The sequence below is a fragment of the Eptatretus burgeri genome, chromosome 16 (assembly GCF_056783735.1).
Source record: "Eptatretus burgeri isolate ZD-2024b chromosome 16, Ebu_testis_v1, whole genome shotgun sequence".
Taxonomy (NCBI): Eukaryota; Metazoa; Chordata; class Myxini; order Myxiniformes; family Myxinidae; genus Eptatretus; species Eptatretus burgeri.
This window is the reverse complement of record NC_140976.1, coordinates 9,808,273-9,874,850: the sequence shown is the minus strand read 5'-3', so window position 1 is coordinate 9,874,850 and position 66,578 is coordinate 9,808,273. Positions and strand designations below refer to the sequence as shown.

The 66,578-nt window shown below is 45.1% G+C and overlaps 3 protein-coding genes across 7 annotated transcripts in view; 1 reads left to right on the top strand and 2 right to left on the bottom strand.

Annotated features, from left to right (window-relative positions):
- The first annotated feature begins 11,359 nt into the window (after positions 1–11,359).
- TRAPPC10 (trafficking protein particle complex subunit 10) lies at positions 11,360–35,858 on the top strand. Of its 3 annotated transcripts, none has more exons than XM_085860598.1 (24): positions 11,360–11,648; positions 13,827–13,908; positions 16,859–16,994; positions 22,935–23,131; positions 23,336–23,531; positions 23,814–23,925; positions 24,012–24,259; positions 24,351–24,497; positions 24,599–24,710; positions 24,822–24,900; positions 25,002–25,091; positions 25,421–25,561; positions 25,812–25,909; positions 26,024–26,355; positions 27,388–27,573; positions 27,801–27,939; positions 28,332–28,490; positions 28,676–28,881; positions 29,066–29,166; positions 32,083–32,209; positions 32,291–32,521; positions 32,686–32,887; positions 33,833–34,006; positions 34,115–35,858. In XM_085860598.1, exons 1-24 carry the CDS (start codon positions 11,585–11,587, stop codon positions 34,282–34,284), a joined length of 3,729 nt encoding a protein of 1,242 aa, XP_085716724.1. In that variant the 5' UTR covers positions 11,360–11,584; the 3' UTR covers positions 34,285–35,858. The 3 variants fall into 3 exon arrangements, with proteins under 3 accessions (XP_085716724.1, XP_085716723.1, XP_085716722.1); XM_085860597.1 differs by having other exon boundaries at positions 24,009–24,259; XM_085860596.1 differs by having other exon boundaries at positions 24,009–24,259; positions 32,083–32,521.
- Positions 35,859–46,662: 10,804 nt separating this feature from the next.
- RPL13A (ribosomal protein L13a) lies at positions 46,663–49,481 on the bottom strand. 2 transcript variants are annotated; one of them, XM_085858595.1, is made up of 8 exons: positions 49,361–49,481; positions 48,939–49,011; positions 48,492–48,557; positions 48,298–48,399; positions 47,789–47,874; positions 47,421–47,480; positions 47,019–47,141; positions 46,663–46,814 (listed from the first exon to the last, which is right to left on the bottom strand). In XM_085858595.1, exons 1-8 carry the CDS (start codon positions 49,379–49,381, stop codon positions 46,728–46,730), a joined length of 618 nt encoding a protein of 205 aa, XP_085714721.1. In that variant the 5' UTR covers positions 49,382–49,481; the 3' UTR covers positions 46,663–46,727. The 2 variants fall into 2 exon arrangements, with proteins under 2 accessions (XP_085714721.1, XP_085714722.1); XM_085858596.1 differs by having other exon boundaries at positions 49,291–49,388.
- A 3,185-nt stretch (positions 49,482–52,666) lies between these two features.
- The window catches only part of AGPAT3 (1-acylglycerol-3-phosphate O-acyltransferase 3), a 24,324-nt gene continuing 10,412 nt past the window's right edge, over positions 52,667–66,578 (bottom strand). For both annotated transcript variants that reach the window (XM_085860679.1, XM_085860678.1), the window contains exons 5-9: positions 63,974–64,127; positions 63,015–63,117; positions 59,393–59,468; positions 54,501–54,699; positions 52,667–54,391 (exon numbers count right to left, since the gene is read on the bottom strand). In XM_085860679.1, the coding sequence (XP_085716805.1) occupies positions 54,300–54,391; positions 54,501–54,699; positions 59,393–59,468; positions 63,015–63,117; positions 63,974–64,127 (624 nt within the window). In that variant the 3' untranslated portion in view covers positions 52,667–54,299. The remainder of the gene's footprint in view (positions 54,392–54,500; positions 54,700–59,392; positions 59,469–63,014; positions 63,118–63,973; positions 64,128–66,578) is intronic.

Genomic DNA, 66,578 nt, shown 5'->3' with positions numbered 1-66,578 from the left:
AGTGATAATTCCACCTCAATTCCGTGGGGAGAATTATCAGTGAACTCCACAATGCTCATCCAGGCAGAGTCACCATGAAGGCTGTTGTTCAGCCCATGATTGGTGGCCTGGTTTGGACAGTGACACAGAGTCCCATGCATGCCATTGTTATACTTGTTCAGCCCATGATTGGTGGCCTGGTTTGGACAGTGACATTGAGTCCCATGCATGCCATTGTTATACTTGTTCAGCCCATGATTGGTGGCCTGGTTTGGACAGTGACATTGAGTCCCATGCACGCCATTGTTATACTTGTTCAGCCCATGATTGGTGGCCTGGTTTGGACAGTGACATTGAGTCCCATGCACCCCATTGTTATACTTGTCCAGCCCATGATTGGTGGCCTGGTTTGGACAGTGACACAGAGTCCCATGCATGCCATTGTTATACTTGTTCAGCCCATGATTGGTGGCCTGGTTTGGACAGTGACATTGAGTCCCATGCACGCCATTGTTATACTTGTTCAGCCCATGATTGGTGGCCTGGTTTGGACAGTGACATTGAGTCCCATGCACCCCATTGTTATACTTGTCCAGCCCATGATTGGTGGCCTGGTTTGGACAGTGACACAGAGTCCCATGCACGCCATTGTTATACTTGTTCAGCCCATGATTGGTGGCCTGGTTTGGACAGTGACATAGAGTCCCATGCACGCCATTGTTATACTTGTTCAGCCCATGATTGGTGGCCTGGTTTGGACAGTGACATAGAGTCCCATGCACGCCATTGTTATACTTGTTCAGCCCATGATTGGTGGCCTGGTTTGGACAGTGACACAGAGTCCCATGCACACCATTGTTATACTTGTTCAGCCCATGATTGGTGGCCTGGTTTGGACAGTGACATTGAGTCCCATGCACGCCATTGTTATACTTGTTCAGCCCATGATTGGTGGCCTGGTTTGGACAGTGACATTGAGTCCCATGCACGCCATTGTTATACTTGTTCAGCCCATGATTGGTGGCCTGGTTTGGACAGTGACATTGAGTCCCATGCACCCCATTGTTATACTTGTCCAGCCCATGATTGGTGGCCTGGTTTGGACAGTGACACAGAGTCCCATGCACGCCATTGTTATACTTGTTCAGCCCATGATTGGTGGCCTGGTTTGGACAGTGACACAGAGTCCCATGCACGCCATTGTTATACTTGTTCAGCCCATGATTGGTGGCCTGGTTTGGACAGTGACACAGAGTCCCATGCACGCCATTGTTATACTTGTTCAGCCCATGATTGGTGGCCTGGTTTGGACAGTGACATTGAGTCCCATGCACGCCATTGTTATACTTGTTCAGCCCATGATTGGTGGCCTGGTTTGGACAGTGACACAGAGTCCCATGCACGCCATTGTTATACTTGTTCAGCCCATGATTGGTGGCCTGGTTTGGACAGTGACATAGAGTCCCATGCACGCCATTGTTATACTTGTTCAGCCCATGATTGGTGGCCTGGTTTGGACAGTGACACAGAGTCCCATGCATGCCATTGTTATACTTGTTCAGCCCATGATTGGTGGCCTGGTTTGGACAGTGACATTGAGTCCCATGCACGCCATTGTTATACTTGTTCAGCCCATGATTGGTGGCCTGGTTTGGACAGTGACACAGAGTCCAATGCACGCCATTGTTATACTTGTTCAGCCCATGATTGGTGGCCTGGTTTGGACAGTGACATTGAGTCCCATGCACGCCATTGTTATACTTGTCAAGCCCATGATTGGTGGCCTGGTTTGGACAGTGATATTGAGTCCCATGCACACCATTGTTATACTTGTTCAGCCCATGATTGGTGGCCTGGTTTGGACAGTGACATTGAGTCCCATGCACACCATTGTTATACTTGTTCAGCCCATGATTGGTGGCCTGGTTTGGACAGTGACATTGAGTCCCATGCACGCCATTGTTTTCCTGATCAAGCCCATGATTGGTGGCCTGGTTTGGACAGTGACACAGAGTCCCATGCACGCCATTGTTATACTTGTCCAGCCCATGATTGGTGGCCTGGTTTGGACAGTGACATTGAGTCCCATGCACACCATTGTTATACTTGTTCAGCCCATGATTGGTGGCCTGGTTTGGACAGTGACATTGAGTCCCATGCACACCATTGTTATACTTGTCCAGCCCATGATTGGTGGCCTGGTTTGGACAGTGACATTGAGTCCCATGCACACCATTGTTATACTTGTTCAGCCCATGATTGGTGGCCTGGTTTGGACAGTGACACAGAGTCCCATGCACACCATTGTTATACTTGTCAAGCCCATGATTGGTGGCCTGGTTTGGACAGTGACATTGAGTCCCATGCACGCCATTGTTATACTTGTTCAGCCCATGATTGGTGGCCTGGTTTGGACAGTGACATTGAGTCCCATGCACACCATTGTTATACTTGTTCAGCCCATGATTGGTGGCCTGGTTTGGACAGTGACATTGAGTCCCATGCACGCCATTGTTATACTTGTTCAGCCCATGATTGGTGGCCTGGTTTGGACAGTGACATTGAGTCCCATGCACACCATTGTTATACTTGTCCAGCCCATGATTGGTGGCCTGGTTTGGACAGTGACACAGAGTCCCATGCACGCCATTGTTATACTTGTCCAGCCCATGATTGGTGGCCTGGTTTGGACAGTGACATTGAGTCCCATGCACGCCATTGTTATACTTGTCCAGCCCATGATTGGTGGCCTGGTTTGGACAGTGACATTGAGTCCCATGCACGCCATTGTTATACTTGTCAAGCCCATGATTGGTGGCCTGGTTTGGACAGTGACATTGAGTCCCATGCACGCCATTGTTATACTTGTCCAGCCCATGATTGGTGGCCTGGTTTGGACAGTGACATTGAGTCCCATGCACGCCATTGTTATACTTGTCCAGCCCATGATTGGTGGCCTGGTTTGGACAGTGACATTGAGTCCCATGCACGCCATTGTTATACTTGTTCAGCCCATGATTGGTGGCCTGGTTTGGACAGTGACATTGAGTCCCATGCATGCCATTGTTATACTTGTTCAGCCCATGATTGGTGGCCTGGTTTGGACAGTGACACAGAGTCCCATGCACGCCATTGTTATACTTGTTCAGCCCATGATTGGTGGCCTGGTTTGGACAGTGACATTGAGTCCCATGCACGCCATTGTTATACTTGTTCAGCCCATGATTGGTGGCCTGGTTTGGACAGTGACACAGAGTCCCATGCACGCCATTGTTATACTTGTTCAGCCCATGATTGGTGGCCTGGTTTGGACAGTGACATAGAGTCCCATGCACGCCATTGTTATACTTGTTCAGCCCATGATTGGTGGCCTGGTTTGGACAGTGACACAGAGTCCCATGCATGCCATTGTTATACTTGTTCAGCCCATGATTGGTGGCCTGGTTTGGACAGTGACATTGAGTCCCATGCACGCCATTGTTATACTTGTTCAGCCCATGATTGGTGGCCTGGTTTGGACAGTGACACAGAGTCCCATGCACGCCATTGTTATACTTGTTCAGCCCATGATTGGTGGCCTGGTTTGGACAGTGACATTGAGTCCCATGCACGCCATTGTTATACTTGTCAAGCCCATGATTGGTGGCCTGGTTTGGACAGTGACATTGAGTCCCATGCACACCATTGTTATACTTGTTCAGCCCATGATTGGTGGCCTGGTTTGGACAGTGACATTGAGTCCCATGCACACCATTGTTATACTTGTTCAGCCCATGATTGGTGGCCTGGTTTGGACAGTGACATTGAGTCCCATGCACACCATTGTTATACTTGTCCAGCCCATGATTGGTGGCCTGGTTTGGACAGTGACATTGAGTCCCATGCACACCATTGTTATACTTGTCCAGCCCATGATTGGTGGCCTGGTTTGGACAGTGACATTGAGTCCCATGCACACCATTGTTATACTTGTCCAGCCCATGATTGGTGGCCTGGTTTGGACAGTGACATTGAGTCCCATGCACACCATTGTTATACTTGTTCAGCCCATGATTGGTGGCCTGGTTTGGACAGTGACATTGAGTCCCATGCACACCATTGTTATACTTGTTCAGCCCATGATTGGTGGCCTGGTTTGGACAGTGACACAGAGTCCCATGCACGCCATTGTTATACTTGTTCAGCCCATGATTGGTGGCCTGGTTTGGACAGTGACATTGAGTCCCATGCACACCATTGTTATACTTGTCCAGCCCATGATTGGTGGCCTGGTTTGGACAGTGACATTGAGTCCCATGCACACCATTGTTATACTTGTTCAGCCCATGATTGGTGGCCTGGTTTGGACAGTGACACAGAGTCCCATGCACACCATTGTTATACTTGTCAAGCCCATGATTGGTGGCCTGGTTTGGACAGTGACATTGAGTCCCATGCACACCATTGTTATACTTGTTCAGCCCATGATTGGTGGCCTGGTTTGGACAGTGACATTGAGTCCCATGCACACCATTGTTATACTTGTTCAGCCCATGATTGGTGGCCTGGTTTGGACAGTGACACAGAGTCCCATGCACACCATTGTTATACTTGTTCAGCCCATGATTGGTGGCCTGGTTTGGACAGTGACATTGAGTCCCATGCACGCCATTGTTATACTTGTCAAGCCCATGATTGGTGGCCTGGTTTGGACAGTGACACAGAGTCCCATGCACGCCATTGTTATACTTGTTCAGCCCATGATTGGTGGCCTGGTTTGGACAGTGACATTGAGTCCCATGCACACCATTGTTATACTTGTTCAGCCCATGATTGGTGGCCTGGTTTGGACAGTGACATTGAGTCCCATGCACACCATTGTTATACTTGTTCAGCCCATGATTGGTGGCCTGGTTTGGACAGTGACACAGAGTCCCATGCACGCCATTGTTATACTTGTTCAGCCCATGATTGGTGGCCTGGTTTGGACAGTGACATTGAGTCCCATGCACGCCATTGTTATACTTGTCAAGCCCATGATTGGTGGCCTGGTTTGGACAGTGACATTGAGTCCCATGCACACCATTGTTATACTTGTTCAGCCCATGATTGGTGGCCTGGTTTGGACAGTGACACAGAGTCCCATGCACACCATTGTTATACTTGTCAAGCCCATGATTGGTGGCCTGGTTTGGACAGTGACATTGAGTCCCATGCACACCATTGTTATACTTGTCCAGCCCATGATTGGTGGCCTGGTTTGGACAGTGACATTGAGTCCCATGCACGCCATTGTTATACTTGTTCAGCCCATGATTGGTGGCCTGGTTTGGACAGTGACACAGAGTCCCATGCACACCATTGTTATACTTGTTCAGCCCATGATTGGTGGCCTGGTTTGGACAGTGACATTGAGTCCCATGCACGCCATTGTTATACTTGTCAAGCCCATGATTGGTGGCCTGGTTTGGACAGTGACACAGAGTCCCATGCACGCCATTGTTATACTTGTTCAGCCCATGATTGGTGGCCTGGTTTGGACAGTGACACAGAGTCCCATGCACACCATTGTTATACTTGTCCAGCCCATGATTGGTGGCCTGGTTTGGACAGTGACATTGAGTCCCATGCACACCATTGTTATACTTGTCCAGCCCATGATTGGTGGCCTGGTTTGGACAGTGACACAGAGTCCCATGCACACCATTGTTATACTTGTCCAGCCCATGATTGGTGGCCTGGTTTGGACAGTGACATTGAGTCCCATGCACACCATTGTTATACTTGTCCAGCCCATGATTGGTGGCCTGGTTTGGACAGTGACATTGAGTCCCATGCACACCATTGTTATACTTGTCCAGCCCATGATTGGTGGCCTGGTTTGGACAGTGACATTGAGTCCCATGCACACCATTGTTATACTTGTCCAGCCCATGATTGGTGGCCTGGTTTGGACAGTGACATTGAGTCCCATGCACACCATTGTTATACTTGTTCAGCCCATGATTGGTGGCCTGGTTTGGACAGTGACATTGAGTCCCATGCACACCATTGTTATACTTGTTCAGCCCATGATTGGTGGCCTGGTTTGGACAGTGACACAGAGTCCCATGCACGCCATTGTTATACTTGTTCAGCCCATGATTGGTGGCCTGGTTTGGACAGTGACATTGAGTCCCATGCACGCCATTGTTATACTTGTCAAGCCCATGATTGGTGGCCTGGTTTGGACAGTGACATTGAGTCCCATGCACACCATTGTTATACTTGTTCAGCCCATGATTGGTGGCCTGGTTTGGACAGTGACACAGAGTCCCATGCACACCATTGTTATACTTGTCAAGCCCATGATTGGTGGCCTGGTTTGGACAGTGACATTGAGTCCCATGCACACCATTGTTATACTTGTCCAGCCCATGATTGGTGGCCTGGTTTGGACAGTGACATTGAGTCCCATGCACACCATTGTTATACTTGTCCAGCCCATGATTGGTGGCCTGGTTTGGACAGTGACATTGAGTCCCATGCACACCATTGTTATACTTGTCCAGCCCATGATTGGTGGCCTGGTTTGGACAGTGACATTGAGTCCCATGCACACCATTGTTATACTTGTCCAGCCCATGATTGGTGGCCTGGTTTGGACAGTGACACAGAGTCCCATGCACACCATTGTTATACTTGTCCAGCCCATGATTGGTGGCCTGGTTTGGACAGTGACATTGAGTCCCATGCACACCATTGTTATACTTGTCCAGCCCATGATTGGTGGCCTGGTTTGGACAGTGACATTGAGTCCCATGCACACCATTGTTATACTTGTCAAGCCCATGATTGGTGGCCTGGTTTGGACAGTGACATTGAGTCCCATGCACACCATTGTTATACTTGTTCAGCCCATGATTGGTGGCCTGGTTTGGACAGTGACATTGAGTCCCATGCACGCCATTGTTATACTTGTCCAGCCCATGATTGGTGGCCTGGTTTGGACAGTGACATTGAGTCCCATGCACGCCATTGTTATACTTGTTCAGCCCATGATTGGTGGCCTGGTTTGGACAGTGACATTGAGTCCCATGCACACCATTGTTATACTTGTCCAGCCCATGATTGGTGGCCTGGTTTGGACAGTGACATTGAGTCCCATGCACACCATTGTTATACTTGTCCAGCCCATGATTGGTGGCCTGGTTTGGACAGTGACATTGAGTCCCATGCACACCATTGTTATACTTGTCCAGCCCATGATTGGTGGCCTGGTTTGGACAGTGACATTGAGTCCCATGCACACCATTGTTATACTTGTTCAGCCCATGATTGGTGGCCTGGTTTGGACAGTGACATTGAGTCCCATGCACACCATTGTTATACTTGTCCAGCCCATGATTGGTGGCCTGGTTTGGACAGTGACATTGAGTCCCATGCACACCATTGTTATACTTGTTCAGCCCATGATTGGTGGCCTGGTTTGGACAGTGACATTGAGTCCCATGCACACCATTGTTATACTTGTTCAGCCCATGATTGGTGGCCTGGTTTGGACAGTGACATTGAGTCCCATGCACACCATTGTTATACTTGTCCAGCCCATGATTGGTGGCCTGGTTTGGACAGTGACACAGAGTCCCATGCACGCCATTGTTATACTTGTCAAGCCCAGGATTGGTGGCCTGGTTTGGACAGTGACATTGAGTCCCATGCACACCATTGTTATACTTGTTCAGCCCATGATTGGTGGCCTAGTTTGGACAGTGACATTGAGTCCCATGCACACCATTGTTATACTTGTCCAGCCCATGATTGGTGGCCTGGTTTGGACAGTGACACAGAGTCCCATGCACGCCATTGTTATACTTGTCAAGCCCATGATTGGTGGCCTGGTTTGGACAGTGACATAGAGTCCCATGCACGCCATTGTTATACTTGTTCAGCCCATGATTGGTGGCCTGGTTTGGACAGTGACATTGAGTCCCATGCACACCATTGTTATACTTGTCCAGCCCATGATTGGTGGCCTGGTTTGGACAGTGACACAGAGTCCCATGCACACCATTGTTATACTTGTCAAGCCCATGATTGGTGGCCTGGTTTGGACAGTGACACAGAGTCCCATGCACACCATTGTTATACTTGTCCAGCCCATGATTGGTGGCCTGGTTTGGACAGTGACATTGAGTCCCATGCACACCATTGTTATACTTGTTCAGCCCATGATTGGTGGCCTGGTTTGGACAGTGACACAGAGTCCCATGCACACCATTGTTATACTTGTTCAGCCCATGATTGGTGGCCTGGTTTGGACAGTGACATTGAGTCCCATGCACACCATTGTTATACTTGTCCAGCCCATGATTGGTGGCCTGGTTTGGACAGTGACACAGAGTCCCATGCACGCCATTGTTATACTTGTCCAGCCCATGATTGGTGACCTGGTTTGGACAGTGACACAGAGTCCCATGCACGCCATTGTTATACTTGTCAAGCCCATGATTGGTGGCCTGGTTTGGACAGTGACATAGAGTCCCATGTATGCCATTGTTATACTTGTCCAGCCCATGATTGGTGGCCTGGTTTGGACAGTGACACAGAGTCCCATGCACGCCATTGTTATACTTGTCCAGCCCATGATTGGTGGCCTGGTTTGGACAGTGACATTGAGTCCCATGCACGCCATTGTTATACTTGTCAAGCCCATGATTGGTGGCCTGGTTTGGACAGTGACATTGAGTCCCATGCACGCCATTGTTATACTTGTCCAGCCCATGATTGGTGGCCTGGTTTGGACAGTGACATTGAGTCCCATGCACGCCATTGTTATACTTGTCAAGCCCATGCTTAGACACCGTCACAGTCTCTATTGGCCATGTAGTCGTGGCCATCAAAACCATGGTCCAGACTACACATGGACCATGCTGGTCCATTTCAAGGGATGCTTTTCCTGCTCGTAGTTGATGCCCACTCCAAATGGATTGAAGCTCTCGTGGTGCCATCCTCATCCTCTGCTGTAACAATTGAAGCTCTACGTACCATGTTCGTGCAACAAGGTATTCCGAACTCCATTGTATCAGATAATGGATCGTCATTTATGAGTTCAGAGTTTCAGAACTTTTGTAAAATGAATGGCATTTAGCACTACACATCTGCCCCCTACAAACCTGCCAGTAATGATCAAGCCGAACCTGCTGTTTAGATCATCAAGCATGGTCTAAACCCCATCAAGGAAGGCTCCATTCAACCTCGTCTAGCTCGTGTGTTGCTCAACTACCGCACCAGACCACATTAAACCACCGGTCGCTCACCTGCCAAGCTTCTGATGGGTCGTGAATTAACAACACGGTTATCATTGGTACACCTGAACGTAACGTTCGAGGTCGAGAATATCAAGTATCAACAGAAACGTAATCACGACCAAACGTCTGCAAACCTCAACTTCCAGATCAATGATCCTGTATACGTGCTGCACTCTGGATGGGGAACCAAGTGGTTATCTGACACCATTATCGATAACAATGGTGAAATGATGTTTCTTGTGATGGTAGATGCATGGTAAACATGTTGACCAACTAAGGTTACGTCATGGGGAGCCAAACATTGAACCGGCTCAAGTGCCTTTGTCACCCATTCTTGTGTTAACACCACCTGGGTTTGAACCTAAGGTGTTTCCTCATGAAAGCTTTTCACCCATAAATGTACCTGAACTCCTTCCTGACCCTGTACCCCTTATTAAGAAGCCCACAGCAGTTGCAAGGACAACCCTCCACTAGCCCTCAGAAGGTCAGCTCATGTCTGTAACCCTCCTGAGCGCTTTGATTTGTAATTTTTTAAAAGATGGGGGGAGGGGGAGATGAGATGTATCAGTAGTTTATGATAATGCATGGATACATGGGTGCACCGGGGCGTGGTTAAGGAGAGTCACATGACCCGCTGGATCGTGCCTGCGTCCTTTTCAAACCTGTTGTTCCCATTTCAGAGCCTTCGTCCCTGTCTATCGAGTACATTACAATATTAGTAACGACCGAATGTATTGCGGTCAAAAGACAGACAGACAGACAGACAGACAGACAGACAGACAGACAGACATACCAAATTGCATGTTGTCGTACGGTTAAACTGCGCTTATACACCACTCTTTAAGAGGGAGTGAGACACCATTTTCAACATCCTCCTTTTAGCTTTACTTCAAGCAGTTGTTTTAACACATAATATTGAAACATGGTCTATGATGTATTTCGACTGTAAGATCGGTGTTATAATGAACACAAGGAAACCAGACACAGGAGGTGGAGGTCATTCAGCCCATCATGCCCTGCATGACATCAACAACCACATTAATTTATCAACACAAGATGCAAATTATATATACTAGTGCGTGGCCGTACACGTGCAAAAAAAAAAAACTTTCAAACCGCGTGCCAGAAACAAACACACAGGCCGTTCTTTCGCTCTCGCGTGGCCGTACGTGCAAAAAAAAAAAACAACTTTCAAACCACGTGCAAGAAACAAACACAGGCCGTTCTTTCGCTGTCGCGTGGCCGTACGTGCAAAAAATAAAAATAAAAAAACTTTCAAACCACGTGCAAGAAACAATCACATAAGCCGTTTCCTCGCTCTCGCGTGGCCGTACGTGCAAAAAAAAAAGTTTCAAACCGCGTGCAAGAAACAACCACATAAGCCGTTTCCTCGCTCTCGCGCGGCCATACGTGCAAAAAAAAATTAAAAAACTTTCAAACCACGTGCAAGAAACAACCACATAAGCCGTTTCCTCGCTCTCGCGTGGCCGTACGTGCAAAAAAAAAAAGTTTCAAACCGCGTGCAAGAAACAACCACACAGGCTGTTGCTTCGCTCTCGCGTGGGCGTACGTGCAAAAAAAAAACTTTCAAACCGCGTGCCAGAAACAACCACACAGGCCGTTCCTTCGCTCTCACGTGTCCGTACATGTGTACCGTATTGTATGAAGGTTTTATTTATAATTTAAAAACGAACGTAACCTTCTTCATTGAGAAATCTCGTCATTTTGATTAATTTGTCTTGGTGTACCGTTTCTTCGGTGTATGGTGGCCACGGCGGTAGAGTTGACGGAGGTTTCATTCGTGAGTGTACAGTATTTTGTAAGTGATGTTTTGTTAGTTTAATGTTAATATTACCATTCCTCATCGGACAGAAAGGAGGTGAAACACGGTAGTTTAAACCACTACTTCCGTTCAGATTTAAACCGGCGGGTGGCAATACGGGAGGCGTCCGTCGTAAAACTTCTCTTGAAAAAAATATTTTTTTTAATTTATGACAGTTTAATCAACGAGGACATAAATCTTGTTGTTTTTTTTACACAACATAATTTTAACAACTAAAAATAAATGTTAGTTTCTAACTAAAAATAAATGTTAATAAATAAATGTTAGTGAAGAAATCGGTAAAGTTTCCGGCGACTGGGAGGAAAAGGTTCCGTATTGGATTGGGCTTCGATGGATCTTTGTGGTTGAGATGTTACTTCAGCAGTGACGGGGGAAGTTCAAGAACATCCCAAACTATATGCTCACGGATCGGCGCAAGATCTGATTTGTTTGTCTCCGCCGGGCGTCACCTTCACCTTCTGAGTGTTCGACGGTTCATCTTGTGTTGATAGTGATGTCCACGGGCGGAGAGGAAAAACCATTGGTTTACACCATGGAGAATAAACCCATCGTGACGTGTGAGTTCGGAACAAGGATTTTTATTTCTGTACACAAGTAAAAACAGGTCGTTTACGGCAACTCGCCTCGAGGGGAGAATCTGATGTACCCGGCAAACCGTCCTTGTGGGAGGGGGAGGGTTAACCAGCAAACCACCATTCGGTGGGGTGAGGGAGGGTTAACCGGCAAACCACACTTTGGTGGGAGTGAGGGAGGGTTAACCGGCAAACCACCATTCGGTCGGGTGAGGGAGGGTTAACCGGCAAACCGCACTTCGGTCGGGTGAGGGAGGGTTAACCGGCAAACCACACTTTGGTGGGAGTGAGGGAGGGTTAACCGGCAAACCAACATTCGGTGGGGGTGAAGGAGGGTTAACCGGCAAACCACACTTCGGTGGGAGTGAGGGTGGGTTAACTGGCAAACCAACATTCGGTGGGAGTGAGGGAGGGTTAACCGGCAAGCCACACTTCGGTGGAAGTGAGGGAGGGTTAACCGGCAAACTACACTTCGGTGGGAGTGAGGGAGGGTTAACCGGCAAACTACACTTCGGTGGGAGTGAGGGTGGGTTAACTGGCAAACCAACATTCGGTGGGAGTGAGGGTGGGTTAACCGGCAAACCACACTTCGGTGGGGGTGAAGGAGGGTTAACCGGCAAACCACACTTCGGTGGGAGTGAGGGAGGGTTAACCGGCAAACTACACTTCGGTGGGAGTGAGGGAGGGTTAACCGGCAAACTACACTTCGGTGGGAGTGAGGGAGGGTTAACCGGCAAATCACACTTCGATGGGGGTGAAGGAGGGTTAACCGGCAAACCACACTTCGATGGGGGTGAAGGAGGGTTAACTGGAAAACCAACATTCGGTGGGGTGGGGGGGTAGGGTTAACTGGCAAACCACCATTTGGGGGGGTGGGGTAGGGTTAACTGGCAAACCACCATTTGGTGGGGTGGGGGTGGGGTAGGGTGAACTGGAAACCACCCTTCAAGGGGGAGGGAGGTTTAACCGACAATCCACCTCCTGGGAGGGGGGGGGACAAGGGTTAATCGACAGACACCCTCGGGGGGTGGGGAGGGGGCGGGAGGGGTTATTGTAGTGTTAACCAGAAAACCAACTAACCTCAAGATGGAACCAAACTGCTGTTCTTTGGTATATAGTACTTGTAAAATTCCCTTATAACACTCTCCCCCATCACGCCCCTCCACATTTCTCCAATCACAGGTAAAAATCCCTTCTCCACAATCAATCAACCCCGATATTAAACCGGCCCCAACCACTTGAATGTGAATCATCGTCTTCTTCTTCTTCTTCTTCTTCTCCTTCTTCTCCTCCTCCTCCTTCTTCTCCTCCTTCTTCTCCTCCTCCTTCTTCTCCTCCTTCTTCTCCTCCTCCTTCTTCTCCTCCTTCTTCTTCTCCTTCTTCTTCTTCTTCTTCTCCTCCTTCTTCTCCTTCTTCTCCTTCTTCTCCTTCTTCTCCTTCTTCTCCTTCTTCTCCTTCTTCTCCTTCTTCTCCTTCTTCTCCTTCTTCTTCTCCTTTTCCCTTTCCCTTCTCCTTCTCCTTCTCCTTCTCCTTCTCCTTCTCCTTCTCCTTCTCCTTCTCCTTCTCCTTCTCCTTCTCCTTCTCCTTCTCCTTCTTCTTCTTCTTCTTCTTCCTCCCCCTGTTAGGGGTCGCCACAGCGGATCATCCGTATGATCCGCATAGTGATTTGGCACATGTTTTACGCTGGATGTCCTTCCTGACACAACCCTGGTCGCCTCTTACGACACGGATATGGTACACCTATTTAAACCGGGGTATACACCGGCCCAGTACACTGGTAGTCATTTCGCCGACCTCGGAAGGATGACAGGCTGAGTCAACCCCCTGGTGTATTAATTCAGTGGCCCAATGGGGCTTGAACTCGGGACCTTTTGGATCCCAAGCCGCTGCCCTAACCACTGCGCAAACACACCAGGCTAACCACTTAAATGTAAATGTGACCCTCAATTCAATCTCCTACGTCTGCTTGTGCTCTGCTCCCCTCCCCACCCCTCCCCCCTGTCTTACTTCATTTCAACAAAATCTGGATCCTAACCCTGTCCCCTCCCTCGCCCCATCCTCATCAATGCCCACCCTTCAACCAAGTACAAACCCTTAATTGAGCTGCTTGCTCGATGCTGCTTTCCCTTTGTAATGTGTGTGCTTTGATGTTTCTGGATACAGATGCAGGGGATTCCAGTCTCTTCTCCTCACTACAACCAACACTTGTGCAGCAGCTCCCAAAAGAATCGGTGGAATGGAGGAGGTACACCTTTCCCTACTCTATTTCATGAATGTTCCTATGTCTTTCTCTTCCTGGTAAGGTGTCTTCACTGCTGATGTGTTTTGATCCCTGTTTCTATTTACCCCACAAGGGTGTTGTACATGTGAAACTGTAGTAGGTCTGAACAAGGTGGAAACAAATGATCTGTGTCTACGTCTTGGCTGCATGCATCTATGTCTTGTTCCTTCCTGTGTTTGTTTTGAAGGATATTGAGATGATATATTGTTGTGGGCCGGGTATCGGCTGCGAGCATGATCGCTAGGTGTAGCGGCAGGGTCGACTCTACCGAACACCCGGAATCTAGATCGTACCGTTCGGAAAACTCTGAGGGTACGGGTCCCTTACAGGACCGTGAATCGTCAATAATTCCACCACATGGGACAGGGTTATTTGCCAAACTTCAAAATACCTAGAGACCCATGTGGCGAGATACCGAGTATTCACACTCTCTACGGCACTCGTACGGGACGAGCCTTATGTGTGCTCGACCCGTGCGTGACCCGAGCGGATGGTCACCAAGCTTCCGTCGGTCCCAAATGCACACCACTACGGCAACAACGGCCTTCTTGAATTCTCCCAACATGCACCGCGGTAAACCAATGAAGAAAACACAAGAACGAGCTGGTACATTTAACAAATGGGGTATTTATTTACAATAGTTGGGGAAGGGAACACACAAGAGCAGAGTTTAACCAACTATAACGAAATGAAATCATGTACAGCACAAGCACTTAACAGTTCCTACTTAAAGACGGGCCCACAGACAGACGCACACCCAAAATAAACGAAAGGGACCTTCCCGCCTCGTGCAGTCTTCGACGAGACGAGCGAACCAGACCGGCGTCGAGATGCGACCAATCCAGCACTAGCGACGACACGAGTTCCGAAGACCAGCAGACACGAGTCCCGAAGACCCGAAGCTGCGGACACCGCGCCGTCCCGTCTATCTCTTGTCGTTAGAGGGAGGGGCTTCTCTTTTCGACCACTCGTCTCCCGATTGGACGAGGGGTCCTCACGCGACTCGTGGCGGCCTCCCCATTGGCTGAGGCACGCATGTAGTGCTCGCCCTCCGCTCATTAGCTGGAGCTTCGAGCCAAAGCGACGGAGGCTCCGCCCACCTCCTCGTCTTCGGCCGCGTGCCTAGTGGCGCTGGTGCTGAGTCGGAAATGGGGCGGGTGAGACGGCTGCTCCTTGCCGATTGGCTAAAGTGACGCCATGCCTATGTTAGGCTCTGCCCACGCATGCGCTTGCTGGCAAGTGCGTGAAGAATGCCGCGAGCAGAGTGTTGTTGCTGTGAGAGCGAAGATGGTGTGGATGTAAAAATCCTAACTATAAAAATAACTTCGCAGCGCATGTATGTAATTCCCATTAGACACAGGTAGGGGGCCCTAACTAGAAACACACTTAACAAAATAACTAAGCTACGAGGACGGCTGTGTGTCTGTGTGCACAAGGCTTCCAAATTCGTAACAATATGTCGTGAAGTATTTTCGCACTGACAGGTACTCCTCTCAGACAAGGTTTATTAGTCCTCCGTCGATGTCACCGGAGGGGACTATGTAGGTTTGCTCTGTCTGTCTGTCCATCTGTCCATCCCACCTGTACTTTTTCCAACCTTTCTCTCAAACCCTTTAACATATTCAACTGAAACTTGGTACACGGCTTGATTATGATAAGTTACAGAACAAGTTCGAGTTTCATGGCGTTTCGTCAATTTTTCAGAGTTATGCCCTTTTAAAAAAAAATCATATCGGTAGGGGACATGTGTTGTGAAGCAATTCTTGCTCTTGTTAAAAATGATGGGCAGGAGGTTCCATCCATCATGTGCGATGAGGTGGACGGTGTTGTATGGATCTTTGAGAAATAATGGGAAACGAACGAAGAATGATAGTGTAATATTTGTATCGGATTTTTATCAACTGACGGTTTATAAGAGGATGTTTAGTGTTCACTGCTGTGGGAAATGAGTGTTCGCCCCTCGTCAGAATAAGTTTTAAGTGAAATGGAAAACTCGTCTCAAGTGTCGATCTACTTTGATGGACAGGTAGAGTGATGGACGAAACGAACAGGGCACGTTGATTGAGACGTGCCGACCACTGTGGGAAGCAAGAAGGAGCTGCCTGACATTTTGTGTATTAAGCACATGAACAAAAGAGGGAGATGGGATAATAGGGACGAAGGTTGATACACGGTGGGAGTGAGTTGGGGGTGCGTGCGTGGAAAGAAAAACGATGGGAGGGAGGATTTGAAAGTATTCTTTACCTCCACCAGGAGTTTAAATAACATGATGTAGGAGCTTGAAATTTGCCGATGAGACAAAACTTGGAGGTAACGGAAAGAGTGGTGTTGTCCGATTCGGAAAAGGCTGAGATGTTAGTGATTGGTACAAATGCCCTTTTTCACGAATAAGGGAGTTGTGTTGCGTTGAACCGAGCTGCGCATGACAGGATCTCGTTTGTTAGCCTGTCCCCTTGCCCCCCCCCCTCCCATGCAGTAGGAATTCTGTAATTGCTTCTGTCTGTCTGTCCCATAACTTTTGTCATCTTTTGTAAATCATTACCATTTGAGCTTTTGTCATCAAATCTTCAACAAACCTTTATGTTAAGAATATAGAAAACACAAGTGAATAAAGTGTACTTTGTTTTTTTTTTAATTTTTCAACTAATTTTCATCACGTTTAGTTGGAGTACAAGGCGGGCGTGGACAGGCTTTGCATTTTGAGATGCTTCCTAGTTTTGTTTTGTTTTTTTGTTTGTCATTCCCCCTTGGCTTTGTTTATCTGTCCCCTGTGAAGAGCAGATATCGTGCAGCAGGGCACAGGTCTGCTTGTTGTGCAAAACGGGCAAGGGAGTTTGTGAGGAGTAGAGATAGATCATGAACCTACAACCTTCATTGTCGGCTTAATAAGGACTTTTTCTTTGCCTCTTTGCAGATCCTACGGGCGCCCTCCAAAGATGATCAATTTGGAAGCGAATTTTATTTCCTTCAAGGAGGAACTGCTGCCAAAGGAAGGATCCAAGGCTCTGCTCACTTTCCCTTTTTTGCATATCTTCTGGACCGACTGTTACGTGAGTCGAGCAACAAAGGGACGGTTTAACTCGTATGTGGATGGAAAATTATTATTCTTCTCTCAATTGCTTAATCTATTTTTGCTGTCTATATCGTTCCAAGCACAAGCCTTTGTTTAAAGCAAAACAAAACATGGAAACCTTTTATTCTTGTGCTGGTGCAAAGAGCTCAAAAACAGGAGGTTATATATTTCTTCACAATAATTTTTTTTTGCAGTGAGTGATAGAGGCAGTGGTCTCTTGCTTAGACACCACCTTGGTTCAATTTTTTTCTTCTCTGATTGGAAAAATTATAATTTTCCTGTAGGTTTGGATGTAGTTGAAGGGGTTTTATTTAAAACAAGGACAAGTGTGTCCAAGAGCCGCGTCATAAAGGTTTTGTCTTCACCAGAAGAAGAAGAATAATAAGAAGAAGAATAACGTGGCTAATAAAAAAAAAAGAGAAATATATAAATAACAACAACAACTTCCGATATTTCGTCACGTGCTTTGATGGAGCCAATAGCGAGACCCGTCATGGAGGCTCCTCGTTCATGACGAGAAAAAAATAGTGTATTTACGAAATTACAACACATTAAATGGAATAATCTTTAAATAGTAACGTGAACTTTTCGAAACTTTAAAGCAAATGTCCGAATATATTTGAAAGTTCATGATAGACACTCTCAAAAGGCACCGTCTATGTGAGGATGTGTACAGGTGCTTAGTATTTAAGGAGATCCGGATCCTGTATATGAAAGAGCCGCGTCCTAAAGGTTTTGTCTTCACCAGACGAAGAAGAAGAACAACGCGGAGCTCTCTTCGAGCCAGCGTTCGCTACGCCGCGAGACGCGGCTAAAAATTTTTTTTTTCTCCTCGAGGAGCATTTCTATGTTTCATGGTGTGACAGACAGACATCATTACATATATATGATTAAGCCCTCCCATGCTCCTCTAGCCAAAGTAGCTGCATAAAGCAAGGTAAGTGCTAAGCACAGTTTCAAACCCTTCCCAGAGTTCCTCAACAACTATAAAGATGTTCACATGGGAGGGGTCAATCATTCACACATATATATATATATATATATATATATATATATATATATATATATATATATATATATATATATATATATATATATATACATATATTTTATATGCCTAGTGTTGGCGCAGTGGTTAGGGCAGCGGCTTGGGATCCAAAAGGTCCTGAGTTCAAGCCCCGTTGGGCCACTGAATTAATACGCCAGGGGGTTGACTCAGCCTGTCATCCTTCTGAGGTCGGCAAAGTGAGTACCAGTATACTGGGCCGGTGTATACCCCGGTTAAAATAGGTGTACCATATCCCTGTGTCGTAAGAGGCGACCAGGGTTGCGTCAGGAAGGGCATCCGGCGTAAAACATGTGCCAAATCACTATGCGGATCATACGGATGATCCGCTGTGGCGACCCCAAACGGGAGCAGCCGAAAGAAGAAGAAGAAGAAGAAGATATACATATTATATATATGTATATATATATATGTATATATATATATATATGTATGTATATATGTATGTATATATATATGTATATATATATATATATATATATATGTATATGTATATATATGTATATGTATATATATGTATATGTATATATATATGTATATGTATATATATGTATATGTATGTATATGTATATGTATGTATATGTATATATATATGTATATGTATATATATGTATATGTATATGTATATGTATATATGTATATATATGTATATGTATGTATATGTATATGTATATATATGTATATATATATATATATATATATATATATATATATATATATATATATATATATGTAATCCTAGCCACCTCGGTGTAGTCAATGAGGTGAGAGCTGATTGGCTATTCCCTCCATTCACAGGTGATGTATGTGGGTGGGTCTTTCTTTCTTTTGAATGTACAGTAATCCCCCGTTTCTCACGGGGGTTACGTTCCAAACCCTCCCGCGGTAAGTGAAAATTCGCGATGAATGGATGCCTCCACAAAACACATTTTAAACACATTTTAATCTCAATTAAACACATAAAGAAAACATTTGAAGTTAGTTTACTGTAAACAAAAATGTAGACTGTAGACAAAAATGCTTACTGTAAACTCAGTAACGTTGCAAAAACATTGTGATGGGCAGTAGCTGGCGTTGTTTCTTCATGGTGGTGAGGAGAGTTTTCGCCATTGTTGCTAAGCGTTCAAGTGAGAGGCCTTCGTCGTCGTGCTCCTGCGATGGATCAGATTGTTCCTCCTCCTCCTCCTCGCATTCAGACTTCGTAAACTCAGCCAAATCCTCGTCCGTTAATGGGTCGGAGTTGGTTTCGATGAGGTCATTCACTTCGTCGTGCGTAATGTCGTTGAATCCTCCTCCGAGAATCTTCGCCAGCTTGACCGCCTTATCGATTGTCGAATGGTGAATTTCGTCTGGAGTAAAGGCCTTGTATTTGTGGACGCATTCTGGCCACAGCTTCTTCCAACAGGCGTTTAAGGTTTCTTTTTTCATTTCTTGTAGAGCCTTCTGAGTTATTTGGAGACATGTTGCTATCGTGAAATCACGGCAATACGCCCTCAGAGAAAAATTGTTGTCGAATCCATGGCCTCCACGAGGTGCTGCAGGGCGTTGCGAATGTAAAGCGCTGATGTTGGCTTCGTCCTTCTTGATGTAGCGTATGGTTGATTCATTCAAACCATAATGGCGCCCAACCGCGGCAAACGTTTTTCCTTTGGGCGGCATCGTAGGGCTTGGACAAAAAAAACGTAGAAAATATCTGTGTCGTTCACAAGCGAAACACTCAAGACAGCGCGAGTGCGCCTCGTGGGCAGCAGCAAATCAGCGCCAAGGAGAAATGAATAGCACGCTCTATGTCTTTGTCTCGTGCGTTGTGTCGACAAACATACAAATTTTTTTTTGTTGTTTGTTTTATTATGAAGATACTTTCAAGTGCCACACGTTATAATTTGCTTAAATAATTTATATTTTGTATATTATTACCGCGATGTACCGGGGGAGTCCGCAGAAAAAATTAGTTACGTTCCAAGAGAAAACTCGCGATGAACCGGGGGCGCGATAGGTGAACCGCGATGAACCGGGGGTTGACTGTATATATATATATATATATATATATATATATATATATATATATATATATATATATATATATATATATATATATATATATATATATATGTATATATATGTATATACACATGCATACATACAGTAAACCCTCGCCGTCCGCTGGGGTTACGTTCCTCTAAACTTCCTTGAATGGTGAAATTGTGAACGGTGAACAGTTTACTACATGCAAGTCAATGAGCTATCTTCCAGCATCCCAAAATAAGTCCAAAAATCTTAAATAGATAATATAAATAGACATTTAATTGAAAAATAAAAACAATTGAGTGAAATAAGATAAAATAAATAAGATTTACTGTCAATAAAAAGGCTTTACTGCTTGGAGTACTGTTGGTGGGTAGCCCCAGTCAGTTCTGCTTGAACATAGCCATGGCACAGAGGTTGCCGATCGATCTCCAAGGAGCGACTCACAAATCCCTCACATCTATTATGTTTAACTTATGATGCTCTTTCCTTTGTGGAGATATATTATGTTGATCTCACATTAATTTTATCGTTACATTTACAAATGTAAAGAATAGTGCTCATTGACGTTGGAGTCCTTCGCCAACACAGTAACACATGCACCACTCTCAAGTCTATCTCATGTTTTCACTTTTTCCACTATCATCACTTTCTTCACTTTTTTATTCTTCTCTTCATCAGATTCACCACTTGATAAACGTTTTGGACCCATGATAAAATATACAGCATACAAAGTTTTATCACAATATAATACCGCATCTCACCAACCGGTAAGCTGCCAGAAGACAATGATGCGGCAGGTTGCCAGTTTCTAGAAGATGCAGAATGTAAATTTTCAAATTGTTATATTTTTCGGCAATACAGTACAGTTATAATTTAACACGTAATGTTAAATGAAGGAAAATCTTGTTATCCAAACATTGAAAGCGTTTAAAAAAAAAACTTATGAAAACCGAAGGAGTTTGAGGTGGGAAGAGTTCATTTTTTCCACGGATACGCCGGAGTATCAGCATGGACGGAGAGAAAGGGTGTGTGAAAGGTAAGCGCAGATACACGAAATCGTGGACAGCAAGGATTGACTATATATATATATATATATATATATATATATATATATATATATATATATATATATATATATATGTATATGTATATATATGTATATGTATATATATATATATATATATATATATATATATATATATATATATATATATATGTATACACACACACACACACACACACACACACACACACACACACACACACACACACACACACACGTCTGAAGACGACGATGGTTCACGAGTGGTATTTGACGATGTAGATTGTTTCAGAAGTCAAGGATGAGACAATGTGATAAGGTTTGACCAAGTTATAAAAATGATCAAGATGGTGTGGTACGAGTGACAGGTTATTAGCTCCAAAATGTCGAAAACCCGGTTTTGTTCAACAACTTTAAAAAAATTGACCTTTGCATAACCTTTAAAGGTCCCAAAACAATGTTGTGGACATTAAAATAAGAAAACAGGATACGTGCTATAGCTTATTGGAGTTAGTTCGTCGAAGAAGGTCGAAAACCCGGTTCGATTCCCACAACTTTGAAAATTTTACCTTTGTGAACTTTAAAGGTCAAAGGTCAAGGATTATGACCTTTGGTGCAAAACTTCCTCTGGAACACTCCAGGAACAATATAACGTCATATAGGCTACATGGCATTTCACACTCCTCGGATTATTCATACTTTGATGAAATCAGCGTAAAAACAAACTTGAAGGGGGCGCCACGGGCAAGGTGTTCGAGATAGAGAAAATGGTTTCAAGACTTCAGGTGGGGAATGACCTCAAGATTATGCATAAAAAAATATTGTCATCCTAGCTCTCAAAGTTTGGGCGGTTGTCTGATTTTTATGTCAAAATTCTAAATTTTCTAAGTTCATGACCTTGTGACCTTGACCTTGGGACTAAAATGAAAAATCGAGTTCCGTGGGGCTATGCAGGTGCCATTGGGCTAACCAAACACCGAAACCCCTGCCAGATTCGATAACCCCCTCAGAGAAGATGGATTTTTATGTCACAATCGCAATTTTCTAAGTTCGTGACCTTGTGACCTTGACCTTGGGAGGAAAATGAAAAATCGACCTCCGTGGGGCTATGCAGGTGCCATTGGGCTAGCCAAATACTGAAACCCCTGCCAGATTCGACAAACCCCCTCGGAGAAGATGCAAATTGAAATCGGCTACCCCCTAAAAACACATGTTTTTTGGGCGTGGCTCCGCCCATAATGGGTGCACCACACCCATTCTCAGGAAAAAACACAACTACATCATGATATAAACCTCCCACCAAAATTTCATCAGGATTGGATCAAAACCCACGGAGCTATGCTCTGGACAGACACCCCGGACACCCCGGACACCCCGGACACCCCGGACACCCCGGACACCCCGGACACCCCGGACACCCCGGACACCCCGGACACCCCGGACACCCCGGACACCCCGGACACCCCGGACACCCCGGACACCCCGGACACCCCGGACACCCCGGACACCCCAGACACCCCAGACACCCCAGACACCCCAGACACCCCAGACACCCCAGACACCCCGGACACCCCGGACACCCCGGACACCCCAGACACCCCAGACACCCCAGACACCCCAGACACCCCAGACACCCCAGACACCCCAGACACCCCAGACACCCCAATAACGAATATAGTGGTCACTTATATTTTTTGTGAAAATATTTTTTCGTGAACCAATATATACCTTATGAAATGGAGGGTTTTTTGAAATCACATTGATGTTTTTTTTATGTGAAGGATTCAGAGATGTACAAGACTTCAACAAAGGAGGAGATCTTGCGATGGCAGAATGCTCTGCGTGGCCGTGGATCTTCAGACTGGCTCATTGTGCTGGTTGAGGTGGAGAGTCGGCGGAAAAGCAAGCCCATAGTGCTGCCTCGCATGGCCATTGTGGATAAGATACGGAATGACTTCTGCAACAAGCAGAATGACAGGCATGAACCTTGAAACTTAACGTTGATTCAACCCTGCTTTGTCTCGGTTGTGTGTTTAGTTTGGAGTAAAAAAAAAAAAAAAAGCGTTTAAAAATAAACGTGAATCTTGGAAGTGAAGGTTGAGGTGCACGATATGTTCATTACCATCAACTTGAATCAAACTTGAATGGGATGTGAGTTGATTTGCTTTTGTTTTCCACGCAGGGTTGTAGTGTTGAATGACCCACTCCGGGAGTCTGCACGAGCCCAGGAATCCTGGCAGGCCTTTTTGAGTCGCCTGCGCCTGTTGCTTCTCGCTTCCTTTACACGGAACCTCGGTCACTTTGAGGATGACATGCGTGCGCTGCGTGAGCGCCGCACCAACCCAAACTGGTCATTTGCGCACTACTTCATGGTGCAGGTGTGTGTCGTTGGAGGGGTCTTGCAGGTGGTGCTGTGGTTTTTTTAAAGTTCACTTTAAATTGGAGCGTCACGTCACCTACTATTGAATCGTCCAAATAGAAAACAAAGATGAAACAAACATTTGACCACATAACGTGGAAATCTTGATGCAATATTCAAATTTTTTTTGTTCATATAGGCAGCCAATATCACCAAATAGTCAGGTGTGTTAACACAGGTTAAGGCTTTGTCTTCAGATTCGGTTTGGAATCTAATTATTCTCTTTCTATTGCCGTGCCAGGAGGAATTGGCATTTGTTTTTGAGATGCTTAAGCAGTACGAGGATGCATTGGTGCAATATGATGAGCTGGATGCTCTCTTCACACAATACATTGTCAACCATGGAGCCGGTGGTACGTGTACACCCATTGGCATTGTGCTCGCTTTGGCGTTGTGCTCTCTCCCTGTACGGTTTTATCTCGATGTACGTTTCCAGCAGACCCGACAGAGTGGGTGTCCAGCTTCTGCCACCCGGTGTGTCATTGGACGGGGCTGGCCCTTTGGCGCCCTATCGACATGGTACGCCGTGAGCTGGTGCAGAAAGGCTGCGCGTCTCTCCTAGACCTGCGAAGCTATCTGTTCTCTCGGCAGTGCACTCTCTTGCTCTTCCTCCAGAGGCCCTGGGAGGTGGCGCAACGTGCCCTGGAACTGCTGCACAACTCTGTTCAGGAACTGCACTTGCTGGAGGTGCCTTTTGAGAAGAGGTTTGGAGGTTTGAATAGGCTGATGGTAAGGAGGTTGTGCATATGATGGCATTGCATCCCTCTTTGTGTGCCAGATCCCATTGCCTTTGGGTGCGGTAGATTGCTGGGTGTACATCAGCTGCCTCGAGGTTCTACAGCGCATCGAGTCTTTTTGCGATAACAACCAGAATGATATGTTTGCCGTTTACGCTGCTGGGCTGCGTGCATATGCACGTGAGAAGGTGTGTGCTTTCGGTTCTTTGTTCTTGTTTCTAAATGCCGTTTTTAAGAGAAGCAAAATGTGTGTTTTATATGACGTTGATGTGATTTCCTTGGGTTTCAGCTCCATGGCCTGGGAAATCTGTGCGGCTTGATGTCCTGCAAAGGGCCAACATCTGAGGAGCTCAACCGAACTGTAGACTTGCTCGCTGGCTTGAGCAATGACACCGAAATGGGTGAGAACCTTACCAGATGTTCATGGAGACTGCTTTGTCTCACCGAAAGCATTTGATCTCTCACTTTTTCTTCATTATTAGTGACGAGGTATTATTTTTATTATATTCCAGTGAACAACCTTAACAACCCAAGCAAGCGCCTGCGTGAAGCACTCTCTTCCACGGAAGCCTTTGAGAAACATTACCTGGAAAGTTTTGATAAGTCTTCTTTTATTGCCTCTGAGCATCAACAGGATTATGACTTTATTGGGGCCTATACTCTCCTTACCTTTGATTTCTGAACCTCCAGGAGCTGTCTGAGGTTGCGATGGGAACATATAAGCATATCGGGCGTCTCCGCTCAGCTCGGCTCATCGGCAAAGAGCTGGCAGACTTTCACATGTGAGTGAAACTCACCTTCGGCGTGGAAACGATTTGGGAATGCTTGTGTGTGATGGAGGTGTTCTTTGTCCAATTAAATAGCATTTTCTTTGATCTTATGCAAATACATTGCTTTGTTTTAACCCTTTGAACCCTGGCAGCTGTTTTACCAGCCACCATTCAAACTTCTATAAACCTGAGCGGCTGGATTTTTCTCCAGGGAATCCAGGGTGGGGGAGCCGAAAGTCCAAGGAGCTCAGGGTTCAAAGGGTTAATGCCGGTACACCCATGATTTATTATCTTTAATCCCATCTTGATTGGCACATCCATACACGATCCTTGCATGGCAGGAGGAAGTGTGAGCCACGCAAGGCCGAAGGTTACCTCATTGATGCTTTGAAGACTTATCGGGCAGAGAGCTGGAGTCTTCTCATCTCACACACACGTCGCCAGCTCGCAGCCTGTCAGAGCCAGCTCGGAAATGTACAAACATATCCTTAACCTGCATACCAATTATGGGTTTTCTACCCTAAATCTGTAGTTACCATAATGTCATGCTCTGTCATGTCTCTTCTACCATCGATAGGGTTTCCACCTTCTCATCATGTATCCAATTCATTGCTGCTCCCATTGCCCCTTTGCCAAATGCAAATGTTTCTCATCTCACCCACTCAATCTTGCCACGCACTTGTACTACACCTACAAAATTGCAAAAAAAGCACTTCCTTGACATCAAGCTACGTACTTGGACACTTGCAGCCTGTTGGCATCTGACTCTAGCCTGGACCTCTCTGTACGAGAAGAATACTGCAACCAACTGCTCAGTAGTTCATCTGATGGTAATGCGATATCACTACTTTTACTTCTTTTCCACCAATCCATCATCTTGCATTCCCACTATCTTCACCTACTTAATACCTGCATGTCATGTTTCCTTCACTGTCAACCCAAAGTCCAATCAGGTGAACCCGTATTGCTGGCACTTGAACCGGCGCTGCACCTCGACGCTATTAGATTCTGCCCAGCATCAGCCCGTGTAGCGCTGCACGGCCCCCTCAGCATTCAGTTGCAACTCGTTAGTCATCTCCCTGGGCCCATCACTGCCGACAGCCTCACCCTTGCACTCCACTTGGAGCACACGACTACCAAGCCCGAAGAACTCCCCGTGGATGGTGATCCCGATGGTTGGCTGCGCTTGACGGAGGCATCAGGTGACAGGGCCCTTGGAGACAGGCAGCTGCCATTATTGCTGGACTTTTGTGAGGTTCATGAACGTGGAGCACAGGTTGGTTTGCAAAGGAAAGTTCTATCAAAAACGACTCACGAATTAGAATGGGAAGGTGTAAAACAAGTTTTCTTAAACAATTACATTCTTTGAGTGACAGGCTAACCAACAGATATTTAGTTCAAAGAAGGCTGGCTGTGAAACACTTGTTTTTGTATACGTAGTCGAGGCTTGTGGAAGAGCTAGAATTGGTACACTGAATGGATCGGGACACAACAGGACAAATGGAACAGTTGAGGGAGGGGGGAAAACACTAACAGCAGAATTGAAGGCCAAGAATTTCCAGTAAGCAAGAGTCATCAGCTCACGTTAAGTCTCTGCCCTTTGTAAACACGGCCGTCGCTACTTCCGATCGGACAGCCTGGTGAGATCCTCGGATCAGCCCCTGCACGGGCCGTCCACGATACACATCGGTGCGACACATTGTCGTTGTGTTGGCTCGTGCCGGTGCGCCAAAAAGATGAGTGAACTTGACTGTCGAGAGGAAGTAACAGTCGAAATGAGGCAGAGACAGACTTGGACAAACAATGGGTGCAAGGAATGAGGAGTGGGAGAGGATGCATGGGGTGGTCAAGATGAATAGAGAATGAAGCTCTTAGGAGGGGAAACTGGAAATTTGGAAGGAGGAGGGATTGGGGTGAGGGGATGGGTTAACAAGGGGATAAAAGATCATGGTTTTGGATTGGAGACGATTTGAGATGGTGGTGAAACTTTCCTTAAATATCATTCCGAATATTTCATGGTAAGGATCCTAAAAGAGGGAAGAGATAAGATGAAGGTGCTTTGAGTATTCTGTAATAAATGCTCCAACCACCCCCATTTCTGCAAGAATTCTAAAAACGAAGAGGAAGAAAGGGCATAAAGTAATCCACGACGGTTTAGAATTTTCATTTGAAGTGGAACTTTCGATTTGTATTTATAGTTGTTACGATTGTTTAATGTTCACCTGCTGTATATTTTGTCATATGTTGAAAAGTTATCTGAGAAATGAAGAGCAAGTAAACGGTCTCGTACCCATGTATGTTGTTGCAGCCAGACTCGCCACTTACAACCAGCGGCGTGACCTACCGGAACGCTCACCTGTTCCTGAGGAGGCAGGACTCGAGCAGCTCACCTAGCCGCGCACGAGAGCCAGTCATTGAGGACACAACTCGCACATCCGTTGCGTGTAACGTTCTCCTGCAGCCTGGAAACAACACTGTCTCTTTACCGACACTGGTACCTTGGCACCATTCAACAGCTTGTTTGATACGTCACATTTGACACGTAAACGTTGTTTTCCTCCTCCTTATTCTATTGTTATCTTTGGTGCAGAAAGTATTGTTTCAGTGTCGTCATTTGTTGGGTACACCAAACTCTTCACGTCTTCATTTTTCCCGAAGCTGCAACACTTGAATATCAAATGCATCCTGTGATGTGTTGCTGTTTTCTGGGATTGAGTGCAGGTGCGTGAGCCGGGTTTGTTTACCCTTCGGCAGCTGTGTGTACAGATTGGTCCTTTGCAGCTCCTATCCCTGAGGCTTCAGCCATTGCTCCAGTATACTGTGTATTCCCAGGAGCCGCAGCTTGACGTCATCAGTGGGGGTATGACCAACCAGAAAGGGGGGAGGAGTGGGGTGGGCATGGGGATGCAACCAGTTAATTAGACAGGGTTTTCCCCTTGAGTGCTGTCGCATAATAGACACTTAAAATTTCAGCCAAGATACAGAAGCAAGCCCAATTGTTGCTAATGATGGGTTTAAGATGTGAAATAACAAACAGCAATGACTCAGTCATGCTCTCACCATCAACAAAGAGGAAGGGGGAGCGCAGCCCCCATTGATTGCCGATTCGATTCATCACAACTTTAGCAAATAATCTGAGGGGTTTTGGGATTTTTGTTTTCTTGGGGAAAACCCAGTAAAGGCAGCAAGCACCATGGCCGGGATCTTCCCCTCATTCGTTCTACCTGTAAGCGAGTGCTTTACCGGTGACAGATGACCTTCTGGCTGGAGTTCCGCAAGAGTTGCAAGTGCAGCTGCTCACAGGACACCGGGCACTGCAGGAAGGGGAAGGCCTTCACATAAGTCTTCCCGAATCGCTGTTGCTGCTCGACTCTGTGAAGATCCCAGCTCGTGTTGAATCCGACTCAAAGAGTAAGTGTCCCAACTCCACATAATTTGAGTAAAATTGTTCTGTTGCGAATCGTCTGTTCTGTCTATCATAATGAATGCCCTCTTGCATGGCAAGCGTTTACCTTGAATCAAAGGCGAGTGCATTCACGACCTCCTTACCACGTCACTTTGCCTCGGTGCAAAACCAATGTGGTTATTGGGTGCAGATGAGCTCCCTGACATTGAACTCTCACTTGAACTGTCCCCTCGGCTTCTTCGAGTGCGGTTCCCTGCCGTCTCTGGCTACCACTCTGTGCGATTTTCTTTGCACGTCCTCTGCCAGCCGCCAACTGCTATCCCCCCAGCTGATGACTTTGACTACCATTCCATACAGGAGGGTGTGGAATTAAAGGGACTTGTGGTTGAACACCGGGTGAGTAAGCAGCATCGATCATTGTATTTGTTAAATAATATAACTATCTCTGTTATTTGCTTCCGTCTCAAACGGCAACAACAACAACAACAACAACAACAACAACAACAACAACAAAATCACGTTTGGAATTCATTTTATTTTGTGATCTTTGGTACAGCCATTGACAGTGTTCTACTCCTAGGTGTCCATCGATAGTCCTTGGTCCATCTACTCCACCTTGGTGACATTGACCTTCCATGTCCCATTCCGTGTACAGCACACGGTCCTCACATCAGGTCACAGGTACATGAGAACGGGTTTTTAATTTTTGCTATCGATGGCTAATAATTAATTGAACATGCTTGGAAAGTAAGAAAGACGAGCCAAATTATCTTGCATTGTTCCCACTGGTAACCAAGAGAAACATGGCCACATACCGGCACTAACGTCAGCCTCCAAGGCAGGATTCAGGATGGTTTGTTGTTGAGATGAAGTTCAGAGGTACATAGCTGTCCTTGTGAGGAACTGAAAAATGAAAATCAAGACTGCATTGAGAGCCGGAGTGCAAAGATAACGCTTGAAATCTTGCAAATATGAAACGTCAGCTTTACCATCATGTTTTGAAGACCCTGGGATGTCGAAGTGCTCCAGATGGATGGACAAAGTGAAAGTGCAGAGATCGTAGGCAAGATTGTGAATACTAGTGCAGGCCCGTAGGTGCGTAAACGACGACTGGATTGGGGCATGATTTCAATTAGATTGGACCAACCATATCATAAATGGCCATAACTTGGGAAACACCTGGGAAACATACTCAGGTCCCCAGCGTCAATTGTGACGTCATATCACACGAAGAAGAATTGTGACGCCCCTCCTCTCTCGCCCCTCTCTCTCACCCCTACTCTCACCCCCTCTCTCACCCCCTCCTCTCCCCCTCTCTTGAATTGTGACGCCCCCTCTCTCACCCCCGTCTCCCCCCGTCTCCCCCGTCTCTCCCCCCGTCTCCCCCGTCTCTCCCCCGTCTCTCCCTCCGTCTCTCCCCCGTCTCTCCCCGTCTCTCCCCCGTCTCTCCCCCGTCTCTCCCCGTCTCTCCCCCGTCTCTCCCCCGTCTCTCCCCCGTCTCTCCCCCGTCTCTCCCCCCGTCTCTCCCCCGTCTCTCCCCCGTCTCTCCCCGTCTCTCCCCCGTCTCTCCCCCCGTCTCTCCCCGTCTCTCCCCCGTCTCTCCCCCGTCTCTCCCCCCGTCTCTCCCCCGTCTCTCCCCCCGTCTCTCCCCGTCTCTCCCCCGTCTCTCCCCCCGTCTCTCCCCCGTCTCTCCCCCGTCTCTCTCCCCCCGTCTCTCTCCCCCGTCTCTCCCCCCCGTCTCTCTCCCCCGTCTCTCTCCCCGTCTCTTCCCCTGTCTCTCCCCCTTTCCCTCCCCTCTCTCGCCCCCTCTCTTGTCCCCCCTCTCTCCCACTCTCTCTCCTCCCTCTCTCACCCCTAGTCTCACCCCTCCTCTCTCCCCCTCTCTCACCACTAGTCTCGCCCCTCCTCTCTCCCCCTCCTCTCTCCCCCTCCTCTCTCGCCCCTCCTCTCTCGCCCCTTTCTCTCGCCCCCTCTCTCGTCCCCACTCCCACCCCCTCTCTCTCGCCCCCACTCTCATCCACCCCTCTCCCGTCCCCCTCTCTCGCAGATATTGGTCGACAGATAAATGGCCGTAACTTGGGAACCGCTCGTCCGATTAATATCAAACCTCAAAAAGGCACATCCGCGGGTCCCCAGCAATATTCCTGGCAAGTTTCAATCAGATCGGACCGTCAATCGTGCAAAAAAAAAAAAAAAAATTTTACAAATACATAAACATTAATTGACGTCATTCGTGATGTCATAGCACCATGTCTTGTCATTGGTCGACAGATAAATGGCCGTAACTTGGGAACCGCTCATCCGATTGATATCAAACCTTGAAAAGGCACATCCGCGGGGCCCCAGCAATATTGCTGGCAAGTTTCAATCCGAACGGACCGGTGGTCGTCTGGTTATGAATAATTTGGGAAAAAATGGCATAAGGTGAGAAGATGGAACGACACCTTCAGCTGCCATACATACACCTTTTCAACACTGAAAAAGCAATAAAATGGCCGTAACTTGGGAACCGCTCGTCCGATCGATATCACCCTCGAAAAGGCACATCCGGGGGTCCCCGGCAATATTCCTGGCAAGTTTCAATGAGATCGGACCGGCGTTCGTCGAGAAACGGCGGTCACACACACACACACACACACACACACACACACACACACACACACACACACACACACACACACACACACACACACACACACACACACACACACACACACACACACACACACACACACATTGCTGGAATTATCGATAGATGAATGTCAAAACCGTTGCCCCAGGAGAAAGTTGTACAAAACTTGATAGAGGATTTTAATAGTCACAATGGACAAAAGTTTTCTGCCTCGTGGGCAGAATATTGGCTTATTGATTCGTTGCCAGCCAGGAAGTCCTTTATATTTTGTCCCCCACCCCTCTGACTGGGTCGGAGACCGGAAACAAATTGAGCTCCATCCGACAGACCGATCATCTGTCCATGTACTTTTGTGTTCGTGATATTTCAAAAACCGTTGGACATTTAGCTTTCATATTGCAGATGTCGATTCCTCATGACATTATCTCAACCTGATTGGATCATGGCGGTGATTGGCTGAATTCTGTTGCCATGGCAACCATCTCGGTAATTTTGTTTGTGTGCTTGGTATTTCGAAAAACGGTTAAAGATTTAGCTTTCATATTGCACAGATCTATTCCTCATACCACCCAAAAGGTGGGGGACCGAGAGCAATCAGGTCCTTGTTTGTATTCTCACCTCCCTGTCTGTGTACCCCACCATTCATGTGCAGCCTGCGGCTGCTGATTGCATCATTTTCTGGGGGCACGGCTGTGCCGCTGATGCAATTCCCTGTGTTACCAGTACACTGGTACTCGTTTCGCCGACCTCGGAAGGATGACAGGCTGAGTGAACCCCATCTGGTGTTCATTTAATGGCTGACAGGTGCTCAAAGTCAAGACCCTAAGATCTTAAGCCAGTTTCCTAAACCATTAAGCCAACACCAGGCTTCCTGTCTGTGTAATGTTGTGCATGAACAAAGTTATGGTGGCTGAGAAATTGATGGTGTCTCTCTGTGCTTTCCATCTGTTCTCTCACCCGTGCAGGAAGTTTGTGCAGGTCTGTGTGCGGAACACGTGCAGTCTCCACTTCACCCTCTCTCAGCCCTCGCTGGGTTTCACCACGGAAGGAGAGGATACGACGCTTGAATCTCTCAACCCAGCCACAACCACGGTAGCTTGGAAGGAACCGTGGAATCCTAGACATATAATAGCAGTAACCATGAATATGTGGTTTGTCAAGGTTTGTGTGCAGTGTGTGTGCGCAGAGAAGGAGGCCTGGTTTTTGTGGGAGATCAATGGCCAACCACCATCGCCTGTTCCTTGCCGTTTCACTGTTGCCTTCCAATTGGGGAGAACGGTTGAGCAGAAATGTCCAGTGATTCGAAAAGGAGACCCGAATGAAGAAATGTCTGATGATGGCGAGGAGGGGAAGCCTCCGCGGGATTGCCTGTTCAACTACGAGTTCATGCTCGTCCAGCTCGCTGTGTGTTATTCTTGCCCTTTTAGCCTTTCAACGCTGCACCAGATCCTTCATGTTTGTGTTGCTCAATAATGCGATGACCACATGACCTACCCTCGTTAGCCTTTTATTTTCCGTTTTCTTTGAATGCTGTGCTTTGTGATAACGAATCGCCCTGTGTGCCGCAGACGTTGTACAGTGTACAAGCCGCAGTCATGCCCCCTCTGGGCCAGGAAATGTGTCAGATGGGCCTGCTGTGTTCGCTTGAGGTCTCCATTACTCGCCTTTGTAAAGACGACCCCAGGCAGGAGGGTAGCGGTAGCCCAACGAGTGATTGGGGAGAGATCCCCGGTGCAGCAAATGTACAGTGCAGCCAATTGCTATATCAAGGTGAGCAAACGGACGTGCGAGTTCATGTTTCAAATGCTGCACGTGTGCAGGTCTGGGTGGTTTGTCATCATCTAATCCCATAGTGTCAGCCATTAAAAAATGATTTGCTGTTATTAATTTTTATTTATTTGCAGGGAGCTCGGTGGACTTTCACCTTTATTAGTCCCCTACCGGTTTCACCGGAGGGGACGAAAGCTTTTCTCTCTGTCCATCCGTCCCACGTGTGGTTTTTCAGATGTTTTTTTTTTTTTTTCCTCAAAACCCTTTAACATATTCATCTGAAATTTGGTACATGGCTTTATTGTGATAAGTTACAGAACAAGTTTGAGTTTCAGAGTTTCATCAATTTTTCAGTTCTGCCATTTTTTTTAACTTAGAAAATATCACATCAGTCAGGGACAGGTATTGAAAAGCAATTCTCACTCTTGTTGTTTTACTAACTATAATGGATTTTTTTTTTAATTATCAATTTTATTTTACTTTCTGATTATCCAACTGAGTTGATAACATTTCGATGAAAGTTTGTGTTGTTGTTGTTGTTGTTGTTGACCAAATACCATGTGTTTTTGGTTGGGTTGCTTTATATTCTGCGTTTTTGGTTGGAAAACAGGCTTTTTTTTTTTTTACTTCACCCACAAAGAGCTGTCGTTCATCTTCACTGTTGCATGGATACCATACTGCAATTATTTATTTATAATGAGTTGTACTCGCACTCAGAATGATTGTATTTTTTTTCTCTCTCTGGCTTTAAAGTGAAAATTGGTGAATTTTACCAATTTGTTGATGAGTGAGGGATGTGAGCACAAGTGTAAGGATTGAGGGAGGTGGTTATTGCTGTATAAAACAAATTATTACCTTTTCCCCAAAAAGTATTCATTCCGCTCCAGAAACAGAAATGTTAGTCCGTGCTGTGTTTTGATGAGCTGGTACCGTGTGTTCCCACAGTGGTGGACAATAGCAGCAATTGGGCCGTGTGTGGGCGAAGCTCCGGCCTGGTGGCCATGCCACTGACTGAAAGGGCCATGCACAAGTTGCACCTCGAGGTGCTGCCCCTGTTCGCCGGATATCTTCCACTGCCTGACGTGCACCTCTCCAAGTACCTTTCGGAATCTGCAACGGGTGCGAAGCTCGCAGCACACACCGATTACGTTTACAGTGTCACAACGGTAGTCATGTAAAGCGGTACAATGAGGTCATGTGTGCACTGTATGTACTTCCCCACTGCAGATGAATCTTGTGGGGAACCAAGCCGTACACCAGGGGTTGAATCCTCTTGCACCACCACTCCTCGACTCAGCCAGTTTGATCCCGGAGAGGTTTACAATGTGAGTCGGGCCACGCAGGTGCTGGTCCTCCCATCACCTGACACGAGCCTTGTAGACATAACAGTTCCGTGATTCTGGCATGCAATAAATGACTCGAGGGTCGTTTGTTCTGGACCACCAGAAGGGCATTCTACCGTTTGTGGGGGTATTGGTCATCCTGTGTGCTTTCTTAGACCGAGGACTACATACTATGCTGGAACAAGAGTGAGTCTCCTATTCTCCAGCATGTGGACTTTCCCTGGAACACATGTCTGAGAAGCCATTGTTCAAAAACAAAAATTGTCCAATGGGTTCATGATTGGAGATGTTTGGATGACTTGTGTGCAGAGCTTTACTTCACAAAGATGTAGAGTTAAGCTCTGCAAAGCTTGCCTTGACTACATTCATCATTATTATTGTTTTTAAATGGCATTCCTGCATGAACATCTCATGGGATTACTAGGTTGCATGAAGATGAGATGAGAAGCTTCCTGGATTCAGAGGTTATCTCAATCATGATCAAATAGTATCAGATGTAGGAGCTTTTAAAGAATAGATAACCCCAAAGCTACCCTGTAAAGGATAACTTATTGTCCAGTAGTAGTCAAAACACGACGGAATGTCATCATGCAACGAGCTAACGGCCAACTTCAACCTCAAAGGTCACCTCGCAGATACGGGTCACCACATTTGGAGGATTTCCCCCACCAAATTGGAACAGTTTGTTGACGTTTTCTGACCAAAAGGTTCACAGGAACAAAATGTTTTCTCAAAAAAAAAACCAAAATCCTCAATATAATTTGGAACAATGGAAGAACATTGATGCAGATGCGCTTCCGATTTTTTATTTTTATTTGGGTATCGGCCAAGGCCAACACGCTAATACTTGCTCCATTCAGCTCGATGGGCCACTCGTGCAATACATCATCGCACGTGTACGGTACTGCTGAAGTGATGTGATGGTTCAAGGTTTCGCTCAACCTGTCCATTTGTAAATTACATCCTGTTCATAGAAAGCACTACTTTAGTAGAGGTGCATGGCAATACGGAAATGTTTGTCACCGCATGTTCCGAGTGTAATGACGGCAGAGATAGAGATAGAGATAGAGATAGAGAGATCGAGAGAGATCGAGATTTGCTCGAATCACGCATTCAGGTTTTCTTGGTAATAGTTTACTGTCAAACATTTTGTTGAAGAAATGATTTGCAATACCACCAACCAATCTTGTTTCCACATTCTCACAGTGAGTGCTCATGTTCACAAATTTGAATTGTGTGTGTGTGTGTGTGTGTGTGTGTGTGTGTGTGTGTGTGTGTGTGTGTGTGTGTGTGTGTGTGTGTGTGTGTGTGTGTGTGTGTGTGTGTGCGTGCCCTGTGGATGATCCCATTCTACTCATTCGTATCTCTATAGGTGTGGGGTTTTTTTTTTATTCGTCACAAATTGTGTTCGATGAAACCGGTTCCTTTGTTTGTTTGTAATTGTTAGCCGGTTTGTTGGTGTATCCTTGCCGATAAGCGTTTCAGGCATCTGATGTATTTACGTTTGAAATTAGTTTTATGGAGGAATGCCATCATGTGACCAATCCTTTGAAAAGAGGGGGAATTGTTGTAAAACGTTTGTTGTTTGTATGTTTGAAATGATGGAAGTAAATGTTTTCAGCACCTTAGTAGGTAATTTGTGATTTAGTTTCAAGTTAACTATCATTTTACAAAAAAATTATTTTACTCATTTATTTTATTTATAACTAGCAAATACAACCCTTTGCTTTGCTGATGGGGATAATGGGGGGGGGGAGAGAGGGAGATGGAGAGGGGGGGAGAGAGGGAGATGGAGAGAGAGGAGGTAGGATGAAGGGGGAGCTAGCAGGGGGGAGAGGGAGGGCAACTGGAGGTAGGAGGAAGGCGGTGGGGAGAGCGACACCTCACCAAATGTGATACACTACAGCCAGAGGGGTGGGTGGGTGTGAGAGAGAGAGAAAGTGTGGGAGGAGAATGCTGCATTATGGGAGGTGGCAGAGGGAGAAAGAGATTGTTTGGGGGAGGAGGAATTTTTTTTTTTTTTTTTTTTTAGAGGTGAGGGGTCAAGGTGGTATTTGCAAAGAGAATATGTTTTGCTTTGCTTAATGACCAAACACTCACAAAAAAAAACTCATGTCAAAACAGCTGTACACAAAATGACAACAGAGTTTATAATGTAATCCACAAAAACTTTAATATCCCAGTTCCAGAAAATTTGTGGGAAAACGAAGCAAAAGCAAACACTGAACACATTGAAGTGCCGCTCATGTACGACTGAATTATCCCATCAAGCGTGAACATCGAAAACAAAGCATTGCGACCAGTTGACATACTTAGGTAGAAAAAAGAGAGAAGACATTGCTGATGTGTTAATATCAGTGATTTTGGACTAAAGATGCAGAAATCAAGAAAATGACCAAGACCTCAAGAATGAAGTGAAAATTTCCTGGAAGCTGAAGAATGCCAAAGTTGGACCAGTGATAGCTGGACCTTCAGAAATAATGACAAAGAACCTCAGATTTTTTTTTTTAAACATCCCTGGGAATATTACCACAAACTAACTACATTTGGAAGCTGGCCGGGGCTCAGTGACGATCCTGAAGAGAGCCCTGGAACAAAACTTTGAAAACAGAAAACTTAACAGCTTGGTCCATGAATCGTGACCCCTTACTGAAATGAAAGTGGATACTTTGAGTCCTCCCTGGGAGAACTCCATTCCACATTCTGCAACCCAAAGATGAAGACACCAAAAACACACACACTCACTTCTGTTGTGGCAATACATTTTATATACATACACACGCATGTTGTCGTTTGTCTTTCGGCTGCTCCCGTTAAGGGTTGCCACAGCGGATCATCCGTTATGATCCGCATACTGATTTGGCACAGGTTTACACCAGATGCCCTTCCTGACGCAACCCTGGTCACCTCTTACGACACAGGGATAAGGATTGGGTTTCGCCATGATTCCAGGCTGCTCTACACCCTCTCATAGCATGGCCCAGTGCAGAGCTCCCATCCTCAAGCGATCCTCCAACCCAAGCCTCCAAGTAGCCAGATTACAGGCGCACGCCACTACGCCCGGTATATACATACACACACATGAAGTACATAAAAACGACAAACAAAGATTTACCTTTAAATAGTTCTTTGAAAGAGGAATTCAAGTGGGAAATTAACAAACTTCAATTGAAATATATAACAAGGCACAGAACACTTCTGAGTTCCCCCTTCTTCATGTCGATGCTTAATGCCTTCACAGCCAGATCATGGGAAACACGTGGTCAGATGGACCTTATTGGTTTTCTTTCGATATACCTGGTGTTGGCTTAAAGGGTAGGGGTTGGTCCTGAGTTAAAATCCTGCTCAGCCATTGAATTAATACCAGGTGGGGTTAACTCAGCCTGTCATCCTTCTGAGGTTGGCAAAATGAGTACCAGCTTGCTGGGATGATTGAGCCATTCGAGTATCCTGCGTTGGAGTGGCGAACCATCCAGGATTGTGTGCAATAGCCCAAGAGATTGCTTCAGCAGTACCAACACTACAGAGTCTGGTCCTCATATGATGGATATGTATCGATGTCAAAGTCAGGGGTGGATTATATTAAAAGATCCCACAAAAAGGTAAAACAAAACAATGTCCTCTAAAAATAAAATTGCACATTTTCAGTGGATGAAGCACCCACCACGTGGAACCGCAGGGCCAAACACAGGCAGAAACATACGTCTAATTGACGTGAGATTGAAAGTACGGGCATTTTTACCGAAACGAACAACCAAGCAGTTTGGAGAGCACTCGGCAAGTGGCTTAAGCACTCAAGCAAGCACTCCAATGAAACAGTTGAAAAACAGCTCGTTTGGCACACGATTAGCAATCACCGAACCGTCATGTTCAACATACACCTCCCAGAGACAACCAAAATGTCAAATATGTCCGAATTGGACAAATGAACACTTTTCTAGGAGTCAGAACTGCTTGCAAGTTCTATTCTGGAGCTTAAATGTTGTAATTCTCCTGAGTTTAAGAGATAGTCACGGTGATCGCATGGGCAGAAATTAAATAAAGCAACGAACACTGATGTCTCTAGGCATTTATAAGCATTGCAATGTACCCAGCGACTTGTAGCTATGATAAACAGGCATTTGATGAGTGAGGAAAGTGGGGAAAAAAAATTTTCATCATAAAGAAATTGTGGTGGCGTGTTCCAAATAAAGCCATTGTTGAGTCGGCCAAAAAACATGGCGGCTTCAGACCTCATCGAGGTTACCTCGGATACGCCTTAAGACCCCAGAGAGCGAGGTGGGCAAGGATCGCCTGATGAAGGATATAATTAAATAAGGCCGTTAATTATCTTCAAAAGGGGTGTTTTAATTAACCTAATCACCCAATTTTCAGTCTTGCACTTCCTTGGAGTTTTCTTAGTATGCATGCAAAGATTCAGGTTGCTCTGTTTTATATTTTTGGAGTTATGGAGGAGACTGACTGACACACACACACACACACACACACACACACACACACACACACACACACACACACACACACACATTTATTAGTGTAGATTTCACATCCTTGAATATGAGAATATACAACAGGAAGTTTGGTGAGAAGTTTCTTTGTAATGTATTGTTGAGGGCCGGGATCCGGTGGCGAGAACGACCACGAGGTGGGGGAGGTTACGTCGTCTCCCACCAGACTCCCCGGAATTGAAGGGCATCGCTCTGGATAATTCCGTAAGTCGGCGGGTCGCTGAACCGACCGTGGAACGCCAATATCTCGACGCGCAGCGTAGGGTCTTTTTGTCTGGAGCCAATTTACCTAATTAACCACGCGGTGTCGTCCACCGGGGAACCATGCGCTCGGCACGTCTTGCTCGAACCGGGTCACTCTCCCGACGGCGGTAGAGTTCCAACTACCGACTACCAACACCGGTTTAGGTGCAGTTGAACGGAACTACCAAAGCCGTGCCGGCTAGGATGAGCAGATTATCGGGTATAAAAACCCAGCTAAACTCAGATCCTAACCATGCTGGACCAATGAAAGAAAGGACGGAAATGGACTGGGAACATTTCTAATAATTGTTTATTTACAATAAGGACACAGAGCAAGCTTATCACAGATATACACAGCAAGATTTACAATGATGGAATAAACACTTAAACAGTTCTACTTAGAGACGGCGCCACACACACAGACGAAAATACAACCCAGGTGTTTTATTGGACCCTCGCAGCCAGGGAGAGAGACGAGCTGGGGTCGCAGTTCACTTGGGTACCTGCACTTTGGAGGGAGTGGTGGCACCTGCCAATAGTCGTGCAGCTCGGCCCACGGTCACACGCGTGGGGCTCGTGCCCGCGGAGGAACGAGTCGAGTAGTCGGAGTCCCAGAGCGGGAATCAGGGTCGCGGACAAGACCCAGCAAAACTCCAATGAACACCCCACGCAGAACTGCAACGAATCCTCCAACAAATCCAGAGCTGACTTTCCCCACACAGAACTCACTGAACTGAAGTTTTTGTCGTCGGTTATAGACCTCCCTGACTGAATGTGGCGGGGGCTCCGTGGAACAGACGTCACTGTCCGCCCTGATTGGACAGGGTCTTCATGGGGTCCGCTCTTTCTGGGCGGGGCCTCTGCCAAACCAGGAGGCCCACCCCCCTCCACCCTTGTGGACTCATCAAGGGGAAGATCTAACATTGAAAAGGAACGTCTGTTGAAGCGCAAAGGAACGGCAGACTGGCCGTTTTTTCCCGTATGCTGTGGCCAGGGAGGCGAGGGTTGCAAGCGCTGGAAGGTACCCGTGGTTGGTTGTTGGATGGTAAAGATTTATTTAACCCAACTGAAAAACATCGCAACGCACACCTTTGATTCTCCCACGAGACAAAAGGAAGGGACCTGTCTTCACATGTACTTAACGGAATAACTGACTTTTGGGACATCTGCATGTTTGAATCCATATGGTTTCCAGATCCATAACAGTATCTTTACGCTTTCCATGGATTTGAGTGACACATGTACATAATTCCATGCAGGACAAAGTTGAGGTACTTTCATATGAATTACTGTACAAGGACAGTAGATAAGACAAATACACAATACAAGGAGGACAAGTGAACATGTGATGAGCCATCAGGTCAAAGCAAGTGATAAACATGCCAATGTGTTGTCCATTAGTCTATTTCTCAGCAAATGATGAACAGTACGAAAAAAAACAAATCAAAGAACTATAGCCAATAGCATCTGAAAAGAAAACAATCTCTTATCTTGGTGACAGTTACTGATTTCCGTGCCCCTTTTCAATATTCCCAAACTGAATGTTCAGAAAATAAAACATTTCTCCTCCTTTAAAAGGCTCTTTATAACATAAAAATAAAAACAATGTCACCCACAGGGTGACCCGTATCTTGCCAAAAGGTGACCACGTGTGACTTCTTTAAGGTCACACTGAGGTGAACAGAGCTGCTATCCACCAGGAGCGACTCCTTGAGGAATATCTGCCTACGAGAGATTCCGATGAGAATCGTTCTACAGAGTAACCATGAAAAATATGCATTTGCCTCATAACGTCACCAAATGACGTCATAATGTCTCAAGCTTGACATATCGAGAAAGCACTCAGAGGTGTTCAATTTGAGGTACTACACGATATGGTTCCTAAAACTTGAAAATTTGACCTAGGGGTCAAATATGTTTGACCTCAGGCGCTAACCATGAAGGTCAAGGCCAATCGCCACCAAAAATTAATCAGCTGAGCGCCAGACCATGAACTATATTCCCATGAAGTTTGAAAACGATCCGATCAAAATTACTCAAAAAATAAGGGTTTCGTCGACTCCCCTGATTTGCGACAAAGTGACCTTGACCTTCAACATTTTGTGTACTGAAAGGGACCTCTATCGGCCTCTGATATGCGAAGTTACAAAAATTTCCAATGACAACTGTGCTCTGCAGAATTTTTTATTCGTGATTACAGACAAACAAACAAACAAATAAAGACCAACTTGCTAAAATGTGACCATGTGTGACTTCTTTAAGGTCACACTGAGGTGAACAGAGCTGCCCACCAGGAGCGACTCCTTGAGGAATATCTGCCTACGAGAGATTCCGATGAGAATCGTTCTACAGAGTAACCATGAAAAATATGCTTTTGCCTCATAACGTCACCAAATGACGTCATAATGTCTCAAGCTTGACATATCGAGAAAGCACTCAGAGGTGTTCAATTTGAGGTACTACACGATATGGTTCCTAAAACTTGAAAATTTGACCTAGGGGTCAAATATGTTTGACCTCAGGCGCTAACCATGAAGGTCAAGGCCAATCGCCACCAAAAATTAATCAGCTGAGCGCCAGACCATGAACTATATTCCCATGAAGTTTGAAGACGATCCGATCAAAATTACTCAAAAAATAAGGGTTTCGTCGACTCCCCTGATTTGCGACAAAGTGACCTTGCCCTTTGACCTTGACCTTCAAAATTTTGTGTACTGAAAGGGACCTCTATAGGCCTCTGATATGCGAAGTTACAAAAATTTCCAATGATAACTGTGCTCTGCAGAATTTTTTATACGTGATTACAGACAAACAAACAAACAAAAGAAAAAAAAACATACAAGCTAACTAATATATCTTGCAAAAACTTCGTTTTGGCAAGATAAAAAACACTTCCAAAATGTATTTTAAAATGCTTGACTCTGCTTATTACTCGATCAGGAACAACTCATTCATTACTCTTCATCAAAACCTCCTTATTCTAAACACTGAGTTCATCCAGTTTCCTCTTTCCTTCACTTTCAGCCCAATTTTCTCCATGCCTTCAACCTAAAACGCCCCCCTCCCCCCTTACCTACGAAATCTGTTGCAGGTTATTTTGTCTGGGATTCCTGAGGCATCCATTTTGAAGAGGTTGTGTGCCCTTTCAACAAAATCAAAAATTTCCCTTTCACGTCCAATCATGATGTCAAACACCTCCACGTCGGGACCCTTTCCCCATTCCCCACCCCTTCTCAGCTTCCAAACCTCTCTCTGCTCCTTCCTGCCTCTCCCCTCCCCAATTCAACCCTGCCTCACGACCTCCTGGCTCGCCTCCCCCACCCTCCATATCATTACGTCCTATCAGGAGCTCCTCTCCCCTGTTCCTAACAATCTGGACCTCAACATCTCTAAGGCCTCTGCTCGAACCTGACATCTCTCAATCCAAGCCACTATACCAGACATCATCTGTTTAACAGAATCCTAAATGTCTCTTTTCTTCTCTGGTTTGATCGACCTGAACCTCATCCTAGCCTTGGAGTCGCATTTTACATCAATGACTCAATTTCTCACTCTTTGTTGTACTACTCTTACACCTCCCACACCCGATTACTGGCTGTGACTTCCCCTCCACTCCCACATTGTGTTTGTCTGTGTTGTCCCATCCTCCCAACAGTGACTCCTCCATCTACCTCTCTCAGAAGACCGAGACCAACTTTTAACCATTCATCTCACCTCTCTTCCTCATATGTGCCAATTTCAATCATCACTAGGCTAATTGGCTGAGTGTTGGGAACTCTCACCAGCTGTGGTACTTCAGCAAAGGACTTGTATGACTCCATGTGACTGATACAATCTGTGAACTTTCCAACCTCGATTTCTCTCAATGGTAAATCTTCCCTTCTAGATTTGATGACCAACTTCCCTGCCAATGTATGTTGTATTGCTCTTCCTCTGCCAAAATTTGTTAATCTGTTTTGATCCTGTGCTTGTGAGGATCCACATCTCTGGAAATTCAAAGATCAGCCTCTGTGCTGGTGAGTCTGGCAGTTCATTCAAGCAAACTGGCAGGGACTGCGAGCAGTCATTACACTGCAGGACTGGTATCCGATATTAATCAGCCTGGGAATTGTTTCATAGAAACAGCCAATCTCGTCTTCAGTTATCCTCCCACCCTTGGTACACTGAATCCCGTGATAAGGCGGTGACCTTAAAACAACTTGCATTCTGCTCCTGGAATGTAAATCTGACCAAAGACAATCTCAGATCATTCCACAAAGTCAGAAACAAGTGTCTACTTTCATGAGTGCCAGAAAACATCTGTCCAACCTCAAAAATGAACTTTCAAACTTGTCCCTCTCCTCTAAAACCTGGTAGTGCCTTGTCAAGTCTGTCTGGCATTTACTTCCTTTCCTCACTTCAAATGGCACCACAGCCAACTACGCTCTTAAGGCCGAATGCCTCAATTTTGTTTGCTTCCAAATCTTGTGTCCCCAACCCTTCTTTCTCTGTACCCACCCTTCCCTGTCGTACCCAACTGTTCCTGGACTCTATTTTGCACCTGAGACAGTGGAGAAGTTTCTGGCAACCCTCAACCGACTATAGGCAACTGGACCGGATGGCATCAGCAGAGTCCTTAAAAACCTGCCCAAGCACTTCCTTTCTCTGCCATTTTCACCCAACATGACTCATTCCGTAAAAAGGTGCCAAAACAGATCCTCTTAACTACAGACGGACTGGCTTACTTCCAATCAGCAAGGTCATGGAATCCATCATCACAGTTAACATAAAATCACTCCTTTTCTCCAACAGCCTCATCAATTCAGATTCAGACCAGGTTTCTCTACCCTGGAGGTGCTGTCTACTCTCCCAACAATGCTTGAAGGCATTCAATGTCACACGCGATTAGGCCATATCAAGTTTTTGATTTGGCATCCTGCGTTGGTCTCCAAACTCTGATTCCTGACTTATACTCTGGAAAATTATCTTTATCTCTTTGCTGACAACTCCCCCTTCTGCCATGACATCCTTCAGACAGGCAGCAGCCTCTTCCCTCTCTTCAGACCTTGGAAAAAAATAAATCACAAACCGGTCAACACTTGGAAGTCTTAATCCTGAGAAATGCTATACACTCACTCAGCCAAAGGACCAGACCACAAACCCTCCCATCTACTTTTTCAAATAACACCCTCAAAGAAGTCCACTCAAACTCTTGGATCTCACTCTCAGCCATGATCTATCTTGGACAAACCACATTTTAAATATGACCTCCAAAACCAGCCGCTGACTTGGCATCCTCCATCATGCAGTCCTTGTCACACCTGAATTCCTATCTGCATAAAAGGCTTCCATTCACAGCTTCATGGAATACTGCTCTCCCATCTGGGCTGGAGCCTCTGCCTCACACCTTACTCAGCTTGATACCATGGAAAACAAGTTCTTCAAGATCATTGGAATGAAACAGTCAATGGGCATATCACCTCACCATCACCAACAGGTCGGTGGTTTCTTCTACCCCCCCCCCCCCAACACCATCTAGACACACGTGGTCCACCAGAAACCCTCTCCTAATAAAACTGACAAACTGCTCACCTCATTTATTCCTGCCTATGAACTTCCACATTCTCTTCAATCTCATTCTTCCCTCCAGGGGGGGAATGAGATTGAAGAGAATGTGGAAACGTGCTTGAAAGTATACCTGTAATAAAGGAGCCTCTGCACAATAAAACAGTTGGTGGACTTCCTGATCAACTTGTACAAAGTTATGTTAGTCTGTCATGAAAAAAAACTGGATGCTGTGGACCTGTGAAAGGTGCCCATCTATGGACCTTCGGCCTAACGAATCTAACCAACCTTTCGTGCTTCTTAACACCGAGGGCAAAGTCGTATTTGGAGCTTGTCGATGCAGATTAAGTTTTAAATATTTACGATTAAGGTTAAGAGGCCACAATATAAACTGGAAAGCATCTGAAAATGCAAAGCCAATATGTCGAAAGATTAAAAAAGCGTTTAATGCAGAATGGCTGCTGCTAGCATTCCAACAAAAAGCGACAAAAATGTTAAAAAAAAAAAAAATACATTTATTCATTTGGTCTCCACAATATCATGCTTGAAGATTTTATGACAAAAGCTCAATTGGTAAAAAAATGTTACAGCCTGGACACAAAGTGAATCTCTATTGGAAAACAAGGATTTTGAGGAAAACATGACTGGTCTATCATTTTATGTCATCCCCCTGGAGTCATCCTCTCAAATGTCATCGATGTCATCCTCTCAAATCCTACACGCCACATCGGGAGTATAATGAGATATGCCGAGTTTCAAATTTTTCCGATCAGAGGTCGACGTGCTTTAATTATTTTGCAATTAATCCAAGATGGCTACCATACATCACAATAATTAAAATATTCTCCATGGGAGGGGTGGGGTGTCACTCCTACCCTGAAAATTGGCAATTGGAGGAGTGGTTGAGGGAAGACATAAAGAAAAAAGAAAGAAAAAAAAAGAGCAAAGGTCAAACAATGACAATTTCAACAATATTATTCATTTGTCTTCACCCTATTCTCATAATAAAGCTTTGTTGACAATTCAACAAAAGCTGAAATCATAAAAAAAAGTTACAGCACAGACCACGGCAGCTGTGTGTGTTAAAACCATGGCAGCTGCTGCGAGCTAATTGTCTCAACTTGGAATTGGAACCCTTTTTACTATCAGCCAAAAACAACAATTTGCCTTTTGTAAAGATCGAGTGCACAAGCCTGAATTACCGTGCACCAATTACGTGAAAACCATACATGAAAATGTAGCGGTTTGAAACCCATTAAAAAAAATTAAAATGTTTGGAAGAAAAAAAAAAATAAAGTTTGAGGTTCATAATCCATGGAAGTTAGGCCAAGTCACATTTGCTCTACGGCGAGGATACTGCGGCCGTACGCCCTCTGAATTGACAAACGTGCGGCGGCCACAGAGTTTCTGAGGTGGCCTCAGGGTGGCCCTAGGCCGTATGGCTATATTTTACAGGCCGTAAGGTCGCCGTGGAATTATAACGCGGAGTTATAACTTTTTTCATTTCTACGTTCGCCGAGCAATTCAACAAGCCAAAAAAAAAAAAAAAAAAAAAGAGTAAAAAATAAAAATAAAAAATTAACCCATTCGTTACCGTCCGACTGGCCGCACGTTCGCCTTAGGGCCCCCTCTGCAGTCGCCTTGCGTCTGCCTTGAAAATTCTATGGCCGCCGCAGAACGCCCTAAGGTCACCGTGCGACATCAAATCAAAGACCGTACGGCACCCCGAAAAATAAAAACATGTGACTGCTACATTGTGTGACCGTGGAAATACTGCGGCCGCTGTATAATTGCTAGTGGCCGTAGATTTTGGAGACCCCACGGCGCCGTGGCAAATGTGACTTAGGCCTAAATACGCCGTGCGGCTCCCCGAAAAATAAAAACACATGTGACTGCTACATCGTGTGACCGCCGTATAATTGCTAGTGGCCGTAGATTTTGGAGACCCCACGGCCACCGTGGCAAATGTGACCTAGGCCTTAGTGATATGATTTGTATCATATTGTTAAACACAAATAAAAACATGAAACATTTTGAAAAGTCTTTCAAGATACCCAATTAATTTTCCTCAAAGGAAAAAAAAAAAATCTTCAAGGAAGGAGATTACATCTTGGAAGAAAACATTCCTCAAACAAAATAGTTTCCATCATCTTTATTGACAAGCACACCCAAAGGAAATTGGCATCGATTCCACCAAAGTGCTCAGAGCAGGACACCGTACTGCTGCAACATGGCCGTGTACTGTGCGGTCTTCGGCGCTACGTTCTGCTCGGCTCGTTTGCGCAGCGTCTGCCACGGGGAAGTGAAAACGGATTAAACATGGAACAAACTTAAAAATATACGTCACGCGTGAGCTGCGGCAGCGCGGGCCCCCATCTCAGTCATGATCAATCGTCATTGTTCTCAGACAATGTGGGTAAGATTATACATCATCACAGATAGAAGCGAAACACGATTTCGTCCACAGCACGAGTCAAGTGTGTTGCAACTCACAACGGTGTGCTTCCGGGCAAGCCAAGACTTGTTGGATCTGCGTTTACGCTTCACTTCCAGGGTGGAAATCACCCCACGGTACTTCCAGCCAACTTCGTGGGAAATACGGCCGAGCACGGCAAACTTCGCACACACCGAACAAGGGTGGGGAACAAACATGGGTATGAGCAGTCTCAGCACATGATGTACAAACCAACAAGGGGTTCCTCCCATTAGAGAAGTTAACATTACACCAACTCGACTCGTGCCACCACAATCCCAAATGATCGTCGGATCGATTTACCATTCGTTGGAAAACTGGAGCAACACTAAGGGACAGCAGTTGTGAAACACACACACACACACACAACGGGATTTTCATCCACAGACTCAGACTCATGGAGCCGTCCGTATCGAACAAACCTTGCGGATGGGATTGAGACGCATGAGTCGCAGAGCTGAGGGCACCACAAGTCGCTTGCGCTGGATGGAGGGAAGCGGGGGGGGGGGGCGGCAGATCATTTTCCTTTTTCACATTTAGAACACAATTGGGGGCAAGGAATAAATCCTCAACTTGCCCAAACCAAGATCTTGCTCCAACACTCTCAGAACTTCTTGCTTTGCATTTACACACAGCATAAAACAATTGGGAATGTCATCATTACCAGTACAATAGTAAGTGTACAAACATCAAGTAACATTACATTGTCTGCCCAAAAAACAAAGGTACGCTCACTTCGATTGTCTCTATCGGGATTTTTCCCAACGAGCTCCTCGAGGAAAATGCTCACCTTCTGGTAGAGTGGTGGAATGCCGTCATACACCTTCAGACGATCCAGAGCCCACTGTCCTCGTTTGGTCTTGTGTGGAAGCATACCTGGGGGGGGGGGGGACAAACAATCAAAATGGCGAGGAGGATATTTGCCAAAGCAAATTTGTTATCTCACGCCATTACGTACACAATGCCTCCCCTCTCCACACGCTATACATTACAGAAGCATGTGATGAAATCTCTGACCAAACCCCTCCCACAAACGTACATAAGAGATGATCCTTTTTCCTTTGCCCAAAACTGGAAGAAGTTTGGGGAACAAAAGGCATATCTGCACCCAAAATGCACTACACCCGGTCATCCTGAAAAGAACGAGCCTCGCTCGACCCATTCATAGAGGGGTTAGGATGGCCTGACAAAACCGGATTAAAAACCTACAAGCAAGGCACGAGGGAGAGCCCCGAAATAAAGTGCCATAAGGTGTTGGGAAAGCGCGGAACTCCAAAGGACTCCGGTGGAGACCCTCACCTCTCACCGTGCGCCAAAAGATCCGGCTCGGAGCTCGCAGGTGGAACGGTCCACGTGATGGGTTGGTGTTCATCCGCTTGCGCAGGAAAGACAAGTACTTCACTGTAACACACGACACGTGCCACGCACTTCTACCCACAACCCGAACCACCAGCACACACTAAATTAAAAACCACCCCCTTCACCATACGTACGTTTATTCCTGTAGAAACTTCCCGAAATGTTGATGGCCTCGCACCGGACCACCACCACCTTTTGACCTGCGGAACACGCCACCCACCAGTCAGCAGAAGACGATGGTGGCCCGCAAGAGGGTGTACACGTCACACACACACACACACACACACACACACACACACACACACACACACACACACACACACACACACACACACACACACACACACACACACACACAGAGACAGTCCGACTCATATGGTAGTGCATGATGTTTCCTCAAGGAAATGTTCGGAAAACGTGAAAATTGAATCATCGTCAGAACAGAACAAAAAAAATAAAAAGAACCATCTATATATTACATACGCAACATTCGAGTCTCCCCCAATTCCGGCATCGACCACGTGGGCGTACGTAATAAATGGACGGCCCCGATATACACAAGGAGCGGCACATTCACTCACCGTTAAGCAATTGTTTGGCCACGATCGAGGCCAATCGGCCCATCAGGTGGCCCCGGCCATCGAGAAGCAGAACCTGGGGAGCAGCAGGCGAGTGGTGAGCAGATTGGTGAGCGGTTCAAAGGGAAAAAACCTCATAATTACCAAACCACCTCGGTGCAGAAATAAAACTGAGACACATCAACATGAACATGAACAAGAAAAAAAATTTTTCCTCAAAGAAATCCCACAATGGCCGCACTAAGCACGAGGCCCGACCCCGTCACAGGCTTTGAGTGAAACGGCAACAAATGGAATCGCATAGATTCAAAAACATCCTGTTCCCTCAAGTTCGGATTCCTAAAGATTCTTCCACCTCGTCTGCTTCAACTACTGAAGACGAAACATGGGGAGGAAGATTTTGCTCAAACGACAGCGCCTCGAACCTTTTGAAAGCGCTCCGTCATGGCGGCGAGGAAAATGGGGGAAAGGCCGAGACCGCGGTCACGTGACACAAACGCGGTCTCTGATTGGCTCACCGGCAAATCGCGTCATCAGAGTTTTTATTTTATTTTTTCTGCTCAATTTTTTTCAACCTTTTTAAAAAAATTTATTCCGCCATTTTTCAAATCCTAAAATATTCTTTTGCGCATCAAGTATGAATTTTTAAACCGATGTGGCGTCATTTCGGAATTTCCTGAAGAAAAACAGTTTGCCACACTCCTTCCTCTGCTTCGAACTACTTTGCCATGGCCATCACTAAGAGTATCATTTCTTCCAATTCATCATCATCATCATCATCATCATCATCATCATCATCATCATCATCATCATCATCATCATCATCGTTAAACGGAAGTAGATCGTGGTCTTCTTGAACCTTCTGATCTTTCAAAGTTTACCCGACTGGCGCGCTTCTTTTGATGAATTTGAGGTTTAAGAACGTCTCGATGGATTGGTCGGTGAACACGTGACCTTGTTGGATCGTGCTCGACAATATGTGTTCGATTCGCTCGGTTTGCTCAGCTTTGGGAGGAAACGACAAATCAGTAAATCACCCAACACATTCCTTACACTTCAGCGCAGAATCGACACAGTTGCAGAGTACGTTGGAGTGTGTGACGTTTGTGACGTTTGTGACGTGTGTGACGTTTGTGACGTGTGCTTTCATGACCGACATGGGGGTGGATGCAGTTTGTACAGTGTGTAAACTCTACAGCTTTGCTCGTTTTAGCAAAACTCATGGGCAAAATATTGGCAGATGTAATTTAACCTGAGCAAGTGTAAGGTGTTGGGGATGGGAAAGAACAATGAAAATAGAGATTACAGGATGTAAGGGGTAATTTTGGAGCGTGTCACACGGGAGAAGGATCTGGGGGTGGTAATAGATATGGGAGGTAAGCAGGTAGCACAGTGCCAGGCAGCTACAGGTAAAGCAAATAGGGTTTTAGGTTGTATTCGGAGAGGGATTCTTTATAAACTAAAAGAGGTGGTGTTCAGATTGTACAGGAATTTAGTGAGGGTCACATCGAGAATATTGTGTGCAGTTCTGGTCACCACAACTCAGGAAGGACATATATTCCATGGAGAGGGTTCAGCACAGGGCTAGGAGATTGATTCCGGGCCAAGCTCAACTCAGCCATGAGGAGCGGCTGAAGGAGACAGGGCTCTATACACTATAAAGGAGGTGGTTAGGAGGAGATATGATGGAGATGTTTAAGATAATGAAAGGTAGAGATAAAATAAGTGCAGATGAATTATTCAACAGAGTAGACAGTGAAGGGACCAGGGTCCATAGCCTGAGAGTAAAAAAGAGGAGAGTTAAGACAGTAGTAAGACAAGGGACTTTTACTCGGAGAATAGTTAATGCATGGAATGGTCTCCCTGGAAAAGTGGTGGCAGCAGAAACAGTAGATAAATTTAAATTAGAATTAGATCGGTACCTGGAAGTTATGGAGATGGAGGGGTATGAGGATGTTGATTAGACTTTTTGGTAGTTTGAGCATTGACGGGTGAGTGTACGGAGTGCTGTTGGTGGGGGTCTTGTTTAGGGGGGTTTTGTGGTTGATGTTGTGTGTTTTTTAACCAAACCCATGCCCCCTCCCCTGAAGAATATTTTTAAAGAAAAACTACAAAAACTTCAAAAAATAAATAAAAACGCAGAAACACATTATTTATTTATTTATTTTTATAAATGAAGAAATCATTTTGTATTTTATTTTTTGGATCTTGTGTTGATCAATTCATGTGGTGTTGATGTAGTGCTGGCATGTTGGGCTGAATCGCCTCCACCTGTGTCTGATTTCCTTGTATTTTATTTAATTACACATAAAGCATATTGAACAATAAATAATAAAAACCGTCTGACGTGGTTTAATTATTTTTACACACTAAACAACGAACCCACATTGTTTAATTGTTTTGGTACATTGCATCAGGACAACGAGGTATCATGGGGTTGTGCTCCCCTTCCGGATCTGCCCATTGAAATCGGGTAAAAGGTGGGTTTTACCCCAAATATTGGTATTTAATTTAAAAATAATTTTCTCAGAAACCGACAACCCGATCCAGAACAAACTACCCATGCAGCATCATGTCCATGCCCTAACCTCAAGTTGTGCTCCCCATGGCCGTATCTCTCCTGGACAGGGAGTCACGGCCTCCCTCCCCAATAAAACCACTCAGATTCACTAAAAAACATCTTTTCCTCGCAAACAGCAGTACATGACCGATGTGGAACAAATTTGGTACGACACATCAGAACAGTAATGTCTCATGGGGTTGTGCTCCCCATCCAGATGTGCCCCCTATAAGAGGCTGAAAAGTGGGGTTTCACCTCAATTTCAGATAATTTATTTTAAAATCTTCTCAAGCCGACGGCCATATGCAGACCAAACTCTCCGTGAAATATAAGGACCATGCCGTTAACTCAAGATGTGCTCCCCATGACCATACCACTTCAGGAAGGGGTTGGGGGGGCATGGCCCCCTCCCCGTATCACGGACGGTCTACCCAATAAAAGCTCTTCCGGCTGAAGCCTTCGTGGTGTTCACAACACCCCAGGAGTAAACCGAGTATAAAATGATCACCAGTCTCCCTGTAATGATTACACCACCAAGTCCAATGGTGAGAGTGCCCGTTCTGAAGCTGTGAGGTCAGCGGTTCAAACCACAGCAGAGTCACACCAAAGACTCTAAAAATACCAAATTGAGACGCGCTGCTTCCTTGCTTGATGGTCTCCATTTAAAAAAAAAAATCGAGCACGGACCAGCAACTATATGTTGGCCACCATTGTGCAGACTTTATGAGCCTACAATGGTCTCCTGCGTTGAAATTCCTTGAAAGGGAACTCACGTGTGTTCAAGACTCAGCACAATTCGATGCCTTAAGCTTTGAGTTTATCGTTTCATGAGGAGAGTATCCATCCATCCATCCATCCATCCATCGGGACCATACTCTGTACAGAGCGTTGGTGTTGTCCAAGCAATCTCCTTGGCTATTGGGTACAATCCTGGATGGGTCACCACTCCGACGCAGGATACCAGCAAGCTGGCACTCATTTTGCCAACCTCGGAAGGACGACAGGCAGAATCAACCCCACCTGGTATTAATTCAATAGCCAAGGGGGATTTGAACTCAGGATCCGAGGATCCCAAGCCCACCACCCTAACTATTAAGCCAACACCAGCCATAGGAGAGTACAGTGGTGTATATGTTATGGTATCACAAGGAAGGTTTGTAGACACGTACACTGCAGTGATGGTAGATTTTATTGTCAATTGGGGAGATCAATACACATCACACTCACTAAATTCAGCTCGAGTTTTGAGTCGGTACATCAAGAACATTTCCCATTTCAAACACTTCTTCCCTTCCCACTTAGCTCCTGTTGGTGCTGGGTTTCCAAAACCTTCCTAAAACTTGTCACCCGGTTGTTCCTCACTCACACATCCAGTCCGAGGCCGACGGTCACTCGATACAGTATGACCTTTTGTCACTTGAAAGAAAAGCATATTAAAAACAAACAAACAAAAAAAAAAACGATGTAATAGATAAACTGATCCACACCTAAAGGTGGCTTTAAAAAAAGGAATAATGTCATCGTGAATTTCAGCACAAAATAAGGTGGCGGCGAGAGTAGTCAAAAACAAATAAATAATTCAATCCTTAACGGTAATTGATCCACCGAGAATAAAAAGCCCACAGTTCTGGCCTTAACCTTGGTTGGAGCAAAAGTGAAAGGAAGCATGGCAGGATAGTAAAAGACCAAACTTGCAGGAAGGATGTCTCTGCCTTAGAGAGGGTTCAACATTGAGAAAATGGAACCGGTTTAGAACCAGAAGATGTAAATGATGATTCGAAGAAGAGGCAGGAAGCTATGACGGAGATATTTCACAATTTCAATCGAGGTATGGCAGGTACATGTAAGACAAGCAAACGATGACTAGAATGCTATCAAAACCTAAATATTACAGATCGAGCAGAGACGGTGGAAGACGATTGGGTTTATGTGGTGCACGCGTACAAAATGGCTCGTTAGAAAAAATTCATTTCGGGTTCTTCGGATTGCGTAAGGTGAGAGATTCATAGCCCGAAGGATATTAGGTCAGGACACCTGAGATGTGGAGAACAAGGTCCTTATTAGGCAGAAACACAAAGAGTGAGAAAGCCACCAGCATGAACCAGCACATGAACATGAACCAGCAATTGAAAAACCAGGACAAGTCAGACACAGAACAAAGGAGTAAGGGAGAAGGTCAAAGTTGAAGTTCTACATGCAACAGGTTTTCAAATGATTCCAAAAGCAATCATCGTCACCAGCTGGTGAGGGGTTGCTTCCAGGACTGATACCGGCAGAGCTCGACTCCAACCTTCGTAGAGTCATCTCCAGTCAAAGTCAGCTGTTGGAAAATCTCTTTCCACTGAGTAAGTTCTATGGCTAGTGTATAGGATTAGCAGCGTAATCTTCAAGCCTTAAAGGTTGCTGGATGGGATGCCAGTCCTTTTTTGTTTTTGAGACAAATCACGTTTTACCATTTCCCACTTTTCAAAACTAATATGACAGGATAGATTAGTCACCTATTTAAAGGTCACGGTCACATTTGCAGCTCAAGCAACACCAATACATCTGAAGCGTCATTTTCTTTCAATCCGATCATTTGATACCAAGTATCAAACACCCTGCTGAACTCACAGTTAGTGTAAGGCAAAAAGCCCACAAAAATGGCCTACTGTGCTAACAGTAGCAAAAAGGTCTGTTGGCTCGGCCAGTAGGCAGATATGTATAAAGTTATGAATCAATGCATATCATCAACGGAAATCGATTTCCTTATTAAAGCCCTCGGGTCGGTGGGCCCGTAGGATCCGACCCTTGAAGCCGGCTGTTTACTGACTTTTCTTTTCGACCTCTTGGTTGCCGTAACTGGAGCCCTTTTCAATCTCCGTGACTCCAATCAGCCGGCGCACACCTAAGGACACTGGAACACATAAAAGGAAACTCAGATTGCCGTTTACTTCCAAGCGTCAGAAATTACAACGGATACTGCTGCTGAGAACCGGGGTAACGTCTTAAGGATGGGTGCAAACCTGTAGTCAGTACGATTAGAAGGGCGACGATGGCGAAGGTTGAACCACTGCAGGTCACACCCCAAATGAAGCTACCCAGCAGCACAAGGAGCAGCAAAGCCCAGCAGAGCCAGTTGATCAGTGCCCACGGCCGCAATGGTGGCACAAACACTGGCCCAGGAAAGCTCCCCGTACGTTCGTATTCCTCTTGGAGAGCATCCTGTGCACACAAGGCAGAGTGTAGCATTTCCCGCCAAGACATGATTGGCAGTGCTTTTGCGAATGACACGACGGGATCAACTCACTCACACACGGTCACAAATTGAAGGGGGTACGCTTTCCATTATCCGCTCTTGATGAAATCACAATTTTGTTCAACAAAAGTTGGAGGGGAACCACAGTATGAACACCACAAGAAAGTAAATCAATTGCCAGCGTTGCACATCATGAATGAAGGTCATAAAAGCACCCTTGATAATGTGTAGGCAATGTCCTCTCTTACTGCTTACATCTTCATTTCCCTCGTACTTTTAATCAAGACTAGCAGAAACCCGTGGTAAAAATACCACGATAACAAACAAACAAACAAACAAGGAAGGAAGGAAGGAAGGAAGGAAGCCTTGTTCTTGCACTGGTTGAAAGAGCTCAAAAATGGAGGTTCAATCGGGAATGTCTTGAATTGTTACATACATGTGGAACTTAAAGAAAACTAGAACTGCCACTTTATAACTGCTGGCAGTGATGACCGGGTACCCAGTCCGTCCGCCTTTGATACAACATGGGACTTTCTGCAGATGACAGTCGCAAAGTTTGGCATTGAAAGGATAAGCGGTGCCAGAGAAAACATTATTTAATAGTGATACAAACACAGGCCTGCTTCGAGACGGCACGGAACAGATGAGTTACGAACCGGGCAGCACAAAGCATTCAATTTCGTTATTACTGGCTTCCAGATTCAAATAATTAAATAATTCTGGCTCCCAAACCGCGTGACCGATCAGGTTGAAATTTTAAACTTTTATTTCGCATGTCACCTGAATTATAAATCTGAAGTTTCGTATATATAGAGGCAGCGGTTCCAGAGTAAACATTAATTAATATTTATCCTTCAATCCAAGATGGCGGCCAAACCATGTGACTTGTGATGTCATAATTTGCACCACGTGTGCAAACACGATGGTGGATGATAACTGCAAATTTTCGCTTCTCCAGGTTAAGCAGTTCCCAGAGAAAACATTATTTAATATTTTTCTTAAAACCAACATGGCTGCCAAACCCTGGGCCCGATCGCGTTGAAATTTCAAACCCTCATTCCGCATGAGCGTTCCACCATAAACTTGATGTTTCACATTTATTGATGCAGTAGTTCCAGAGTAAACATTAATTAATATTTTTCCTTCAATCCAATATGGCTGCCAAACGTTGCATCGTACCTCAAAGGGGGTGGGAACTTTTTATTCGTCATGGAGAGGCGGTCATAGTGGTGGAGTTTCGCCTGGATCTGTTCAGCCGTTTCAGAGAAAAAGACGTTTGAAGATATTGTTTTTCAATCCAAGATGGCTGACGAACCATGTGACCTATGACATCAGAAATGTATATTCTGCTTCCAACTGGGTATTGGAACACGTACGTGAAGTTTCGTGTTAATGCCGAACGGTGCGTTTTTCAATCCAAGATGGCCGCCAAACCATGTGACGTGTGACATCATAATTTTTACCAAGCGTGCATACTGCCTGCTAGATGATAATTACAAATTTTCGATTCGTTTGGTTAAGCGGTTCCAGAGAAAACATTATTTAATATTTTTCTGAAATCCAAGATGGCGGCCAAACCATGTGACTTATCAATTCGAAATTAACAAACTTATATCGCCTTCCTGTCCCGAATATAGTTCTGAAATCTCCCCTTCATTGGGCCAACGCTTCTGGAGAAGAAGATGTTTGAAGGTTTTCGGGTTTTTTCAAGATGGCCGCCAAACCATGTGACCGATCAAAAACAAATTAACAAACTTGAGAAAGGACCTCATGGGGAATATATCTGTGAAGTTTCGTCTTCATCTGTCTTGCCCTTCTGGAGAAGAAGATTTTTAAAATTTATTCATTTTCAATCCAAGATGGCTGCCGAACCTTGTGACCGAGGATATCATGAATTTAAATTCTGCTTTCCATCGTCGACCCGAACAAGTGTGTGAAGTTTTGTGTAAATCGGATAAAGTCTATTTTTCTATCCAAGATGGCCGCCAAACCATGTGACTTCTGAGGTAAAAATTTTTACCATGTATGCAGACTTGAGCGAGGAAGGCACTTGCAAATTTTCGCTTCGATGGCTTATGAAATACCAGAGAAAACTTTATTTAATATTTTTCTTAAATCCAACATGGCGGCCAAACCATGTGACCTATCACTTTGAAATTAACAAACTTGCATCGCATACATGTCACGAATATAGTTCTGAAATCTCGCCTTCATTGGACCAGCGCTTCTGGAGAAGAAGATGTTTGAAGGTTTTAGGGTTTTTTCAAGATGGCCGCCAAACCATGTGACGTATCAACAACAAATTAACAAACTTGAAAGAGGACCTCAGGGGGAATGTGCGTGTAAAGTTTCGCCTTAATCTGCATAGCCGTTCTGGAGAAGAAGATTTTAAAAAAAAAACACTAAAAAACAAGATGGCGGCCGAATTACGTCATCGATGACGTCAAAAAAACATTTTCGTCAGTGATTTTTGGCGTAGATGATGCTCAGAATTTTTCAGATTTTTCCCATATGGCGTTCTACTTGACGAATTTTCACCGGTATATCGCTTCACCTATGACGTCACGAAAAATCACACGTGTTCCCCATAGGGAGCTTAGTAAAATGTATCAAACGAAAATTTTTTCCATTGCACGGTTTCCGAGATACAGATGTCCAAAGTTTATCGCTTTTTTCAAGATGGCGACCGTACCACGTGACCAATGACGTCATAATTATAACGCGATTGTGCTATCAAAAAAGATACATACTATGGTGAAAATTTCCTGTCGATCGGACTTAGTGTTCCAGAGAAAATGATTTTTAAAGCGAAAAAGGGTGCAAAATGCCGGCGGAAGAATAATAATAATAATGCGTAATAATAAACAGAAGAAAAACAATAGGGTACCCTGTACTCACAGGGTACCCTAATAAGAGAGTAAAATGAGTTTCACATCTTATTAATTTATTCACATATTGGATTGGGTAAATCTCAGTTTTAAAGCTTACGCTATCTGCACTTCCTACGAGTGAAGATGTACAACTGTCCTTCCTATATTATCATTTGATCATCTGTTTGGATTCGTTTGAAGCAATTCTTACTTAATTATTTTTTTTGGGGGTGGGGGGAGGAGGGGGATGGGGCAGACAGCATTAGCCTATTATATATACTGTATAGAGCATTGCAAAATACCAAAGTCGTCATATTTCTTAACAACAAAGATATCATAGTGGATTTCTTAAGCAAATTTTTTTTTTTCAGGAGCGATAGAGGCAGCAGTCGATTGCCGTAAACACCGCCTGGGTTAAATATTTTTTGTCTGATTAAAAAAATATATTATTTTTTCCTGTAGGTTTGGATTAATTTGAAGCAGCTTTTACTAAAAAAATTTTTTTTTTTTAATCTCCAAGGAGCATTTCCATGTTTCTGGGTGGGACAGACAGACTGACAGGAATGGCATGAGCTGAATATATATATATACATATATATATATATATATATATATATATATATATATATATATATATATATATATATATTTCTCATTCTAACTGCTGACTCACTGACTGATAATAAAGATTGGTACCTTCCGGATGACGTAGAAAGCTAAAATTTTGCATGCCGATGGACATCGAAGGCGATAAACCAGGGAGAAAAAAATCACAGAATCGTTGGAAAAACATCCGTAAATGAAAATACAAATAAAATGAAAATAAATAAATGAAAAACAAATACAGGTGAGCGACCCAAGACAATGGGGGAAGCACGGATGGTTATTGCTTACAATGTGTAAGCATACCATGATTATATATATATATATATATATATATATATATATATATATATATATATATATATATATATATATATATATATATATTCGCAGTTTTGAGAATCCGCTATTGTAAATGTGCACTCATGACACGTAGGTCCTTCAACGTAGTTATTTCCGTAATAAATGTTTTGAATAGTCCCTGACCTTGAGATGGGTCAATGGGATCCAAACTGCGTTGGAATGGGTACATTAGGATTGACCCTCTATTTTTCTTTTGCACATGGAAGGTTGTCAGGAAAGCGTTGGCCACCATTTGATATCTCTCTCTCTATCTCTATCTCTATCTCTCTCGACCATACTGTAAACCTTCTCAAAGAGGTTCAGTCACTCAAACTCTTGGGTCTCACTCTCAGCCATGATCATTTCAAACTTGGCCTCGAAGGCGAGACGCCGACTGGGCATCTCCATCATACAAAGTCCTTCCTTGGCACACCTGAGGTCCTATCCACTGACAAGGCTTTCCTCCGCAGCTTGATAGCGTACTGCTCTCTCCTCTGGGCTGGCTCACATCCTGCTTAGCTTCACCAGGAAAGCTACCCTTATATTAGATCTTGCTCAACCAAGGCCCACAAGATCAATGGAATCTCTCGCGATGAAGCCGAGTCTATGGGCCTATCACTTAGCCATCACTGTCCTGATCTGTTTGGTGTCCAAGCTCTTCCATGAGCCTTGACCATGCATTTTCTAAACACACACACACACACACACACACACACAATCCTGGATCATACAGTGTACAAAGTTTGGAAATGTACAATGTCACCATTTACATTAATGCCACCACACTGTGTAATAAATATTATGAGACTGCAAGGAATGACATTTCTAGGAAATGAAAACTCACCTTCTCCTGATACAGCTGGTACAGCCATTGAGCACATTCCTTTTCCTCCTTTGGAATATCTTCCAGTGGAAACCTCCTGCGAGCAAGAATTATCGTCAGAAAATAAGGCGTGCCAATCATCCACCAAGACTACTGCGACTACTAAGACCCCACGTATTCCCAACTTGTGGGGTCGGCCGGGGAACGTTTTTGTCCCAAGTCTTTCACAAAGCGGTTGGCTAGGCCTGACATTCGACGGTAACAGAATTAGTAATTAGTTGAGGGTGCTGGTGATAACTCGTCGACTCTTTGCAAAAGATACCACGAGACCTTCCAAGTACACCGACGCCTTCAGTGCTGGCAAGACAGGTTCCCTTCGTGTACAGCCTTTTTGGCTGTTGGTTGCATCATTGGTTAGGGGCCGCTGATGCAGTGCCCCTATTACCAGCACACTGGTGCTCATTTCGCCAACCTCGGAAGGATGACAGGCTGAGTCAACCCCTTGGTGTTAAATTCAGCAGCCAACGGGACTCAAACTCAGGACCCTCGGATCCCAAGCCACGACTATAACCACCAAGCCAACGCCAGGCTGGCAGACAGGTCCTCTGGCTTGATGTCCATCCGAGGGATGGAACAAACAAACAAACAAACAAATAAATAAATAATTGATGCCTCGCCCTACCTGTGAAACACCAGGAAGGTAGTTTATAGCTGGATCAGAATTCAAACCCAGACTCAACAGCTCAGAGACAAGTGTGCATACCTCTATCGTACCGGCTCAAAAGAAAATGTATAATTATCTGCATATGTCCACCAAATCAATTAATTATTTTATTTGCAATGGAGTTTAAAAACTGATCATTCACACGAAACCACCTCTGAGGTCCCTGATCAATCAGGATGAAACCTCCCTTTTAATTTCCAGCTTACCTCATTTGTAGGGGGAACTGAATGGAAACCTTTAATTGTTGGAAATCTGGAACAACTTTAAAACTCATCTGATCTCCCCCCTTCCTTGCCCCCACCCCGGAACACTTTTCCATATTTCTCATCCCAATTCCTCACTTCCAGTGTATGGCTGCAGAGATGGCAAAACTGAGGTCACGTGATCAAAGATGTGCAAGATGGTTCTCAAAAGGTAAACCTCATGAATGATTGCTAGGGAGGGGTTGGGGGGAGTGGGAAGGGGAGTTCCTTTTTCAAGATCTCTCCTAAAAAATTTTTTGTCCAAGTGTCCCCATGAGTTATACAATGCAGCGCTCCGCTGTTCCCGCAAGACAAGATGAATGGAAAGTCGACCTAAGATGGGAGATCGGATGATAAAATACGGGATCTGGGCAAAGAGCACCTCTCTATTGTACATCACGTGAGGTTCGTACAACAACAGCATGTTTTACACAAAGGGAAACAAAAATGATAATAAAACTTGATTCACATTCCATCATCACACAGGGATGAATCTGTCACAGAAGGACACAAATTTACTCTTCACACGAGTAAATTTGTCACCCGTTCACTCCCCCCCGCCCCCACTCCCCCAACGGAGGAGCCTTTCAAAGCCTGTCATGTTTTAGCAAGAAGGGGTATCAGGATGATGGATGGACAAGGGGGGGGGGTTAAAAGATGTGGCTGTGCATGCAGCACATACAAAGAGCAAGAGAGGGACACACACACACACACACACACACACACACACACACACACACACACACACACACACACACACACACACACACACACACACACACACAAACACACACACACACAAACACACACACACACACACAAACACACACACACACACAATGGTTATATACATATATTTAATAGTACAAAATGTGCAAACTTGAAAACAGCTTTCCATTTGTAGTTAACAGAGGTAGATACCATTCCTACAACAAAGGAAAAACAACTTTGTTCTTGGACAAATGTTTTATCTTTTCCATTAAATTATTGGAGCCGAGCCACAAGCTTAGTGTTAATGTCAAGTCAACACCTCGTGTCAGGACAAACAATCAAACGGAATGGTTTGTTCCTTAACTACACACGTTTTCATATCAGGAGAGATAGAATATCCTTTTCACCCAAAGGTGTTGCTGTTGCTATGGAGTATAATTTATTGTTGGTTTCCATGTCTTCATGTTCACATTTAGGCCCAATTGGCCATGACAGAGAGAGAGAGAGAGAGAGAGAGAGAGAGAGAGAGAGTGAGAGAGAGAGAGAGATAGAGAGAGACAGAGAGAGAGAGTGAGAGAGAGAGAGAGAGAGAGAGAGAGAGAGAGAGAGAGAGAGAGAGAGAGAGAGAGAGAGAGAGAGAGAGAGACAGTGAGAGAGAGAGAGACAGTGAGAGAGAGAGAGAGAGAGTGAGAGAGAGAGAGAGAGAGAGAGAGAGAGAGAGAGAGAGAGAGAGAGAGAGAGAGAGACAAGAGAGGCAAGAGAGGCAAGAGAGAGAGAGGCAAGAGAGGAAAGAGAGAGAGAGAGAGAGAGAGACAAGAGAGAGAGAGAGACAAGAGAGAGAGAGACAAGAGAGAGAGAGACAAGAGAGAGAGACAAGAGAGAGAGAGACAGAGAGAGAGAGAGACAAGAGAGAGAGACAAGAGAGAGGGACAAGAGAGAGAGAGAGAGACAAGAGAGAGACAAGAGAGAGAGAGACAAGAGAGAGAGAGAGAGACAAGAGAGAGAGACAAGAGAGAGAGAGAGAGAGAGAGACAAGAGAGAGAGAGAGAGACAAGAGAGAGACAGAGACAGAGACAGACAAGAGACAGAGACAGAGACAGAGACAGAGACAGAGACAGAGACAGAGACAGAGACAGAGAGAGAGAGAGAGAGAGAGAGAGAGAGAGAGAGAGAGAGAGAGAGAGAGAGAGAGAGAGAGAGAGAGAGAGAGAGAGAGAGAGAGAGAGAGACAGACAGACAGACAGACAGAGAGAGAGAGAGAGAGAGAGACAGACAGACAGACAGACAGAGAGAGAGAGAGAGAGAGAGACGAGAGACTTGATTCCTCCACGACAGTTCAATGGATTGTTTGCCTGGTATTAGCTTAATGGCTAAATGGGCTTGGGATTCTCAGATCCTGATTTCAAATCCTGCTCAACTGTTGAATTAATACCAGGTGGGGTTGACTCTGCCTGTCATCCTTCTGAGGTCGGCAAAATGAGTGTCAGCTTGCTGGTATCTGTTGGAATGGCGACCCGTCCAGGATTGTGCCCAGTAGCCAAGGAGACTGCTTAAGCAGCACAAACGCTCTGCACGGAGTATGGTCCCAATGGATGGATGGTTCAATGGATTTTGTGACGATCTTTCCAAAATCAAAACAAATTATTTATTTCACTCTTCATTGTTGTGCATCAAGTCACAACGAGTTTGTTCAAACAGGATTGTCCATGAAAAGCACCATTGGTTAAAACACAAGTCATAATAATGAGTGTTCCATTTCACAAGGCTTTGTCCCTTTGTTTATCGTCTGTTTAATAAGTAAACTTGGAATTCGAACAAAAGGTCTGCATACTTTTAAGTATCAAATTGGCTGTTATCACGTGACAAAGGTGAGCAGTCTGTGAGTTTTTGTACCTTTTGAATCGGTGTGTGTGTGTGTGTGTGTGTGTGTGTGTGTGTGTGTGTTTGTGTGTTGTCAGACACTCACCTGACACACATGTCTGCGTAGTACTTTTTGCCATAAAGAATGCCAAGTAGTGACGGCGTTTTGGTGTGTCTGAAGTTCAACGTGACATCATAGACAGCGGCAGCTGCGAGTACGAGAGCAGAGGAGAGTGAGACACTGAACAAAATGCCACGTGACGAGTTCTTGCAACCACACGTCGCACACAGTTTGCCAGTATCCCCCTTATTAAACTCCCAAAATCCAGGCTAACTGCTCACCTCCACACATTTGTTCCTCTTTTCTCTCGCCTGTGGAACCAACTTTCCCAGTCTGTTCAGTCCGATTCTTCCTTCCAGGGCCTCAGGACCACCGGTCACCACTACCCCCATCCACACTCATGATCTCTTATATCCCCAAATGACCCCATTCCCAAGTTATTGTGATCCCCCCCTTTCCCCTTCACCTCTTTTTGTTTGTCGATCGGTTTGTTCCTTTTCTGTTTCATCCCAGCGTTCCCCATTCCTCTTGTTGCTACGTTTCGTTCACCTTCACCCCCATGTATCCTTCTCCCTTATACTCTTCTATTGTTGTTTCCCCCATTCCATTTTGCTCTCGCTCTTCCAAGAGTCTCGACCATGCAGACAAAAAAATAATAATAATAATAATAATAATAAAAAAGTAATGCTAACCGCCGTGAAGGTCGTTCCGGGCATGAGAGCCACCTTGCCTTGAAGGACTCACACCCGAAACGTCACTTCACATCCCCTCCCTCCCTCTTTGTATTCCTGGAGAAAAAATTTGTTGTGCTCACGTTCCCACCAACACACACCAACTCTAATACTTATAAAAGACCATATTTCCTGAAAATGCCATAAAAGGACTTGAAAGTGATATTTCCAAAATATATTTTAACATCCAATGGACAAACGAGAAAAAACCCTCCCAAAAAATCAACATTGACAACCGAAGGATACAATGAACATTTCGCACAGAAAACGTACCCATTCCACGCATGCATTGCACCGTGGTCGTAAAACCTCTGGTACGTGGCAAGAGGTGGTATTTAAGCCTCGGCAGGCCCTTGGAGTCTGCCACCTCCATGCTGACCCTGTGCTTCTGCTCCGTGAAGCGCGTCCCCTCACAATACAACAGGAACTAGGAGCAACGGCACACGTCGGTCACGACCACAACCAATGATGAGCATTACAACATACCAGAAGTATCCGGGTCCTCATTTTCAACCCTCAATAGTAAATCACGAAACGGAAATATGACAATATGACAATCCAAAGGTGACCTTATCAAGGTGAGGGCACAGGTGTTAGTGGTACAAACAACGATATGAAAGCTGTGGGCCTACCTGAAAATTGGAGGGTGAGGGGAGAATATTCTTTCATTTAAATTTTTTTGCAAAATTAAAGTTTATGTTTGCGGTGGGGGCGTTGTTATAGTAAAACATGCATTTCATGCACTTTGTCTGACATTCTACACACAAACTAGCTTAAAGCTTAAACACCTGAAGCAATGTTTTGATTATTTTTATTTAAAAATAATAATAATTTTAAAAAAATAAATAAAATACGTAAGAATAAAGAAACATGAAAAATAAAGAAAAATATGTAGAAGCAGACAGTCAAACGATACGTCTGCCACAGCAACAACCGTGTGAACATTCGAGAGATGAAAGGTGAGTCGATTGGAAAAATGAACACGGAACCGACCAAGAGCAGTAACAAAAACATAGGGGCAATACCCCTGGGCGCTCAACTGGTAGCGGCTGGATAAGATAACCAGGCAACCAATGGTAGGCATGGATGACCCACAAAATATGTAACGGAGAAGAAAGTAAATAGCTATGGATTTTTTTTTTAATGCCGTGAACAAACTTTTGTACATCACGGGTGATGAAGGTTGTGGTCAGGTGTCATCGGAGTTGTGTGTGTAGTTTCTGAGAAGAAAGCAAATACATATTTTTGGGGGGCAACCTTAGGGTCTGTTGTATTTTTGTAATGGCATGAACAAACTTTGGTACGTACACAGTGATGAATGTTGTGGTCAAGTTTCATTAAAATCGTATGTTTAGTTTCACAGAAGAAGTTGAAAGTATTTGTGGACGGACGGACAACGCGCCGTCCCATAAGCTCCCCAGAACTACGTTCCAGGTGAGCTAAAAACTAGATATCTGTGATCACAAAGTGATCGCCAAGGGTAGGCCTCCCCCGACCAGGCAAACCGACTGGGGGAGACCCACCCTCAGTGGATCACCCTTGACCCGTGATCCACTAAGGGCCCTTTTATTTTATTTTTTCCGGACCACCATATGACCTTGACAACATGAATGAACAGAGTGTAAATAAAGAAAGTGTGTCCCCATCTACAATCTATCCAAAAAACAACACCATGAAAATCGGAGGGGAATTATTTAAGTTATATGATTAAAAAGGTGTTTTTTGTTCATCGTCACAATCCAAACAAGTGAGCACCATATACGCCCAAACAAGAAGGTATATACAGAATTGTGCTACTATATGGAAAACAGCATCCTGGTTGCCATGGCAACCACTTTAGATGACGAACGTATGTCGCGACACACCGTCTCCACAGTCTGTACCTTTGTACCAAATATGAAACGTGAAAGTTGAAAACTTTGGGAGTTAGAGTGCGGACAGGAACGGATGGAAGGACAGACAGACAGACAGACAGACAGACAGACGGACGGACGGACGACCGGTATCACATAATACGCCCCGATATATATATATATATATATATATATATATATATATATATATATATATATATATATATATATATATATATATCGGGGTTAAGTGGGTTAAGTGGGTTAAGCACACGAATCAAATCTCAGGTGTCCCACTTCAGTGCAGATACACTATTATGATGCAAGAACATCTTGGAAGACCAAGTGGTCTTTGAGATTCCGCATTGGGAAAATACACATTTTTTTTCAGACTGCCATTTGACCTTGACCTTTAACCCGGAGGGGTATGATGTAAATCGAGAGTAAATTCACCTTGCTCTCGGCTATCTTGAGGGCAATTTAGTTCTGATCGGACAAACTTTAGTCGAGTTTTGGTGAAAATTGTTCAAATGATGATAATTAGGGCATGACCTTAAAATTAGGTCAAGGTAATAAAAACAAGTGAAATCCTTCAATACAGCGCGTGTGGTGAAGCAAATGAGTACACTAATGTTAAAATATGCAATTTATGCTTTTTCAGTTGAAAAACAATTAAAAAGCGTACTTAATATATGAAATGTAAAAATCTTGTTATTATTGTGATAAGCACCTTTATATATATATATAACAGAAGGAATTAAATCATTTGATACAGCGTGGCAGGAGGCCACAAAAGAATGATAGCAAAAGAAGAACTTAGCTTTCAGCATTCGGCGATCGGCGCGAAATGCGATGGTGGGCGGAAATGACGTCTTTCGGCGCGAAATGCGATGGTGGGCAGAAATGACGTCTTTTGTTCGTTTGTACATGAGAGGGGCACGTGTCTTGGTTTTTTTCCCGTCAAGCAATAAATTAAATGGTTTTCACATATATAACACATTAGTTTCACAAATTTCCATTGAAAT

What these genes read in the sequence shown, in the direction of transcription:
- TRAPPC10 (XM_085860596.1), top strand. Translation starts at nt 11,585, where the DNA reads ATGTCCACGGGCGGAGAGGAAAAACCATTGGTTTACACCATGGAGAAT. An exon ending in GTGCATATGCACGTGAGAAG is followed by an intron (nt 24,498 to 24,598) that starts GTGTGTGCTTTC and finishes CTTGGGTTTCAG; the next exon opens with CTCCATGGCCTGGGAAATCT. An exon ending in GAGCAATGACACCGAAATGG is followed by an intron (nt 24,711 to 24,821) that starts GTGAGAACCTTA and finishes ATTATATTCCAG; the next exon opens with TGAACAACCTTAACAACCCA.
- RPL13A (XM_085858595.1), bottom strand. Translation starts at nt 49,381, where the DNA reads ATGACGGAGCGCTTTCAAAAG. An exon ending in CTTTTGGCGCACGGTGAGAG is followed by an intron (nt 47,875 to 48,297) that starts GTGAGGGTCTCC and finishes CCCCCCCCCCAG; the next exon opens with GTATGCTTCCACACAAGACC. An exon ending in TTCCACCACTCTACCAGAAG is followed by an intron (nt 47,481 to 47,788) that starts GTGAGCATTTTC and finishes CCCTCCATCCAG; the next exon opens with CGCAAGCGACTTGTGGTGCC.